Source organism: Siphateles boraxobius, unplaced genomic scaffold (assembly GCF_051911475.1).
Source record: "Siphateles boraxobius isolate OS27281-9 unplaced genomic scaffold, OSU_SipBor_1 61, whole genome shotgun sequence".
Lineage (NCBI taxonomy): Eukaryota > Metazoa > Chordata > Actinopteri > Cypriniformes > Leuciscidae > Siphateles > Siphateles boraxobius.
Window position 1 is genome coordinate 7,820,081 of NW_027509188.1, and position 72,089 is coordinate 7,892,169.

Genomic DNA, 72,089 nt, shown 5'->3' on the forward strand with positions numbered 1-72,089 from the left:
TTTCTCAAACGGAAGGACTATTCCAAAATATTTGTTGGGTAATTGTGCTTAAACAGTACCATTGAAGACATATCTTCCTGGTCCCACCAGGGATGTCTAAACCCCCAAAGGCTTACGTAGTCGCCTTCCTAATACAATCAATCCTGCCACCACAGGAAAACATTTAAGGGCCATACCATGAAAACCTGGCTTTTTCCATGTTTGAGTGCTATAATCGGGTCCCTGGTGAATCTACCAACAGAAAACGTGAGAAAGGACAACCCAGTAACTTTTTCTGGTAAGGCTTTCTTTTTATAATATTACATATAACATTTGAACTCTCTCTTGAGAAACTTGCATCCCCATCCAAGACGAAATCACACTGAATCACTGAAAACGCAGCCACTAGAGTACTTAGAGAGTACTAGAGTTCTTACCAGAACCAGGAAGTATGACCATATTAGCCCGGTTCTGTCAACACTGCATTGGCTCCCTATTAAACATCGTATACATTTTAAAATATTGCTGATTACTTACAAAGCACTAAATGGCTTAGCTCCGCAGTACTTGAGCGAGCTCCTAACCCATTATAGTCCTTCACGTCTATTGCGATCTCAAAATTCTGGCCAGTTGATAACACCTAGAATATCAAAATCAACTGCTGGCAGTAGATCCTTTTCCTACTTGGCACCAAAACTTTGGAACAATCTTCCTAACATTCTCCAGGAAGCAGACACAGTCTGTCAGTTCAAATCTAGACTAAAAACACATCTCTTTGGCTTAGCATACACATAACACATTATAGATTGCTATAATTCAATGTTAGGCTGCATAGTTTAGATCAGCCGGAACCGGGAACTCTTCCCATAAATCCTGATGTACTTTGTACATCATAAGAAGAATGGCGTCTACACTAATATTAGTCTCTCTGTTTATCCCGAGGTCTACCGCAAACCGCCGGATCCAGGCCATATCTAGATCTGAGGAAGGACCATCACATGGACACGACGACAACGCATCCCTGAAGTGCCAGCCTCCTCAACACTGTGAAGGCCTAATGGACACCTCAACAAACTCATCTCCATACCGGCGTGATGACTCCGATCCCTAACCAGATGAACTGGATAAATATTGTGAAAGTTCTGATCCAATCTGACTTCTGACCTATTATGCCGCCTAAATCATAATCATACACTGTTCGTTTTTTGGCCAAAGGAGGACTGGCCCCCCGACTGAGCCTGGGTTCTCCCAAGGTGTTTTTCTCCATTCTGTCACCTGATGGAGTTTTGGTTCCTTGCCACTGTCGCCTTTTTTTTCGCCTTCAATCGCCATTGGCTTTTGGCTGGCTTAGTTGGGGACATTTAACATTTAATTTTGAATTTAACAATACTATTACAACTTTACTTTCCTGTTATCTCTGTAAAGCTGCTTTGAAACTATTTGTATTGTAAAAGCGCTATATGAATAAAGGTGACTTGACTTGACTTGAATCAATCACCTGAGTACCTGAAATTCAATCAAAAATCTATATGGTTTAATGTGAACAATTATCATGCAACTATGCATGTTTGGTATCAGTTGAAATGTCTCAGTGCGACTGGTACAATGGTTTCATCCCCAAAATAGTAAACCAAAAGGTAATAAAGTTTTTAGAAGTTTAGAGATATCTTGCTTACAGAAGAGGGTGGGTCTTTCATGCGAATGCCATCCTGCCCTCAAAAGGTTTAAACTCTGGAGACCATGATTAATGCAGGTTTCTGTCGTGGTCTGAATATTCAAAGAAATGTCTCAAGAGGCTCAGGGCAATTTGTAATGAGATCAGCCCGTACTGCTGAATGTTTTTCAGACACTCAGCATTATGCGTCAGCATCCTATCTCCTGTTGTTTGTCTCCGGGCCTCTAGAGGTCACCTGTGTTCCCCTCTGCCTTAGTTCTTCCTCGTGTGTCCTTGTTAGCGTTATCCAGGTCACCTGTGCCTTGTTTCCCCTAGAGTATTTTAGCTGTGTTTTTTCCCCCTTGTTCCTCACTCGGTTTTTCAGTCTTGGCTATACGTCTCCTTCCAAGTCCTTCCAAGTCCTTCCAAGTCCTTCCAAGTCCTTCCAAGTCCTTCCAAGTCCTTCCAAGTCCTTCCAAGTCCTTCCAAGTCCTTCCAAGTCCTTCCAAGTCCTTCCAAGTCCGGTGTTCTTAATTATTTGATTTTGTTTTTCCTCCCCTCGTGGAGTTATTTTATTTCTCTCCTGTGATTGTTTGCATTATCACAACTTTTAGTAATTCCTCTTTCTGAGAACTTTTGTTGGAATTTTTTGACTTACAAAGTACCTTTTTTTTATAAATCTACTTTGCCTGGAGAATTGCCTTGAGTGTTTCGCTTGGGTCCAACTTTACCTCCTCCGTGGCTAAGTGATAGATCTCTCAACTCACCTCACCTGAGACCAGAGTTTGAGCCAGGATTGTGACAGTTATGTATACTATTTTCCTAAACAGGTAAGCATCTTTTACTCTTTACCTCAGAGCATTTGATGTTATGTACTGATCATCTTTGAATTCATTCTCTAATTGGCATGATGCTTTTACCTCACTAATAATAAATTGTTACATTTGATTTTATTCTGACTTACTCTGAAATTAATTACTTTAGTAATACTAAAATTACTATGGAAGAGCTAAAAGTAGCCGTGACTAGACTAAAGACAGGCAAATCCGCAGGGGCGGCTGGCTATACTGCTGAATGGTACAAAACCATGTTTGATCATCTGGCCCCGACTCTACTAAAGGCATTCATTTGGGTAGTACAAAAAAGGGAGAACTTACCCTCATGGAGAGAAGCAATCATTTCCGTAATTTCTAAAGAGGAAAAAGATACATCGGAATGTGGAAATTATCAGCCTATTAGTGTTCTGAATGTTGATTATAAAATATTTATCTCTATTTTAGCACGAAGACTAGAAAAGATTCTCCCGGATCTCATTAATCTGGATCAAACAGGCTTCATCTGTCAAAGGCAAGCATCTGATAATATTAGAAGGACCCTGTATGTTCTTAGCCATGTTTTCAAATCACAAAGTGGAAGCTGTTCTAGTGAATTTAGATGCGAAGAAAGCCTTGACTCCGTAAGAGGGAACTTTTTATATAAAGCATTGACAAAATTTAGATTTCACAAGAACTTTATTGAAATGATTAAGAAAATGTATGATAAACCTTGTGCAAGGATTAAAATTAATGGGGATTTATCAGATCCATTTCAATTAGAGCGAGGCAACAAGACAGGGATGCCCCATCTCTCCACTTCTATTTGCCCTATTTATTGAACCATTGAGCCAATGGATTAGGCAGAACCATTCAATTAAAGGGATAGAAATGGAGTCTGGAGAGCATAAATTAGCTTATGTATTGTTATATATAGCCAGATTCTAACATTAAATTATGATCCACCTAGACAAATTCAAGAGAATATAATTTAAAATAGGATACTAAAGCAATTAGTTACTTAGGAGTAAGCATATCGGGAGACTATTCAGATTTATTTGATTTAAATTATGACCCTTTGATTAAGAAAATAAAATCTGACCTAATTGGAACCCTATCCCCCTATTCAGCCTAAGTTCCAGAGTTGACTCTGTGCGACTGATTATTCTACAAAATTTCCCAGAATAATGCTGCTTTCACACCAAACACGAATGGAGCGTCAAATTCGTGTCCATCGCATCTAGTTGGACGCTTGAACATTTAGAATCCATTTGTGCGTCCAGAGCAAATAGGACTCGTGTAAAAGCAAAAGTTTGAAGCGAAATTGACGCGCGTCTGAGGCGAAATCCGCTTCTTGTGGGAGGGGCAAGTGCTAGACGGTTGTCTGTTGATGGCTGATGTTGATTGAGCATTCATCGAGAGTCACTGCTCTGTATTTGCTCTGGAGAGCAGAACAGCAGCGTGAGGGTCATTGTTCGGCGTACTTGGGTCCACCAGACCCTCCGGAGGCATTCCCACTATGGCGAGTTTCACCACCCACTCCAGGTCGCTACTTCCGCCTGTCACCCGCCCAGTTTGATGACCTGTTGTCCTGAATCGGAGTGAGGATCACCCTCGCCCTCACCCACCTAACCTGTTGTTTATTTTTTTAATGATAAATGGAGCCAGCCTCCAAAAATTATTAACCTGTCTTGTGAATTTATTTTCTCACACAACACTGTCCAGACACGAACTATGTTCTTATGCACTAAAGTATGTTGGTTGTCTTTACATTAGAATAATAATGTTTCATATAATCTAGATTAGATAAGGAATAAATAGCATTCAATACAAAATGAATATGTCTCTTATATTGAAATCAAGTTTTTATGTGATAAAATATTAGCTTTGTTGTGCATTAGAACCACACCAGGCATTTATTCATATTACAAAATAATTTATTGAGGCCAAACATATGAAATAATTCATTGACGCCAAACATATAAAATAATTATAAACTGAAAAGCCCCTGTCCCCGTTTATTACGTCACTTCACCGCGTGAGACGTCACCAAGCGGCGCAAACAGATGCCAAAGTTCAGACTTTTCAACTTGGGCATCAGACGCTAGTTTGCGTAAAATGCGTGAATGCCCCAAATAAAATCATTTGCGCGTTAGAGGCGAATTGGCGTCTACCGCGCCACGCTAAACGCGTCTTTACATTGACTTAACATTGAAATGACTCTCGTCAGACGCTCTATTCGCGTTTGGTGTGAACGCACCTTTAGATTTAAAATGCTAGAGTGAAAGAAAGAAAACAGTGGGTTATTTCTTCCATGCCTACAATACTATGACTAGTATGTGGCCAAATTAAGGCCATTAGGCTGTTGGAGTAGTCCAGTATATTTAGCAAAAGGGATTGAAATAGAGCGAGGGATGATGGATGAGTCCCCGTTATCTGCCCTCATTGCAGACAACAAGCTAAGAACTAGAATGAATAAGGGAAAAAAAACATGCATCAAGGTATCATTTAAAATTTGGCATCTGACAATAAAAATAGGGGGTTTGAATGACGCATCGAGAATATTAAGATGGTGTGTCTTCGATACTGATTTCATCCCAAACAGAATAGACAATCGATTTAGTATTTGGGCTCAATTAGGAATCTCAAGTTATCACACTCTTTTAGACAAGGGGGATCCCAAGCTCTGATTCACTAAAGGAGAAATTTGGGCTTAACCAAAGCGACTTTTATAGATATCTTCAAGTTTGGCATTATATCGAAAGTAAAATTAAATCCGGAGTACTGGCAAGAGCTGAGTCAGGAATAATAAAGGTGTTCCTAGCAGTATCCAAGGCTCAGCCATGTAAAAAGATCATTTCAAAGTTGTATAACGGTTTTTTCCTAAATCTACCCGAAAATACTTTATATGTAAGTGTGGTGAAATGCATTTTCATTGGGTTGCCGCTTTCTTTTCAACCACGCCCCTAGGGAACCAATTGTTAGGTTTTGGGTAGGTGAGAGGGGAGGGGAGGTGAGGGCGTGTAGGTATTGCCATTTGGCACTTGTAAAGGTATTGTATTTTAATTGTTTTGTGTTTTAGGTGTGTGAACCACTCTGTGAGCATGCTGGTCCTGTGGCTTGTGGCTTTGCATGGCTTGCAGCTCTAACACTGCTGTTTTGCTTTAACTTAGTTTTGCTTTAACTTAGTTTTGCTTTAATTTCGCTTTAACTTAGTTTTGCTTTAATTCTGTTTTGTTTTGATTTAGTTTGGCTTTAATTCTGCTTTGCTTTAATGTATGCGTTTTGTGTTGTTGCATTTATTATTTTTGTGTTGCATCCAACTTTGTGCCTTGTTTTTGTTTTACATTTATGGGTTTCGCATTCACTAGCTTTGTGGTGCATTCCGTAACTTTTGCATTCCATAAACTTTGCATTTCATAACTTGTACTACAATCAAATAGTTTGTTGCAAATGAATGTGTTGTATTTATTAGTAGTTTTGTCTCGACCCTGGGTTGTTGTGACCAGGCTGTTACTTGTAAGGAGAGTGTTTTTGTTTCCTAATCTTATTTTGTCTTTTCTTCTTTCTTTGCTGGAGCTGGGGGCCTGAAGGAGGCAGGCTAGCTGTTCCTGTGTGGCATTAGCTCCCTTTTCACCAAAGTGGTCTGGATTTGCAGTGAGTTTATGTGGTGTGGTACACGTGTGTGGATTTGCAGTGAGTTTATGTGGTGTGTGTGTGTGTGTTTCTTTTCTTGCAGGTATTATTGAACCCTGGCATCTGGCCTGCCTCCCAACTAGTTAGCCCCAGTTCCTGTTTATTATTTTTCTGTTTGATTAATTTAGTCCACAGTACTAGTGGCTTGTTGTAGGTGGTCCTTTATGATTGCTCAATGGAATGAGACATTTAAAAAAAAAAAAACATTTAATTGTTTAATAAAGATTTATATTTTTCTACCTAGTATCCACGTCTCTGGGTCATCTTGGGAAAACAATCGAAACTGTGGGCCTTAGGGTCTTTCCCGGGTAGTAGATCCCGGGTGGTGTAGTCGCTGCTTTTCAGTAGAATAATTGGGTATAACTTTTTAAGTCATGGTGCCCTTGGTCACCACATAAAGGACAAGAGGATAAAGAGAAGGAAACTAAATATTTCAAATGAAGACTGGGGGAAAATTTGTAAAGCACAGTGGCAATCCACAAGTTCAGCCACATGGAGGGAATTTTGTTGTAAAAACGTTATTAGGTTTTATACAACACCATCACAGAAATCAATGCAAGGTTACTAACTGCTGGAGATCATGTGGGGAAATGGAAGCGAACCATTATCATATTTTTTGGGAGTGCCAGAAATTGAATCAGTATTGGCAAGAGACTAAAAGAGCTCTGGAGGCTGTCTTTGGGGTAGAGATTGACTTTATCTGTGAATTGATATATCTCCTCATAGAGGTGGAACAGAAAGGATAAGAAGTTATTGTTAATTCTCCTAGCAGCTAGTAAAAAAGTAATTACCAGAAATTTAAAACCAGACTCACCCACAGTGAAGGAGTGGATTGATATAATACATAATTATATATGTATATACTGTATGTGATTGAAAAATTATCTTTCTCCTTAAGAGCACTAAGGGAAGACTTCCTCCAAATATGGAGTAAATGGATTGATTACATTAAACCAGTACGCCCAGATCTCTTTTGAAAGGTTATTTTTCTTTTACCTTTGGAATATGGCAACTTTTCGAATTTGCAAGTAATAGCAATTTGTTTCCATGCCTGAGAGAATATGTGACCCGTCACAGAAACCAGGGACACAAGTCGGCAGCACAACTTTCGAGCAAAATGAGAAAGAAGAGTTTTTTTTCAAAATTGGTGATTTTCAATTTTTTGGAGAATCTGTTAATTGAAATCACGAAGAAGCCTCTCCATGTTTGAGATAGCAGTATTGGTATATTTAAAAGCTTACATTTTGAGGTTGAAATCGGCTTGTTTTCGGAGATTCTATTGCATGCAGTAGGGGCGTGGCGTGTCATTGTCTGTGTGTATTTCCATACTGAATAACCCGGCGCTTTTGCCCCCGCCCTCCAAGTCAACCACATGGCTACTTATTATGCTGTGCTCTGGCCAGCTCTCTCTGATATCAAAATTCAATGAAGATGGATGCCGCAAAGATTGTCGCAGACGAGATGAACCGTCTGGCAGTTACACCGAAAATGTTTTCGCCGCACTTCGTGGGCTCGGGAAACTGAACCGGAGGTATGGGCGCAGCGCGCTCGCCCTCAGTGCTTCAATACGGCGGCTCGGCTCGCTGACAGCGGTGGCTGGCTGTTTCATATGTGACGGAGAATCGAAATAGAGGATGCAGTTAAGACCTTTGCTGCTGCGATGAAGGCCTGCCGTGCGTGTTTCTGAAATGTAAGTTAAGCTTCATTTGCTCTTTAGTCGTTATTTAAGATGCTGAACCTGCTGATGATATAATGTGCTTGCGGACATTTCATTTGTGTGTGTATACGCACATAAGAAAGTGGTGTAAAGAGATTTGCAACAGTAATTTGAGGAGGTGAAATGTGATTATTTGGAAAATTGCAGAAATGACTGCTTAAAGAAAAATGCCAGCAGGCATTTGCCTCCTACATAAACTTTAATATTGTTGACATTTTGGGCACACGAGCGTTGCGTACTATTTGCGCTATAGATATGTAGGCCTATGGCTTATTGGTCTTTGTTTGTTGTTGTTGGTTTTGCGTTATATGTATATGGCATATTGGTCTTTGTGTGTTGTTGCTGGTTTTGCGTTATACTGTATGTATATGGCATATTGGCCTTTGTGTGTTGTTGCTGGTTTTGCGTTATATGCAGGCTATATGGCATATTGGTCTTTGTGTGTTGTTGCTGGTTTTGCGTTATATGTATATGGCATATTGGTCTTTATGTGTTGTTGCTGGTTTCGCGTTATATGCAGGCTATATGGCATTATTGGTCTTTGTGTGTTGTTGCTGGTACGTTGCAAATAGAGGGGCAGCACAATTGTTTTTCGCCTAGTGCGGCAGAAGTGCACTCATTCGAAGTGTAAAAAAAGCTGTAAAGCACATGGAGGAGCTTTACAGGGGGTATGGCTTATCTAAATGAGATGTAAATGAGCCCTATTGTCACCCCCAGCAGCAGAGACAGGTGAGAACTGCACAATCTTTAGCTCGTTTTCTCCTCTTTGAGCTTTTTTAAGTGCCTACTTTAAAATAGCCACAACTTCTCCAAATATTATCAGATTTCCACATGTTACACATCGTTGGAAAGCTTGGATATTACACTCTCAGAATCTATGAATAACTCAAAATGCCCCAGAACCGACTTGTGTCCCTAGTTTCCGTGACTGGTCACATATACACTCTGTATTGACTTTTTTTATTTTATTTTTTTATTTTTTTAAATTACGATTATTAATAATACTGTTTGGGTATATATAGGGAATGCGCGTGACGTCACCGTCAGCTGGCGTGATTGAGGCCACGCCCACTAAGTGGCAAAAAGACTGAGCGGCAGCATTGGTTTTGAGCGTGAATGCCGTGAAAAACACATCTAAAACGGGAACGAGCTTAGCGATTGACTGTACAACTACATTTGACAAGAAATCTGAGGTATATTTTTACAGACTGACGAAAGCTACAGAACAGAGAAGCAAATAGATCGCTGCAATTCATAGAAACAACTGGACTCCAGGCAGCGAAAGGTGGATTTGCAGTTAGCATTTTTGTGTCAATATGCTGAATTTAGTGGTAAAACCATTCTCTATATATTGTATTGTTATATATTGCAGTGACAACTCATCAATCAAATATTTACCACTGTATATTCTGTATAATTTGACATTTTTAAATAAACACTGACAAAAAACTATACAAGTTTTAAGTCTAGACGATATGATGATATATATAACATTGATATAAGTGATCACCTGGATTTAGACCTGCCTATATTGTATTTATATAAAGCGTTCACAGGCAAATTTGCTGTATGTATTTCCCCGGTGTCAAAATCAGGCACATATAAATGTCAGGAAACACGATTTCTGGCTGCATGTCAATATCCATGGATCACTGGATCTTTAGTAAGTTGTAAGGAACACTATATTCAGTCCAATCTTTAGTTTAAACTGATAATCGTTTGTTTTACTTGCATTTTCGCAGTTTCCCCCTATTAAATCCAGTCACGCAGCTGCTCTTCTGCCACTCAGTCCAGCTGAGGGGGCGTGTTCTGGCGGGAAAGTGACGTTAATGCATTCCCTCTATATGTAATTGCGTGTACTTACAAGTGTCTTTGATTTACGAAATTATTGAAGGCCTGCTTTCTGTGTTTTTCCTCAAAACGGAAAATAAAAAATTACAAAAAATAAAAAGAGCTTTTAGTTTAACACTAGCAAACCTTACATTGCATATTGTGAAAATCACCTTTAATGTCATTATTTTTATTGTTTAGTGTAGCATGCAGAATTGGTAGAAGAGAAACTGACAAATCTAATCACGTAATTATCTCATTATGTGTCTCAGTAATTTGTCTGAATATTGACAGTTAGTTTGTTTGACAGTTGTTTGACACATAGGTGCAACGTTACTTACAGTTAACAGAATGTTTAAAAGGGACCATCAAAATAAAGTGTGACCGAATCACTAATTAACCTTATTTGTCACTGTTTAATTAATTTGCAATGTCAAATAAACATAACAACAATTATGAAATATCATATATCATTTTAACTGGACACACAAAACATGCTTGTGAATTTAAATTTCCTAATCCATCATATCAAATATCACTAAAGTTCATATGAAGATAATGAGATCGATTGTATTGTAAGATTGTACCTCTATATATCTATTCTGATTGCACTGTTCAATTACAATCCTTTGATGAGTTTGGTGATCACAGAATTAAAGCATTTTTACAAGATACAACATCCACTGGAAGAGTTTTCATTCATCTCCTGTATGGCCTCCATTTGTTCTTTATGTTGCTTCATCATCATAGCCATAGACTCCTCATGTCTCTTGTTGGAGTTTTCTAACATCTCTGCAAACTCTCTAGCTCTATTACTCTCAGCTTCAGCATTCTGTCTCTTGAACTCTTCCATCTCCTGGCTCATCCTGTCTGCCTTCTCCTTAAAGCCCTTCTCCAACAGATCAGCCTGCTCCCTCAGTTTGCTGTCCATAGCACGCTCAGCCTCCTCTCTCTGGAGCCTGATCTCCTCATCCATCTTCTCCTTCATCTGTCTCATCCTCTCTTCGTTACTTCGCCTCTCTGCTTCCATCTTCTCTACAAGTTGTCGCTGCTTCTCCTCTTTAGCTTTGATTTCCTGCTCCAGAAGGGCTGATTTCTCTGTTTCCTCTGGTCATTCATTGACAAAAAGAGAAAGGGGGAAACAGATGCTTTATAGATACTCCAACTATGAGACAAAGAGTCTTTTTTGGTGTAAGACTGATAAAATATTGATTTTAAATATGATTCACATACTAATACACCTTTTAAGAAGAACACTTCCTTCCATTGTCAACTTCTAATATTTTACAAAAAGTGTTTATTTTCATCTAAATTGCAAAATTGTAAATTTCAAAAACTTCATTAGCATACTGAATGTGACATTTGCTAATGTAGTTCTGGCCTTGTGAGTTAGAACTGAATTTGAACTCTTTGGCTTACTTATTTGATCATTAAAGGGATAGTTCACCCAAAAATGGAAATAAGGCCATGATTTAGTCACCCTGAAGTTATCCTATGTGTATATGACATTCTTATTTCAGACGAATGCAATCAGAGTTATAGTAAAAAATGTCCTGGCTCTTCCAATGGGAGTCAATGGGTATATTTTTTTGGAAGTCCAGCAAAGCTCATCCAACCATGATAAAAGTGCTCGACACTGCTCTAGGGGGTTAATAAAAGCCTTCTGAAGCAAAGTGTAAGTGTATGAAAAATATAAATTTTTAAAACTTTATCGACTAAAATAACTAGCTTCCGGCAGGTGGACGTACACATCGATTTAAGGCGAAAGACTAACCCTTGAACTTGATGCACAACGTAGTGATAAACACGGTTGCCCAGCCCTGTTTGTTTGAACCGCGAGAGGCTTCAAAGCTTACGCTACACCTATATCCTACGTCATACATCAAGTGTTACTCTTTTGGCGCAAGTCGACTTGCGTATGGTCGTCTGCCAGAAGCTATTTATTTTAGTCGATAAAGTTTTAAATATGGATATTTTTCTCCGAAATAAACTGGATGAGCTTCGGGCAAATGTAAAATTCCTGAAGGATTATAGAGGAGCATGTCTTCTCGCTTTCAAGGAAACATGGCTCAAGAAACAATACTCTTCTTCCGACTTGGAAATTGATGGATTTGGGGAACCCTATCGTTTGGACAGAGATCCAACTGTGACGGGTAAATCACTTGGTGAAGGATTATGTCTGTATGTTAACAAAAGTTGGTGTAATACAGTGGTCGTTAGGGAGACATGCACACCTGACATTGAACTCTTATCTGTTTCCCTACAACACTATTACTTACCAAGGGAGTTCCCGCAGATATTTGTTACGCTTGTGTATATTCACCCAAGAGCTAATGCTGACATGGCCGTATTTTGTTATGGGTAATTTTAACCATTGTAAAATGGGGAAGTTCCTGTCAGGTTTTTACCAGTATGTAACCTGTTTTACACGTTATATGAAATGTTTGGATCATTGTTATGGATCTATAAAGGGAGCATATAAATCATTTTGTAGAGCTCCCTTAGGAACATCTGATCATAATGTTGTGTATTTGGTTCCATTATACAAATCGGCAGTTCCCCTTCGAGGGAACTCGCACTGCGACGTCGTCGTGACGACACTATGGGGAACGTCCTTAGCGTAACGCATCTGAAGTATGAATGAAATCTGTCCAATCCTGATTGGTGCTGCGTCATGACGTAGTAGATGACGGCACAACCGGAAGATACAAAGGGACGCCGGCACACACACACATTAGCTTTTTTGCTCTTCAGCAAGCGCACTGTGTCAAACTGTCTGTCCTTTTTGGTGTTGTTTGTCCCATAAGAATTGTTCTAAATAAGCTGCATTGCAATATAGAATAGTGGCTCGGATCTCGCGTTTGCCGAGGCAACGCGTTGATTACGGGTCTACTCTGCAATAAAGATTCTGTGACTTGATCTCGCGTTGTCGAGGCAGCACATAGATTAAAAGTCGTACATTGCAATACAGAATCTAGTGGCTCGGATCTCGCGTTTGCCGAGGCAGCGCGTAGATTACGGGTCTACTTTGCAATAAAGATTCTGTGTGTGTGCGAGGCGTGAACAGTCAGCTCCTGAGGGTGCTGGCTGTGTTCATTGAGTAACATCTCGACGCGCACAACCGTGCGTTTTCGGGTGTTTCAGCCTCGCGCTCGTTGATTTTGTTCTCGAGAGATGAAAACCAAATATATTGTGAACGACTCGAATCTCGCGTTTGCCGAGGCAGCACGTAGAGTACGGGTCTGCAATGAAAGGGACACATGCGATCTGTGAAATAATACTGTTTGGGTGCAAGGCATTCACAGTCAGCTCCTGAGGGTGCTGGCAGCTGTTCATTGAGAAATATCTCGACGCGTATATCCGTGCGCTGTCGGATGTCAGACCAGTTGTTGGTGTGCTTTGGTTCACCCAAGAAAGGGCTGCCTGCATCTAAACAGACAATCAGCAATTGGATTGTCCAGGCTATAGCCGCGGCTTATCAGGTGTGCAATTTGCCTTCACCTATGGCCGTGAGGACTCATTCCACCAGGGGCATGGCCTCCTCGGTGGCCAGAAAGGAGGGCTTCATACGTTTCTACAGTCTGCAACTCCCCGTGATGCCTGGCGCCAGAGTGCTCGCGTCCTAAAGTGTGCCTGGTCTCCCAGCTTCACACTAGGGCGGGCGTGATTAAGGTGTGGCATAGTGGGCATTACGTTCCCCATAGTGTCGTCACGACGACGACGCAGTGCGAGTTCCCTCGAAGGGGAACGTCTCGGGTTACGACTGTAACCCTTGTTCCCTGACAAGGGAACGAGACACTGCGTCGTCGTCCCGAGACGTTTTTAATAATGCTGCTCTGGACCAGAATAGGATTAATGTTGATAAGGATATGGTTTTAAAACTTTTTCGAGGTGTAAGAGAGAAAAACTCCTGGACCGGATGGTATTGGAGGCCGTATTCTTAAAAATTATGCGGAACAACTGGCAGATATTTTTTGTTTCATTTTTAAAAAGTCATTGAGTCTTCATGAGGTTCCTCATCTTTAGAAGGAGTCTATTATTGTACCTGTGCCTAAGAATAATGTACCAAAATCTTTAAATGAGTTCAGGCCAGTAGCACTTTCGTCTCTGGTAATGAAAACTTTTGAGAGGATTGTGAAGGATGCGCTTCTGACCACGGTACAGGAAAATCTAGATCCGCTTCAGTTTGCCTAAAGGTTAAGGCAGGGTTGTTGATGATGCGATAAGTACCCTATTAAACATGATTTTGGAAACTTTTGTACATTTGGTTTTCATTGATTTTAAATCAGCCTTTAATTGTATCCAAACTCATATCCTAGCAGAAAGGTTAAAGAGTGTTCATAATATTGATTTTGGATTGATATGTTGGCTGATGAATTTTTTAACCAATAGGTCTCAACGTGTGAAGGTAAACGGTGTTTTATCTGATGTACCATAGGCTTCTAAGTGATTGACACTTGTTCCGAAAAGATATTAGTGGCTCAATCCTAAATTTATCAAACGACGAGAATACTTTTTGTTCACAAAAACAAACAAAAATAATGACTTTATTTCAACTTCATTTCCTTCTCTGTGGGCCTCGAGTCAGTTCACTAGTGTAATAGCGTAGCTGAATCATCTCGTTGCTTGATAAACTCAAGATTGAGCCACTGTAGTCACTTGGACTATTTTAACGATGTCTTTAATAACTCTTCGGGGAACAAGTTTCAATCCCTTAGAAGCCTATGGAGGAGTGATCCAGCTCTCAGATTTAATCAAAAATATCTTAATTCATGTTCTTACGGGGTTCAAACAACATGAGGCGAACAACGAGCACACTTAACAAAACAAAATGCTGACAAACAACGATGCCATTTTCATCTTGGCTTCAACAACAACTGTATAAGAAATGTGTCTCTTTTACAACAAGCACTCTTTACAATTTGTGAATAGATCACCTTGCAATTCTATTTTGATGTTGGATGTAGTTTTGTGGTTGTTTTTAAAAACATTTTCCTTGAGAAGTCCTCAATCCTTCGTGTCTGTGTCGCAAGTGTGGTTATGTGATGTCGTTATGAAATTGGGAAGGCAAATTAATTGTTGGCCAGCCCTAATAATAATTTAATAATAATAATAGCCTTTTAATAATAATAATAATTATTATTATTATTATTTAATGCATTATTGGGAAAACGAGTTAATTATCGTTTTCTTCCCTTGATAATATCGTCATAGGCAATATCTCTGGCTATCGTCGATACACAAAACTATTGTCTATTAGCACAACCCTAGACTTAAGATTCTTACCCTTAATCTTTTTTTCCTTCTCAGTCAGTTTTTTGTCAGCCTGCAGAATTGCTTTGGAATCCACAGACTTCTGCTTCAGGAACTCCTCCAGGACCCCTTCAGCCTATTACATACAGTCATATATAGATTTTTTTATCATTATGACAATGATCATATTTCTGTAATGTGTAGTATGTGTAATAATGAGGTGTAATACGTGTAATATGGGTAAGACCTTGACTTCTTTATTGGCCTGGTTGTTATAATTCTTCACAATGTCCTCCAGATCCTTGCAGAAGAGATCATAGCCACCAGGTTTGGCATAGAAACCCTGCTTGAGTTTTTCTGTCATTGGTTCCGAGAGCGATGACAAGAGATCCTCACATCGTCTCTTTGAAACTTGCTCGTTTTGGCACAGGTATCCATCAAAGAGTTTCTTAATGTTTTCCTAAAAACATGACATGTAGAATTTAAGTAGCAGTTCCCAGTTTTATACTGCATCAGAGTAGATTTCATCTATGTACACTCTGACTTCTCTTCATACCATTGAACCCCAGGAGAGGACAGTGAAATAATCACACTGATTATTGGGTTTGCAGTATGTATTCAGGACCAACAAAGGGCCAGAAGAGAGATTACATTTTTCAGTTGGTTGCCCAGTGTAACTGAGTCAACAGTTCACAGCATCACCCTAAATGAACTGAAACTGAAAATCTATGAAGAGATTCGGTCTACCTCTAGAGATTCCAGGTACTTCCCGTCAGTGTCCCTGAAGGAGCGCTTCATGAACGTTTGTGTCGCCATACTGCTGAGATGTTGGTGTTCTGAGGACACTTCCTTCAGTTCCACAGGGAAGGAGTCCTTCAGCTTCTCCATTCCACTCTGGTAAACCTGAAGCCCCTCCTTCACTGCAGACTCATTCTCAATCATTGCCATGGCGATCACAGCGTTCTCTAGACACGGCACAGCCCCACTGGAGATGGTGTCCACGTACATTTTCACCAAATGACTCAGAACTTCAGAGAAGGAAAGAAGTCAAACAACATACGGGAAAGTTATTGAACAATAAACAGTCATCTGTAAGTACACGCAAACTCTAAACAGATTTATTTTTGAGTCACCTCTTCCAGTCACTGTGATTCCATCCTTCAGCTTCTTCACATGGCTCTCATGAAAAACAAACTTGCAGAAACGATCTGTGATATCTAGGAACTCAGAGGAAAGATCAGCAGGATTCAAGCTTTCCAAACGAGACACATCCTCTGGGGCGGTTGGAAATGGGAAAGTGAAGCACGTCCTGGAAGGGAAGAATTTTTGGATGCACTCCCTGGGCAAGTTGAACTCCATCACTTTTTTTGATGTGCCTAAAAGAAATGAGCACATTCTGCAGATCCTCTCAATTAAAATATTATTAAACTATAAGTATTACCTTATAAAAACTATGAATTTTAAAAGAGTAATACAAAAGATCTGATGACAAACCTATTGACAAAAAACTAGTCACACATTGTGATAGTGATTGTGGGGGCTCTAATAATATTTTAAATTATTATTAAATTACCATGTTTGAGCTTCAGAGCAAACTCTAGGTACTCATTCTCTGTTGCGTCTTTGCCATCGATCTTTCGTTCAAGGGTGAAGTCCCTCACAGCCCAGATGAAACTAGGGAAGAACTTCACAAACTCGCTTGAATCGTCCTCATCCTCATCTGATGATTTGACCTTAATGCACTCTGTTAGTTCAGTAACAAATCTGACAGTTTGTTGAGGCATATCAAACATGTCAAGAATGTCAGGTGACTGTTAAACAACAACCAATGATTCATGGTCTAACAAAACAAATATGTCATTCCATGAAGTACTAAGCAAACTCTCAACACCATTGCTTATATACTTTTTAGTATCACAAAGCCTAGCTATGAAGGAAGCAGATAGATGTAGATAAGTAGGTGTAAATAAGTCCCCCCCCCCACCTTTTTTGTGCCTTTCTCAATAAATAAACAAAACCCAATGCAAAATAAACCCAATTCAATTCTAATAGACTGTACCTGCACGTTACGAAAAAAAACATATGTATAGCACCTTACAAAAAAGAGACATCTCCTTGTTTTGCCAACAACATCTTTCATTTGAAAGTCACGTTTCTAGTATCTGTAAATCGTCATTCTTCCATCGTAAAAATATATCGGAATTACGACATATGCTCTCAATGAGAAATCCGGAACAGTTAGTTAATGCGTTCATGACATCAAGGCTACATTATTGTAATGCTCTTATGGGTCATTATGGGCGTGAGCATTGCCCTTCATGCATAATTAAAAAAATACAGCTGGTCCAAAATGCAGCCGCTAGAGTTCTTACCAGAACCAGGAAGTATGACCATATTAGCCCGGTTCTGTCAACACTGCATTGGCTCCCTATTAAAAACATCGTATAAGTTTTAAAATATTGCTGAATACTTACAAAGCACTAAATGGTTTAGCTCCTCAGTACTTGAGTGAGCTCTTAACGCATTATAGTCCTTCACGTCTATTGCGATCTCAAAATTCTGTCCAGTTGATAATACCTATAATACCTTTCCCAGCGCCCAACCCACCCCCCCTCCCCCTCCCCCCAGTCGTGAAAGTCTAGTGGCTGAAAGCTTCTGGTAACATTAAATTCAGGAGAGAAGACCATTCTAGAGAAAGAGTAAGTAGAGAGTTTGAGTTTAAGCACGCACACGTTATATCTGAGTGAGAGCAGATAGCCATGAGACTGTATATTTGAAAACGCACGTCCAGTGTGCGTGAGTGAAGGAAATCGAGTTGAGAGATTTGTGCTTGCACATTACTTGGCATTAATGCTTGCGCATTAAATAAACAAAAAAAAAGGTTAAGATAATCGTGTCTGAAAGCTGCAATCGATTTTGTATAGGTTAAAATCAATGGAGAATATCTTGTATTTTTCCGTGGGTGCTCGGGGATGTACTCGTTACATCATAAGAAAAATGGAAGAATTAATCTCTGTTAATCCCGAGGTTTACCGCGGTCCGCCGGATCAAAGCATTATCCAGATCTGATGAAGGACCTGCCACTGGACACGACGGCAACGCAGTCCTGAAGTGTCAACTAGTCCCTCCCTTGTGAAGACCTCCTTCCCTTCCCTCTGTACAGATAAAATGTTATCAAAATGATTCCAATTTGCATGGATACGTGACAATAATTTCTGTATTATGCAGGCCAGACAAGTAATTTGGTAAGGTCAATTTGTAGGGAAAGACTAGGCACCTGCACACATATTTATTCAAACGTGCATACCTATAGACTGAACACATAATATGCATCTTTGCAATGAAAGTGAATCAATGAAAAACAAACTTTATTCTAGAGCTGCTGTAAAGCCAAAACAATCTGTTACTTCAATCTCCTATTATCACTGTAAAGCTGCTTTGAAACAATCTATATTGTTAAAAGCGTTATTTAAATGAAGGTGACTTGACTTGACGTATTTCTACTCATTTGCAAAACACTTTGGATAAAACTATCAGCTAAATGACTTGATAGTTATCAGGTTGTCAGAAGGACTGATGATTTGACCTTAATGCACTCTGTTAGTTCAGTAACAAATCTGACAGTTTGTTCAGGCATGTCAAACATGTCAAGAATGTCAAGTGACTGTCAAACAACAACAAATGATTCATAGTCTAAAAAAAAAAATGTCATTCCATGAAGTACTAAGCAAACTCTCAACATTTCTTAAATACTTTTTAGTATCACAAAGTCTAGCTATGATGGAAGCATATAGATGTGGATGTAGGTAAGTAGATGTAAATTAGTCCCCCAAGCTCTTTTCCCCCTTTGTGTGTCTTTCTCAATAAATATTTAATAAAACCAATGCAAAATAAACCCAATGCACTTACTCATAATAGACTGTAACTGTACATGGCAATGTGGAGCAAGAGACATCTCCTTGTTTTGACTACAATGTTGTGATGTATTTGTACTCATTTGTCTAGGTTGTCAGAAGGATACTGCAGCTCCTCTACAGCCCTGTTGTCAATCGTCCCTCGACTGTTGTAGACCAGAGTGCTGCTCAGTAACACACCCAGACAGAAGATGTTGGTGTCATGCTTTGAGTCTCCCTGAGAAAAGAGAAAGACAATCATGGATTTAGAAAAACTGGAGGTTAATCTCAAAGAAAGCTGCTCTATTTTAATAGTGTTAAATAAGTACAAATGTGTCTTTACGTAAATGTGTTGCATCAATCCATTTTTTTAAGAAAGTGCATTCACTGACTCCTATTAACAACAAACTAGAAAGCTATTAATTTAATACAACATGCTGAATGTGACATTCTCTCTGAATAAGGGTATCTCTGCTCTGAAAGTGAAAGTATTGTTTAAAGGGATAGTTCACCCAAAAATGAAAATTCTGTCAGTATTTACTCACCCTCATGTTGTTCCAACCCCGTAAGATTTATCAAGCGACGAGAATACTTTTTGTGCGCAAAAACAAACAAAAATAACGACTTTATTTCAACTATTCATTTCCTTCTCTGTTGGCTAGTCAGTTAACTTAGTGTATTCTCTTCGTTTGATAAACTTAAGATTGAGCCACTGTAGTCACTTGGACTATTTTAACGATGTCTGTAATAACTTTTCGGGGCCTGCAAGTTCAATCCCTCAAGAAGCCTATGGAGGAGTGATCCAGGTCTTAGATTTCATCAAAAATATCTTAATTCGTGTTTCGAAGATTAACGAAGGTCTTACGGGGTTGGAACAACATGAGGGTGAGTAAATACTGACAGAATTTTCATTTTTGGGTGAACTATCCCTTTAACCATTGAAACTACTTGTGACATTTGATGCTTTTAGTTGTTTCAGTACTTCGGTTTCAACGTCACCTTGTCCACGTCTCCGAGTCCCTCTGTGTCCAGCAGCACCAGAGTGGTTCCTGCTTTAGTGGGGTGAGACACACACCACATCCAGATGCCCTTCGTCTTGGACTCGATGGTGTTGCCCAACGCGAATCCTGCTAATGCCACACCAAGAAAACAAAGACTTGTATGCATGTAACTGCATGTTGTTTCTCTTAAGCTTTTGGATGGGCTCAGCACTGTTAGTTCTAACCTGTTTGTTTCCCTGCGAGGCGATTCATCAGGTAGGACTTCCCGGTGCGGTAGAGACCCACCACGGCCACCACCACCACTGGCTCCTGGATCTGCTGCAGGATCTGTAGTGCTGACTCCTGCACACACAGCTTCCCTTCTGACCCAGTGTCAATCAAGCAGACTGGTTTATCCATGATCACTGGAGAATACAGCTGTCCAACAGATACACACATTTCAAATTCTTCAAACTACTGCAGTGTATTAGAAGTACAAGTCTAAGATGGAGAAATATTCCAGTAATTCTACCAGATACCAGATGAGCAGCTTTTTCTTTTTCTGTTTCTGTAAAGTGCCTTGAAACATGAAGCATTATTCAGTGTGTTGACGTAATTTACAAATGAAACGGGACAGGGAGGGACATATCGAACAGCCTCTCTCCTTTTTTAAACGCCAATAGCGTTTTGTTTATATCACAGCTCGACCAGAGCTGTTAAGTTCAGTAAAGCCTCAGTTACCTCCTAATCTCTAACCTTTTCTCTTCCTAATCTCCTCAATATCGATTTAAAATATAGAATTCTGAATTCAAATGGGTCCGATACATTTTTATTAAAGATTTATATTTATTATAGATCATATATGATCTGCTCTGTGATGTTATGTCTCTGGACTTAAGTCATACCAGGTTTCATTCACTCCATTGGAAAGCATATTTACACAGAATCATCCCCTATATAGTGCATTATGTGCCATACACCATGTAGAAAATAGTAAATGTTTGATCAAGTGACCAATTTTAACCACAGCTTCAGGGTGGGGTGGGACGCTCCAGATTCTAGAAAGCATTTGATTGGACAGAAAATCTGATGTGAAGCTGAAGTGCAGAGTGATGTCTTCAAAATCATTTATTCATATTGGCGGAAGTGAGAGACTGTACGTTTTCAACGCTTATATCTTCAAAATGCAAATGTTGTCATTGTTTTGGAGCACACTTGCTTTTGGATAACAATAAGAGTTTCATATTCATACTAAAAGCCAAAAAACTTCCATTTTGATTCCATAGGGATTTTAACACTATAGAGAATAAAAATATGTAAAGAGAAACAGACAAAAGCCAAAGAATATACAGACTTGTACACAAACACAAACATTCCTATAAAACCCACACTCACATAATGCACACATTCACAACAAATCACAAACAAGCTGAATGAGGTGCATAAAAATGATGTAAGCTTTGTGTGCAGCTACCATTTCAGCCTTACTGGGTTGAGTTGATGATCAAGGTCAAGTGAAGCTGTAACAAGACATAGCCCTAAACTTTATCAAGACATGTCAAGGTGTATAGTTCACTCATACCTACTCTTACAGGCAAACAGGCAAACACACACACACACACACACACACACACACACACACACACACACACACACACACACACACACACACACACACATTTAAATATGACTTATGATGACTCTACATTTGTGTAATAGCTTTTATTTTCACAATATTTTCTATCCGCTGTAATACCAATTTAATCCATGGATGAAGGAATGTCACTTACCTTTTTGCTTTACTTAGGGTGAATTCAGGTTGATTGTGACACTTTTTTTCAGCAGCTCAATCTGAGTTGAATACATGTTGTAGCTTCCTGTCATTCTATCTGTATATCTTAGACACTCTTTCAGGAGCGGCTTAGCTCAGGTTAGGGGATGTTCCTTTTATTGACTGAGCAAACGGCAATGTGAAGTTCAACTCTTGGTTTCACTTTCAAAATCAGCCACTGCAGGTACAAGAAACTTTGAGTCTTCATAGAATGTGCAACCACAACAGGCATCCCAACCTGCAAGAAGTCATTGTGTTGTCAAGGTGTTGTTCGGTTTTGTTGTCAAGGGGGGGGGGGGGGTTTGGGTTCATGGCTTCATGAGGAGACACACACGCACATTTGCAAATAACATTACAACGCGCAGTACAAATAACAATCCTTGTGTCTTCAAAGTTCACATGGAAAGGGTTTAGATTCTAAAGTCTCTGAAATATCAAACTGCTCCCATGACCTGACATGCTGAGCTAAGAGGTTGTTAGAGCCATGATTATGTTTTTTATTTTACTATCAATAAATAATTCAGTTGATAACAGCCATGGCTCTTGGGATTCCATGCATAATGTTATTACAGTATTATACAGTATATACAGCATCATATGACTTTGTGACTTATGTGACTTGACTTCTTTCATATTTGCTAAACTTTTGCAACATTGACATTATTTTATTACTGTGAAGCTGCTTTGAAACAATCTCTATTGTATAAAGCACCATATAAATAAATGTAATTTGACAGTTATCACTTGCGGCAAAATCTCCCAATAGCATCTGGCTGCAGACTTGCACTCTCAGACACTTGCGCTTCCTCTGCAAGTGTCTGAGAGTGCAAGTCTGCAGCCAGATCGACACCTGGTTTCCGCTGCCTGCGACGCCTGAGAACAGCTCTCATTGTCGTTCAAGAATAATTGCCATAAGTATATATATATATATATATATATATATATATATATATATATATATATATATATATGTAATAAATATATACCGTCTATCTGTCAATATATGATAATGTTATACACTAATTTATACAAATTTTAATCTATTATAAACTAAATTATGTTTATCTAAGTTACTTGTGCACAGCTCACTCTAGGCTTCACATTAACAATACAGCCTAACTAGCCAACCATGAAACCACTCACTGTCTTGAATACATAAACTAAACTATTTGATAGAGTGGTATATAAGCTGTCTTATATAGGCCTATACTGTCTTACCATGGCTTACACGTTGAAACCACTGTATAGTTTACCGTACCCGTTTTATTTTTGGTGGTGAAAACATTGTTATTAGCAAAATACGTCTCATGAAGCGTATTGTAAAATACAACATGTAATTAATAAATAAAGCAACACTGGGAAGGTCATTTTAATAAAGCAGTCGTTTTCCAAGGTAGGTGCATTACACTATTTTACAGTAATTGTAGCTGACTAATAGGGGCGCAAACACATCCATACATATTTTTCCTTCAAATAAACATTACAAAGTACTGCTCTGAAACAATTTGTGCTGAGAAAACGAGTACGGAGAACGAGTACTGCGTAATATCTTACGCTATGGGGAAAATCTCTTTTCCACGAGATATTGAAGCCAAAAATTATCCTTAATTTTGAATTAATTTAAAACGCGTTGCAGCAGCATGCAGACATAGGCAAGACGGCTTGTGTGCCTATTGGCTGACCTGCGGCAACAGCAGCAGCCTATCGAGAGAGGCCCTGCATGACACATATCCAATGGGGGCGCTTCGCGCCCACTACGTCCATCCCGCCGAAATAGGCATGGCCTTGACCTATAAACAAAGCTCGACAGGCTGATACAAACTGTTTTTTCCATCGCCGAAGCGAACCAGAGCATGTTGTAAACACGGCAAGATACACAGTACTCGTTCCCTCTCTAGAGAGAACCGAGGTTACGTTAGTATCCGAGTACATTCTCTTACGAGAGGTTCTCTCGTACTGCGTAATATCTTACGCTATGGGGAACACAGTGTAAAACGCCATGCGTACTGCGATCCGACACCAAAGTCCCAAGGGCAGTAACCCGGGGCTCATATAGTGCATAATCACCATGGACTCACAGAGAGTCGGAGAAGAGAGGCTGTAAGCATCATTCTCCATAAATAGCATCCTACAGGAGCTAATCACGTTAACAGTGTACCACGCAGTCAGGGTGAACAACGTTCAGCCTGAACTGGGTAGCAGTACGGGTCTTTCAATACCCATGGAGCTGTTCTATGGACCAGCGAACGATGCACAAGCAAAATTCAGCATTCTGAGCCGGCGCAACGGGGCAGATAGTGCTGATTACTAGACCGACAGAAGCTTGGCCTGTAAGGCGGGAATCTCTAGGCAGGAGTGGAACAAAGTCCTTGTTATGCAAGTCACAAGTAGGTCTCAAGTCTTTGCCCTCGAGTCCCGAGTCAAGTCGAGTCAAAGATGAGGCAAGTCCCGAGTCGAGTCAAAAGTCAAAGCCAACAAGTCTCAAGTCAAGTCCAAAGTCCTACCATTTTAGTTTCGAGTCATTTCAAGTCCTCTTACCACAGAAATAAAATTTATACAAATCATGTACGTCTGTAAGATTTGTATTTATTTAAACCTCTTTTTATACAAAGACATTAATCAAATACAGTAAAAAACAGAAAATTTAATTTTCACAAAAAATTATTGTATTTCAACAGCATATTGCACTAGAACAATGCACATTTTCAAATCCCTATTTTTGTAAGCATTAACCAACAAGGGAGACGTGCGTTTACTGTCTCGTTGATACAGTAAATATGCAGCAGCTAGCTAGTAAGTTACGGTACATCCGATAAGGTGCTTAGCATTCGTTAAAAACTTACCTTTCTTTGTGCAACTTCAGGTGTCGAACAAAGTTGGACGTTGTGGCAGCTCCGTCTGTAATCTTCGACCTGCATATTTTGCAAATTGCAACTCTTTTTTTGTCGACTACCTCGTAATTTTTATAGCCAAACGAAACTATCTTCGTTATCATTTTGCCAACTGGCGCGTTGTTGCTTGTTGCGCTTCATTGGTTGTCTTGCAATGTGCCTGCTTAGATGCTGTCGAATCAAAACAACATGGGACTACAGTGATTGGATGTCGTGCATGCAGCGCGCGTGCTCTCTGCATGCATACAGGTGGTGCACATTTTTTTCACAGATGCAGATAAACTGAGAGCGGCGCGGCCGTGTGAACATTTTTTTCCCCAGTATTCATCAGAAGTAGCAGGTCTTCTCGAGTCAAAAGACGCAAGTCCAAGTGAAGTCACGAGTCATTGATGTTAAAGTCCAAGTCGAGTTGCAACTCTTTGTACATTTTGTCGAGTCGAGTATGAAGTCATCAAATTCATGACTCGAGTCTGACTCGAGTCCAAGTCAGATGACTCGAGTCCACACCTCTGCCTTTAGGTTATAAAACCTTATAAATGTAGACGGCGAGGCCCAGCCTGCCGCCGTACAGATATCCTGCAAGGTAATCCCGCTAGACCACGCCCACGACGAGGCTACGAAGTGTAAGTCAACGCTATGGCCTCGACTATCCACCTGGATAGGCTCTGTTTTGACAAGGCTAGTCCCTTAGAACACCCGCTAAACAAAACAAAGAGCAGCTCAGTCTGTCTGAAAGCAGACGAGCGGGACACATAAGTTCTCAGTGCCCTAACAGGGCAAAGGAGACTCGCGTCCTCCTCCTCATCGTGAACCGGAAGGGCGGACAGGGAAATCACCTGGGCCCTGAACGGTGTGTTGAGGGATTTAGGCACGTACCCGTACCTTGGTTTGAGTATGACCTTCGAGTCACTAGGCCCGAATTCCATACATGTCGCACTCACCGATAGCGCTTGTAAATCCCCAATGCGCTTCACTGAAGCGAGAGCCACAAGAAACACTGTTTTGAAAGACAAATGTTTCATGTCTGACAAATGGATTGGGTCGAATGGGGCACCTTCGAGCAGATCAAGAGGATCCACAAAGGAATTACATTTTCTAAAGGGTTGTTGTTAACATGATATTTTCGGGGGGAAATGAGCAGTAGTCACTAACAGTGCAGCACCCGTAGACTACAGTTTAGAGGAGTGCACGTTCGCAACGGGGAAAGCATGAAGCTTACTTGACAACATCAGTTCATATATCAATATCGTAAAGAATAAAAATAACCTTAAATAATGTATGGTTATCTGCATCTTTCCGTCTCTTATGTATAGTTACTTTTTAAACACGAAAATCGCATTCAGCATGACACGCAAGCGGTTGCCGTGGTAATGAACAACCTGCTTGTTAAAGCGAATATATAATCCTGTATCTGAGGCAAAATTACTAAATATGCAGCGCAAGTTATATATTTCTAACTCCAAAGAATTAGCCAATGAACCAGCTTATGAAATCTTCTTCAAGGCTTTGCTGGTTGCATTTGAGGTAACAGGTCATGGGGTTTCTCAGATTTTGCTTGAGACCGGTATAAGCATTAGCCTCGATAGTAGTCGTGTATCCTTCATTGCGTATTTTTATATTTTTAATATATCCCTCCACTGCATACTGTAACCCCTTTTGCCTCGATCTGGAGGATATCTCAGAGGTATTGCTCGAAAAAATGCCACTGACACGCACGGATATATCTCTTCCCGTCATGCAATCTGTGGCGCTGGTCGTGTTTGACCATTTGTTTGACGGGCGTAGTAACAATAACTAGGGGGCGTGGCTTTTGCGAACGGTCAATTACATCAAGCTCTGCGATCTTGAAATGCGGATATCGCGCGCGCCATATCACCGACAATAGAACGGTTATCCAAATTACAAAGTGAACAACACTCGCATTACAGTGTGTGCATTCACACAAATACTTGTTGGTATCTACCTTTACATTAGTGACAGTAACTCGGCTGTTAGCTGCATAGCTAATGTTACAGCCACATTCTACGTGTAACAAGCTAGGTAACCATAAACAGTAAAGCAAAACAATTATATATCATTAGTTGACTTGTCCGAGGTTTGTAGCTGAGTCAAAGACAGGTGGTACTGATCCAGACTTTATTTTCAGACGTTCAGAAAGCCCAGCTCTGTATTGACCCAAGTCGAGGAAACAGTCGTAGTTGAGATGTTTGGCGCAGACATACAAAACTTTGGGAAGTTGTGTCGGCGCATTTCCAGAGAAAATTAAATTATTCCACTGGTTCCTCTGGGGCTTGGATGAAGGAACTAAAAAAATACTCCTATGTTCATTTGTACATTCTGTTATTGAGCAACGGCCGTGCTTCGCTCGTTCACACGCCATGATGTCTCTCAAGGAAAAACTCAAATCGCGCTCGCGGGTTCGTACTTCCTAGCTAATTTTCTCATGTGCGGGTCAAATTCTCTGGGCGGGAAAAGCAGAGAAAAGGGAGGTAACCTTTCCCTGTATGACGTCATAAGGGGGAAGATTCAAGATCAGCCCGTCTGAGTTTTCATTTTCTCAAAGGCGGAGAAAGATAGTCAAAGCCCGGTTTACAACGATTGAAATTTCTAGACACTGGGGGACCATACACAGGCTAGGGGAACTCATATTAATGTTAAAAAACCTCAGAAAGTGAAAATTTCATGTCATGGGACCTTTAAAGTCAATAATTCGAATGAAATGCTGGAAACACATTTCCGGTTTATTTGTGTCGATTGCAAGTACAAGTCTGCCGCCGGACCCTTCTCAAATATCCACACGCAGAAACTCATAGAAATGTCCGCTCCTCCTACTTGTATTGTATTATTATACAACCTATTATAAACATCATGTTGCCATCCTTTGGTCAGTCTAATCCAATGTTTACAGAACATTGAAGATCTAGGCAACATTCAATTAAATAACAGCTGTGATTCACTGATCCAGGAAGAAGGTTGGCTGCAGCTGGCCAATGCTTCACATGCTCACTTCAGCGAGGATCTGAGATATTCACCCTATGAAGTTTTCACTGCTAAATCAAATCTGGCCTAAATCTAATATATCTGATATTTTAACAAAGCTTAAAAAAAGAATGTAATCATGGTTGCAATGCTATTGCTATCAGATATGTTTCTGTAAGATACTAAATTTCAAAATCAGCATATCAGCCTGTTATTTACATAAAAGGATGATCAGCTACCAAACATTACCGTATTGAATCGACAAAACGTAGAACTTGAAACGGCTGTGATATAACATAAAAATAATTTGTAGCTATGATTTCAAAACAACAAAAAGTCACATCAAATGCAGTGAGATTATAGTAATAACAAAATCAGAAATCTGTAAAAGCAGTGAACTCCATCTTTCAACACGTCACTGTATAGAACAGGAGGACGATCGAGATGCGGGTCTGGGTCTGCTATTAATTGCTTGCATCTGCTGTGTGTGCTGCTGCCTCCGTACTTCCATGTTCTGTTCATTTCTTCGCTGCTGATCTGATATCATCTGTGCATACTTTCTCTATGTACTCTCTTCTACCACTGCATTCTTTCTCGTCAGCTCCTTTATCTCCCAGGCCATCCTGTCAGCTTTCTCCTAAAAGCCCTTCTCCATCAGGGCAGACTGCTCTCTCAGCTTACTCTCCATTTTACGCTTTGTCTCCTGTTGTTGGCGGGACATCTCCTCTTCCATCCTTTCTATGACCTGTCTCACCCTCTCTTCATTATTCTGTTGTTCAGTCTCCCTCTTCTCCTCCAGTTGACGCTGCCTCTCTCCTCTGGGGAGCCAAAAAAGAAGGAAGGAGAAGTTTAAGGAAACAGGTGAATTAAAGATGGAGAAGAGACAAGAGTCCAATCATGGAGACAATCTTACTTAGATAAACTCTACAAATAAACTCTACAGTGTTATCCCACATGTTTACAATGAATACACTTAAAACTGCAGCTCTCAAAATGTTGTAGATATGGAACGAGACTGCCTCAGATTCTCTAGGCCATTGACTGGCATCATTCTCTTTCTACTAGATGCATGAATAGCTTATATAGCTTACTGTTTTTATTGAAAACAACAACTGTACAACTGGGATGGTGCTATCCATCGCATCATTTGTGTCTACTATGTTAAAAACACAAAGCTTTTACCACAAATCCTTCTTTCATTTTCAGTTAGTTTATCATCAGCTTGCAGAATGGCTGTAGTCACTGCAACCTTTTCCTGTAGAAACTTCTCCAACACCTCAGCAATCTATGAGGACACACAAGGGAAGAGTAAAAGTGCTGTTTAAAAAATATAATATCACTTACATTTAAAATATATGCCACCATATTGTTATTGAATAATTATGGCTTTTTACTAATATGAAATCATATTGAAAATACGATTGTCATAATTTGTATAATTTAACATTGATGACCTTGACTTCTTTGCAGGCCAGTGTATTGTACTGATTCACAATGTCCTCCAGGTCCTGGCAGAAGAGATCGTAACCACCAGCTTTAGCATAAAATCCTTGATTGATTCTTTCTGTCATTGGATCAGAGAGAACTGACATAAGACTTACACATTTTGCCTCGGAACCCTTCTCATTGTCCCAGAGATACGCATCAAACTGACGATTGATGGCTTCCTAAAACACCATACAGGAAAACAGGAAGGATACTTAATGCTCATTATTTGGGTTATTTTGCATATTATCCATAGAATCATTTAGCAGTGCTTTTATCCAAAGCCACTTACAAGTCCCATATCTACCTACCAGTGGTGGAGCCTACCATGCCAGATGTCCTATCCTAACCACTGGGAACAAGTAGTGGTTCAGTGTCTTGCCCAAGGACACTATATATATATATATATATATATATATATATATATATATATATATATATATAGCCAGGATGCACCAGGTTTTGAAACAGGAACCTTTTGATTATCAGTGAATTTCTCTACCCCTGAGCCACTGTTTTCAGGGTAAAATAAAGATGTTTATAAATGAAAAAATAAAACATAATAAAATTCTATTAAGCCTGTGATAGACTGGCCACCCATCCAGGGTGTTTGATGCCTATAGCACAAGATGCTGGGATAGACTCATAGGTCAAGCGGTTTGGAAAATGGATGGATGGATGGATGAAAATGTATATTTTTCCTTTCTTGGATTTGGTTAAAAAAAACTTGAGTTACACTTTATTTCGAATTTTCACTTTATTTCTGTAGTAAACTGTCAGTAGACTGTTAGGTTAGGGTTAGGGTTCGGGTTAGGAGAACAAGTTGACTTGTAGTTGCTAAGTTACTTATAGTCAGTAGAATATCTGTTGGGGGACCAACAAAATAAAGTGTTAGCAGATATTAAGCAGACAGCCTACTAATCCTCTAATGACAGTTAGTTGACATGTAGCTGCAAAGTTACTTATAGTTAGTTGAATGTCTAAAGTGGACTATCAAAATAAAGTGTTACCAAAACTTGGAATGGATTAATATGAAGAACTGGACACTGCTTGGAACAACTTTGCCCAGATAAAGGTATCTACCTGTCCTACAAAACTGCAAGCACATAACAGATAGATAACAAGGACAAACAAGTCCAACACATTGTTTGTGACTTTACTTTATAATGGACACATCAGAATTGGAAACATGTCACAACATTTTTAATTTATCTTATTGAGATTTCAAAGCATCTCTGTTTGGTGCCTTCAGTTTTTTGATATTAGGCATTTGTATTTTTCCTGTCACGGACACGTTCAGGAAAAAGGACCCAAATGCAATCTGCGAGACAACAGTTCCTTTAATGAAAATAATGCAAGCTACGTAGAGTAGCAAAAACAGAAAGTCTCTCGTAGCAGATAATCAGAAGAACAGAAAGTCTCTTGTAGTCGAATCAAACAGAGGAGTGATCCCACAATAATACTCAGCGTCCCGCAGCAGAAACACAAATCAGGGCTCGTGGTCCGTCTGTCGCCCTCAGATACAGAGAAGCTGGGTAGAGAAAGACTTCAGTAATTTCCAGCACTGGCAGGGCACAGGTTGCAAACATACGTCACCAGGACAGGACAAGACAAGACAAGATGCGGACAGGTAAGCTCTGAAACGCGCGTTAACATCGTCAATAATCTGGCAGAGAGAAGGGGGAAAAGAGAACTAGAAGTAGGAAAGCTAATTAGGAAGAAAGTGATAACAGGTGGAAATGGAGAAAGAGTAATGGAAAGGCTGATGGCAATCAGCTGGTGGAGAATGAATGAGCGTGATAGTAAGTGGGTGTGTCTAAGCGAGGTGTGTGTGTATGAAGGGAGCGCGGGTGAGAATGGATACAGAAAACAAAAGAACACAAGAGGGAGACAGAGACAGAAGAGAACACCGGGATCGTGACAGTACCCCCTCCTCAACGAGCGCCCCCTGGCGCTCCCGAGGGTAGAGGCTGGCGAGTGCGGTAGAAGTCCTCGATAAGCGAGCGGTCCAAGACGTTCCGTGAAGGAATCCAGCTTCTCTCCTCCGGCCCGTATCCCTCCCAGTCGACAAGGTACTGGTGACCACGACCTCGCGGACGGACATCAAGTAACTTACGTACGCGATATACAGGACCTTCCTCCACCTGAGCAGGAGGGGGAGCCTGGCGAGGTGGGGGGCGGACGACGGGCTTGACGCACGAAACATGAAACACTGGATGGACGCGCCGGAGGTTAGGAGGCAATCTAAGTCTAACCGCGACAGGACTGATTATCTTAGAGATAGAATATGGCCCAATAAATTTAGGGGCCAACTTGCGGGACGCGAATCGTAAAGGAAGATTGCAAGAGGAAAGCCAAACCCTTTGACCGCAGATGTATCTCGGACTCTTAATACGATGACGATTAGCGGCACGGCGAGTGAGAGAACGAGTATGGCATAGAGCAGACCTCACCCCTCTCCAGGTTCTTTTACAACGGCGAATAAACGCCGCGACAGACGGAACATTAGTCTCCGCCTCCTGAGAAGGAAACAGAGGTGGCTGGTACCCAAGACAACCGTGAAACGGAGATAAGCCGGTGGCGGAGGACGGAGAAGAATTATAGGCATATTCGGCCCACGGAAGTTGATCAGCCCACGAGGAAGGATTACGAAATGCGAGACTGCGGAGAATACGACCAACAATCTGATTAGTTCGTTCGGCCTGACCGTTGGTCTGTGGGTGAAAACCAGAAGATAGACTGGGTGACGCACCGATCTGACGGCAAAACTCCTTCCAAAATAACGACGCAAACTGAGGTCCGCGATCAGACACGACATCCGAGGGAAGTCCGTGAAGCTTGAAAACATGACTAACGACGGCTTGAGCGGTCTCCTTAGCGGATGGGAGTTTGGGAAGAGGAATGAAGTGAGCGGCTTTAGAAAAGCGATCAACTACAGTGAGGATTACAGTGTTGCCTTTGGACTCCGGTAGTCCGGTAATGAAGTCGAGCGCGATATGTGACCACGGGCGAGATGGAATAGACAGGGGTCTAAGCAGACCAGCCGGTGGCAAATTACTAGACTTAGTCTGGGCACAGATAGAACAGGCGGCCACAAATCGACGGATATCGCGCTCGCGGGTAGGCCACCAGAATCTCTGACGGATGACAGCAATGGTTCCCCTAACTCCAGGATGGGCGAACAACTTGGAGGAGTGACCCCATTGCATGACAGCCAAGCGAGTGGGGACAGGAACAAAGAGTAGGTCTCGCGGACATTGGCGAGGAGTGACGACCCGAGATAAAGCCCGTTTAACCAAGCGTTCGATTCCCCAGATGGAAGAACCAACGATGCAGCCTTGAGGAAGAATCTCCTTTCTCACAGGAGTTCCCACGGGGGAATCGAACTGACGCGAGAGAGCGTCGGGCTTAAGGTTCTTGGAACCAGGGCGATACGAAATAGAAAAATCAAAGCGATCAAAAAACAGGGACCAACGAGCTTGGCGAGCGTTAAGTCGTTTAGCAGACCGTATGTACTCGAGGTTTTTATGATCGGTCCAGACCACGAATGGAACAGGAGAGCCCTCGAGCCAATGACGCCACTCCCCCAAGGCTAAACGAATGGCCAGAAGTTCTCGATTACCGACGTCATAATTTCGCTCGGGAGGAGAAAGACGGTGAGAGTAGAAAGCGCACGGGTGAACCTTATCATCAGAAGATGACCGTTGCGACAGAATGGCCCCAACGCCCACCTCTGACGCGTCGACCTCCACGATGAATTGTCTGGAGGGATCGGGAGTAACTAGAATAGGAGCAGACGTAAACAAGGTCTTTAAACAATCGAAAGCGGACTGGGCTGAGTGCGACCATTCAAAACGGGACTTGACAGACGTGAGAGCGGTGAGAGGAGCGGCGACTTGACTAAAGTTGCGGATAAACCTCCGATAAAAATTCGCAAAACCCAAAAAGCGCTGTAAAGCGACTCGTGAGTCGGGAACCGGCCAATCGGTGACAGCCTGAACCTTAGCGAGGTCCATGCTGACTCCGTCAGCAGAAATTACGGACCCTAAAAAAGTGACCGACTTGGCATGAAAGGTACATTTCTCGGCCTTAACGAAAAGGCGATTCTCCAACAAACGTTGGAGTACACGACGTACGTGTTGAACGTGAACCTGGAGAGATGGGGAGAAAATTAATATGTCATCTAGATATACAAAAACAAAGACATTCAACATGTCTCTCAAAACATCATTTACTAGGGCTTGAAAGACTGAAGGGGCATTGACGAGGCCGAACGGTAAAACCTTATATTCAAAATGCCCGAGGGGGGTGTTAAACACGGTTTTCCATTCATCTCCCTCTCGTATACGCACCAAATGATACGCGTTCCGCAGATCCAGTTTAGTGAAAATCTTTGCCCCCTGAAGGATCTCGAAAGCTGATGACATAAGGGGAAGAGGGTAGCGGTTCTTGACCGTTATGTCATTTAGCCCACGATAATCTATACAAGGGCGCAAAGAGCCGTCTTTCTTCTTTACAAAAAAGAAACCTGCGCCCGCGGGAGAGGACGACGAAACAATTGTACCTGCAGCGAGGGACTCTGAGAGATATTTCTCCATGGCTTCGCGCTCGGGCGCGGACAATGAATACAGCCTGCCCCGCGGCGGAGTCGTGCCAGGTTGGAGGTCGATACAACAGTCGTACGGGCGATGGGGAGGAAGAGAAGCGGCACGTGATCGACTAAAAACCGCCCTCCAATCGAGATACTCCTCCGGAACCCCCGACAGATCACCAGGGTCCTCCTGAAACACAGAAACAGAAGAGACAGGGGGAACAGCAGACACTAAACACTTAACATGACAAGACAATCTCCACGAGAGAATGGACCCCTTGCCCCAATCAATATGTGGACTGTGTTCAACGAGCCAGGGATGGCCCAAAACAATGGGAGTGTAGGGCGAATGAAAAATAAAAAAGGTAATAGTCTCCCTGTGATTGCCAGAAAGCGTGAGACTCACCGGAATGGTAGTACGGCTGACTCTTTCAAGCTCGCTACCATCAAGGGCAAAAACAGGAGTACTGTCATTCAAATCAACTAAAGGAATGCCCTGTTCAAGAGCCCAAGTCTCGTCTAAAAAACTGGCCTCCGCTCCCGAGTCGATAAGGGCCTGACAGGTTACAGAAGAGCCGGACCATTGGAGAGTGGCAGGGAAAGAAGTGCGTGAACTTGGCGGAGGGACACAAACAGTAGCGCTCGCCAGAAGCCCTCTCCTTACTGACGAGCGTTGGCTTTTACTTTGCATGTGGTAGCGAAGTGACCGGCAGATCCACAGTAAAGGCAAAGTCGGTTTAAGATGCGTCGCTCACGTTCAGCAGCAGTGATCCGAATTCCCCCCAACTGCATTGGCTCAGGAACCGGATTAATAGGAGGGGTATAAGAAACGGGAGGTGAGGAGAGCAGAGCCCTCTCCATGCCGCGTGCTCGGCGCCGAAGCTCGAAACGTCTGTCTATGCGGATAGCTTGGTCAATAAGAGAGTCAAGATGGGTCGGCACCTCCCGGGACAGAATCTCGTCCTTAATGTCTGCGTTGAGACTCTCAATAAATCGAGCAACAAGCGCTGGCTCATTCCATCCACATGTTGTAGCGAACGTGCGGAATTCAATTGAAAAGTCCGGGACTGACCGTTTACCCTGACGGAGAGATGAGAGCAAACGAGAAGCCTCGACACCATGTGAAGACCGGTCAAACACTCGAGTCATCTCCTCCTTAAATGTAGAGTAACAGCTGGTGCAATCAGAGTCGGCATTCCAGACCGCCGTTCCCCACTCTCGCGCCCTCCCGGTGAGAAGAGAAACAACGTAGGCGATACGAGTGCGGTCCAGCGAGTAGGTGAGTGGCTGTAAAGTGAAAACCACCTCGCATTGAGTAAGGAACGAGCGGCACTCTGAAGGGTCGCCAGAGTAGCAGGGTGGATTATTTATTCTGGGTTCTTGGGTACCAGAGAGGCGCGGAGGAGGTTCCGAGCGTAGATGGTGCATCTGCTCTGAGAGATCCGACAGTTGACTCGCCAAGGATTCGACTGCTCGACGGGTAGTGGTCAGCTCGTTCTGTTGGCGGCCCAGCATGGCTCCCTGAAATTCCACCGCAGACTGAACGGAATGGTCAGTTGCTGGGTCCATCCTTTGGCCAGATTATTCTGTCACGGACACGTTCAGGAAAAAGGACCCAAATGCAATCTGCGAGACAACAGTTGAAAATGAAAATAATGCAAGCTACGTAGAGTAGCAAAAACAGAAAGTCTCTCGTAGCAGATAATCAGAAGAACAGAAAGTCTCTTGTAGTCGAATCAAACAGAGGAGTGATCCCACAATAATACTCAGCGTCCCGCAGCAGAAACACAAATCAGGGCTCGTGGTCCGTCTGTCGCCCTCAGATACAGAGAAGCTGGGTAGAGAAAGACTTCAGTAATTTCCAGCACTGGCAGGGCACAGGTTGCAAACATACGTCACCAGGACAGGACAAGACAAGACAAGATGCGGACAGGTAAGCTCTGAAACGCGCGTTAACATCGTCAATAATCTGGCAGAGAGAAGGGGGAAAAGAGAACTAGAAGTAGGAAAGCTAATTAGGAAGAAAGTGATAACAGGTGGAAATGGAGAAAGAGTAATGGAAAGGCTGATGGCAATCAGCTGGTGGAGAATGAATGAGCGTGATAGTAAGTGGGTGTGTCTAAGCGAGGTGTGTGTGTATGAAGGGAGCGCGGGTGAGAATGGATACAGAAAACAAAAGAACACAAGAGGGAGACAGAGACAGAAGAGAACACCGGGATCGTGACAGTTCCGCCCTTCGGAGTTTAAAGTCCCTGTAAAGTCACTGAGTTTGTCACACCACAGAAAAACATGTTATTAGCCACCCAGCCAAATTTGAATAATAAAAAAAGCGGCAAGTACATAAAATAAGCTATCAAAATCTTGAAAAAATGAGCAGTAGTAGACTACTGCTCTCAAACGCTGTGTCTGCTGGCTGCGCTGAAACTGTCACCGCTACAGCCGGAATGGATGCTCGCACGTAGGGCACGCACTACCGATGATGGCACCAGTTGTCGGCGCGACGGGAGGATGAAGGCCGAGGCGGGAGATAGTCGGTTCGGCCTCATTCACCAGTAACAGCGGATTATCAGTGAATCCCAGTTGTCTCCGACGAAAGTTTATAAAAGTATCCAGTGTAAAATGATCACTACAGAGGCGGGGTTTGGCGGTGATCCTCAGCTCTCCATCAAGGTGGCTCTTCACAAAATTAATCCACCTCTTCTTGATGTGATCGTTTTTAGGAAGTTTAAATAAGGACACCGATCTGTTTTGTACGTGATCGCATCCAGGTAGTACGCATTTCCGTGACAAACGCATAGCTAGCTAGCAAACTGTAGGCTGTAGTAACTAATAGTACTGACAGTAACTAGCGATTAGGGGAGGGCCAGCCTCAGGGGCTCCAGTGCGTCATCAAGTAGGGGCGTGTCCAGGAGCTCAGGGGATCCAGTGCGTCTTCAAGTAGGGGCGTGTCCAGGAGCTCAGGGGATCCAGTGCGTCATCAAGTAGGGGCGTGTCCAGGAGCTCATGGGATCCAGTGCATCATCGAGCCCCGTTTTAACCCCGCCCAAAAAATCCGGAACACAGCAATGGTGAAAAAGCTGTTTAATGGTCTAACTCCACAATTCAGTACTTCACAGTTCACAGTCTTTGTAATATGTTTTAGCAATACATTTCTAACATTTCTAATGTGTTTAGATTTTTTTTTTAATTGCCTTTACAGGGACTTTAAGGGAAAGCCATAGGGTCATGTGTGCACGGCCCATTTATGACGGCGTTTAAAGCCCCTACTGTCGATGTGATGGGCCTGCCTGATTGTGCGATAGGATCCCTTCGTGTTTTAGAGGTTTCCCTTTCCACTCATGTGTTTCAGGGTCCCATGCAGGAAGGTCATGCAATGAATTATAGCATTTATTTAAATTCATTAAAGGGAGAGAGAGAGAGGGCGGAGTGAGAGATGCATACCTGTTTAATTACTTCAATAAAAACAGTATATTAATATAGAACGGTGATTCAAATGACTTGGAACTACCTGTGCAATAAACGATTTTATGACACACCTTGCAGATAATCAGACTCAAGTATTCAGACAGACCATGGTATAATTTGGTATGGCAACTCCCACCTACCTCTAAAGATGTCAAGTACTTCCCATCATGGTCCCTGAAGGAGCGTTTCATGAAGGTTTGTTTTGCCATGAGGTTGAAACACTGGTGTTCCAAAGTGATTTCATTCAGTTCCACAGGGAAGGAGTCATTCAGCTTCTCCATTCCACTCTGGTAAACCTGAAGCCCCTCCTTCACTGCAGACTCATTCTCAATCATTGCCATGGCGATCACAGCGTTCTCCAGAAATGGAACTTCACCACTGGAGATGGTGTCCACGTACGTTTTTACAAGATGACCCAAAACTTTAGGGAGGCAGAGGGGTCAAACACAAAGAATTAAAAAAGGTCCAAATAAATGGACGTTGGCTACTTAGAATAGCAAATGGCAGTAATCAGGTATCAGAGATATTTTCTAAAGCGGTTTTTGATTTTTCAAGCATCATGTCACGAAGATGTTGGTCAGGTGGAAAATAGGTTATTTTATTTACTGTTAGTTTGGATTTTGGCCTACTTGTTAATGTACTGTGAGATTGGGAAAGGGTCAACCTGTTTTTTGAGTACAACTAATTCTCTGTCCTTTTTTTGTTGCATATTATAGGACAACGTGTACAGGAATCCATGCGGCGTGTGGATTCTCAGGGGGTTTTGATGCGCACCCTTCAGCTAAACCCACGAAGGCGCAGGAGGTACTCTGTACCAGCACCAAACAGTTTGTGGCACATCGACGGAAATCACAAGTTAATAAGGTATCAGAAAAACATTATTAATATCAACTACTTTTACAAAATTTCATAGCAACCTCCATACAGTGAATTATCCTAGTCTTGAAAACTCGATAGGCCTACTTTTAATGTATACCGAGATTTAGATTTTTCCATGGTGGATGGATTAAAGGACTACTTTAAAATCAAAATACTCCACAGAACCATACATTAAATAAATCCACTTGTTTAGTTGTGACTGTATATTACAACACAAATTATGAACTAGATGTTGTGACCTGGAATTAAAGAGCAGAAGTTGGGACCCAGAACATTATTCATCATTCAGGAACCATTTTTTTGTGTCTATTAAATATAGGCTATTATAAATACAATATTAAAAGTTTGATTAAGTTAGACTTCTGTGTAACACTTGCCTTACCTTGCACACAGAGGTGCATGATACAGGTGGTGTAATTGCTCTTAATATGTCCATATATGTTTCAGATGGCGAATTGTTGTGCATGGTGGTATTGATGGCTTTAGTCGTCTCATTGTGTACCTGAGTGCTGCCACCAACAATCGTGCAGCAACAGTCCTGAGAAGCTTTCTGGAAGCCGTTTATGTCTATGGTGTGCCATCTCGTGTGAGGTCGGATAAAGGAGGGGAAAATATTGAAGTTGCATGCTACATGGTGGCAAACAGAGGACTTGACAGGAATTCAAACATTGCTGGCAGGAGTGTCCATAATCAAAGGTAACATTGTACTTTTAATAAAAGATGGCAACACAAACTGCTTCACTTTTAAGGCTGAAGTTTTAACCTGCAAATTACTGTTATTTGCCCTAACATTACATGAAGTAATTGATCACTTTAAAAGTGATAGTAAAGTGGGGTTGTATCAGCTAGGCATACCAGATACCACATTTTATATGGATAGGCTTGTGTTCTGAGCTCAAACTTCCTCCAGCTTGCAACAGATCACTTACCTACAAATACATAAATTGGAATCACTTTTAATTACTTTGGATGTCTAAACAGCTAGTATGTAAAGGAGAAACAATTGGTGACTAATTATTATGATTTACCCAATAAAGTGCACATTGAAGGAGTTAACAGTGATACAGAACACACAATAAACACTTCAATTCCTAAATTTCTGGGCTTCGTTTCCCAAAAGTATCTTAAAGGCATAGCCTACTATGCAAGCATTAAAAAAACAAAGACAATGTATAGACTCACACAAACACAGTGGCCCTCATTTATCAAAAGTGCGTACACCAAATTTCCAGCGTACACCCAAAACCACGGTGACTTTGATATTTATCAATATGGACGTTGGCGTACGGCACGCTCAAATCCTACGCCAGGTCAGGAGGTGGTGTACATGTACGCACGTTTTGAGTTAGTGCGGAAATGCGCAGAAAAACAATTCCTAAAACCACAAAACGCACTGACAAACTAAAAGATATGAGGAGCTCTTTTCCAAAACGCGATAAAAGCCATTTTAAAAATAAATTTGTATTTTATTTCTATTAATAAACTAGTGTTGTGTCTGCAAAGATGAAATTGATGATCACCATCTCCGTAGTGAACGCGCCTATAGAGAGAGTAGCCTATTTCTTTTCGTTTATAATTGTTTCGTTTAAAGACATTTCAAGCTTTCTTTATAGATATATTTCTCATGTCTGTGAGGCATATACTGAGTTTCGGTTGATTTGTGATGAGATGCGCTCCAGTTCACGTGCAATGCAAGGGACCGCGCTCGCGCCTCCATGTCATAACTCATGATTATATTGTCTGCTATTTGCTTATTACTTATTATTTTATTGGTTGATGAAAAAAATATTAAAATTAAGATACAATTTATACAAAACGAAATTCACTTTAAAGAAAGCCTTTCTACAAAACAAAACTTAATTAAGTGGCCAAAATCATGTCTGAGCATGTCTCCCGATATATTGCGCATCCTATCTTAGCCTATGTTCACTTTTCATAATCAACATAGATGGGGAAAAATAACATTATTATTTTTTTAACAAATATGAAACTAAATGCACTTAGTTAATGGCTACAACACGTAGCCTAATAGTAGGCCTGAATATTGTTATTACTTTACTATTAGCCTAAATGTGTTACTAAATGATTTGAATGTATTTTTAACATTGTTGTATTTAAGGAATGTATTTGTGTGTTATTTTTAAATTATTTGTTTTATGTGGTGGACAATATTGGAACGTGACATTGGAAATATTTATTTTATTTTTACTATTTAATTTATTTTACTATTTATTTTGTTTGGCTTTTATTTATTTCATGCAGTTGCACTTATTTAATTTATATTAATTTATAGTATGAGTCCCTGATTATATGTTGCATGTTCTCTTGTTGTTTTTGTTGTTGTTTTTTTAGACAAAAATGGATGGATTTATAGCGTTTTGAAAAAAAAAATACAATTAACTTTGAATTTATCATCAACAATATTGTTGTTTGATTTAATAATAATTTTTCATGATGGTGATGGTCTCGATCTCCAGAGAAGTGTCTCCTCTTTGCCGTCTTCCGTGTGGCCATGGCGTAAAATGAGGGTGTGGGGGAAGCGGATACTTGAATATATAGGGGCGTGTTATTCTAATGACGATCGTTTTCAGCCGCGGCATTTATCAAAGGCAGGTATTGCGTACACCTGGATTTCAAAGGTACGCACAGCTTCATAAATCAGGCGGTGAGAGGAGTGTAAGCATGATCTTACGCCAACATATACGCCCGTTTCTACGCAAGAATGATAAATGAGGGCCAATGCCTCTCAATCATCACTTGTATCATCAATCATCAAATGTAGGACGAACCAAAAAACAAAATCCTCTTTTTGCATAACAGCCTATATCTCTTCTGGTGGTACATTTTCAAGAGGCTCTGGAGAGATGTTTACACCGGAGTGCTTGATCTCTTCTACAGCATCTTTAACAACCTTGAGAGAGAAGGGCTTCTAAATCCTGACAGCGAAGTTGATGTGTTTGCTCTACATTGGTGCTTTCTGCCTCACGTTCAGAAGCACCTTGAGGTTTTCCAGCGTGGCTGGAACTGCCACCGACTCAGCACTGAGGGAAATCAGTCCCCTCTTCAGCTATGGTCTCGCCATGAACATGAGGCACAGCAGGACCCCATGCAGGTCTGAATTTATTATTTTTCTATGTCCTATATAGTATGTCTACCTTCTAACCACCTCATCTGATATTGTACAACTAGTGTTTCAATTGTTAATCCAGCTACAGACCATTCAAAAGTTCAGTACTGCACACCTCCATCAGTAGAATATTGTAAGTTAGATTGATATCCAGGAACTAAATGGAGATTTTTTTTTTTTTGCTATAATGTTGGGTTTAAACAAGGAGCAGTGATTTGTGGTAAATAAACATTATAGCTCTCTCATCCACAAACTAATTTGATAATTACCACAATGACTTAATCACTGTTTCTGCATTAAAAGGTTGACATGGAGTATGGAGTGGACTGGACTGGACCAAATGGTTATCGTCAGCCTGATGTTGTGGTCCCTGAAGTTCAGCTACACCGCTCCATGACAGAGCAGGAAATACAAAGACTACCAAAACCTGATGGCCCTCTGTCCAATGTGTTGGATGTCTACGTACAAACTGTGAGCCAGTTATCAGAAATACTCCTGTAAATTCCGGATTCAAAAGCTGTAAGATGCAGAAGGTTTAACCTAAATAAGAAGCGAGTAGTTAATGCTAGTAGTAGTTAATGCTGTACTTTATACCAGCCGTGATACTAATTGTGATTTCCTGTAAGATTCCAATTTTCTTGTTAAAATCACAATGAAAGACAATTCTGAGAGAAATCATTGTCTTTATTTGACAGCAGTCTTCATATAAAATACTTACTGCATTGTACAACATACTCATGAACAAATTCGTTCTGTACACAATTCAAGCCTGATGGACATCCTTGGACAATTGTGGTTAATATTTGTTGTTTTGAAGCATTTAGTTTAATTGAAAAGAAAAGAAATACAGACATTATGTAAATCACAATGATAAAGTACTGGTTGTTTCAGAAAAACATATGGAGAAAAGAGAACTCCAATTTGTCTCCTTTTTAACAATGTACGCAGATCTTTTGACTAAACACCTTGAAGCAGGAAAAGCACAGCTCTAAATAATAATGCTTAGAATAGCTGCATTTAAGTGTCCCAACATGCAATGTCATTGAGACAGCATTAACATTACCAGAATGCTGGGACACTCTTTAATAAACTTAATGCAGCATTCTTTAATGTATTAAATTAATTATACCAATTGACTAGTGTTATTGAACCAAACACTGAAATGCTTTACATAAAGTACGTATTATGCGTCAACACGTGACAAGCTTGCAGCCTTTGCCTGCACAGTTCTACACACAGAACTAGGTGCTACATATATGCTTTTTATTCTTTAACTCTCATTTTTTCAAAAATGAGTACAGTAAAACTGTACTGAACAGTGAATGAGTTCAAAGGCAACAATATAACAAAGTGATGTTATGGTGCACACATTATATATGATGAATTTCCTTAGACTATTCCCAAAACCAGTATCAACACTCAAAATAGCAGCATGGACTTCTTCTCTCCAAAAACACTATATTCTTTGTAATGTCCTGGGAGTTTAAGCAGGTGGAAGACTTTGGGAAGCTGCTGTCCACCACTTCAACATCCAACTGTTTGGGAAGCACATTCCAGCCCACCCAGAACTGCACAGGTTTTCCAATTATGTTTGGAGAGGCTACCACAGGAGAGAAGAAAGGGCATGTTTCTGTTATTGTTGATAATGGCTGTCTATCTAATGCAAAAACCAAAAGGTTCACTATTATCATTTTATTATCAAATATGTGCTTTGGTTTGTTACTGAATGATTCAAATGGAGGAAGCACATTCTTGTCCACTTCAGTTATTTCTCTGTCCCATTACAGAGCTCCAGTTAAATAACCTCTGAGGGACTATTACATTAAGTACACTTTAACTTACCGTTCTGAAGAAATGTGCGAAGGAATCCTGTGATTCTACATGCATCTTCCAAAGAGACATCACTGTCTTCCTCTTCGTCCAGTGTGGTCCAGTTGATCTTGTCCAAGACCATCTGCCAAAATATTTTTTAGTAATCAGTTAACGGCTGCTTTTCCTAAACAGCCAAGACAAAATTACTTCAATAAACTGCCATATAGATATAGTCTATATAAGATGTGTGATTACAGTATGTTTAGGATGTAGTGAGTTTGCAATCCAATGATAAGTGTAGCTGAAGGGAAAAGTAATGGCTTTTTACAGTTTCGACAACAGGTTTCAATACAGTTACACTTTGATTAACAAAATAGTTAAAGAATTGTTTCAGCCAAGAAACTAATTATTGGAGCTCTTCTCTCAAGTTAATTGTGGTTATGTACAGAAACGACCATGGGTTAAGAGTGTTTTTGACTTGACATTTATCTGTGGTGTGCACTGTGCATCAGACATTCTTGGAAAGAGAATTGGAATTGTGTCTTTCCTCTCTGTTACCAAAGGCCAGATCAGTGTCTCTTTTAAACCACGTCGTAACTGTTTTACTTGTCTGGAGGTTCTTCCAAGGACCTGCAAAATATTTGTTAAAAAGCCAGCAGCCTTCTTCAACTCATAGCTCTTGTAACATTATCTAATATATAATGTATCTCAAAGGAACAAAAGCCAAGATACAGTCCATCAAAACACCATTTCTGATCAGTCAGTGGGATGTATACAGGGTTTGCACTCTAAACCAAATGTCCAATTCCCTGACTTTTCCCTGACTTTCACTGACTAAAAAGATGAATTTCCATGACCTATAATATGGAAGTAAAATAATGCCAAATGTTTTTGAAACAAAAAGCCTGTTGAATTGCAGATGGAAATTAGCCTAAGGTTATAATCTGACATATTTACATTTGTGAAAATGTTCATTAATATGTATTGTCCCTTTTGTTTTTTCAAAAAAAAAAAAAAAAATGGTACTACTTAAAAAATATGCATTGCTAACCGTGGATTGGATTGAAATTTAGCATGGTTGAATATTTAAGCTGTTAATATTTAAATTCCACACATTTTAAACACATTTTCATTAGTAAAATTTCTATAATCCATATTCACCTTTCATATTTCACTTCCAAAATATTCAAACTGATTAAAAATACAACCTATAATATTCAACAAGCGGTTTTCGGTCCATTTTATTTTGCTTTGCAAATTCGCTTCCACAAATTCAGTGGTTCAAATTCGACAGTAAATTCAACGTTGACGTCCAGTATTAAGTCTACAAAAGCAATCTTCGTTCCGTTGGCAACGGGACTCTAAAAAGGTGAGTGTAAGGAGGCCTCTTCTTCGCAGGACTCAATTAGAGCCGGACGGGGGTCAGAGTTTTATCAACGTAGTTGGATACTTGCAAAGTTCAGGCGTTAAAGAAGGTGAGTATGGACTCTCATTGCGAGGAAGGTAGGTACTTCGACCGCGTGGCTGTACACTCACAAGGCTCTGACAAAGAAGAAGGTAAGTACTGCACCAGCATAACAGTCCACTCCCAGACTCGGACGGCGGAGATGACAGTATTTCTTCAGCATAGCTGTTCACTCACAGGACCCAGACAGAAAGGATGATAAGTATTCCTCCAACGTAGCTGTATACTCACAGAACTCAGGCAGATAGGATGATAAGTATTTCACTAATGCAACTGTATACTCACAGGACTCAGGCAGAGAGGATGATAGTATTTCACCAGCGTAGCTGTACACTCACAGGGCCCAGGCAGATAGGATGATAAGTATTTCACCAATGCAGCTGTATACTCACAGGACTCAGGCAGAGAGGATGATAGTATTTCACCAGCGTAGCTGTACACTCACAGGGCTCAGGCAGATAAGATGATAAGTATTTCACCAATGCAACTGTATACTCATAGGACTCAGGCAGAGAGGATGATAGTATTTCACCAGCGTAGCTGTACACTCACAGGGCTCAGGCAGAAAGGATGATAAGAATTTCACCAATGCAGCTGTACACTCACAGGGCTCAGGCAGAGAGGATGATAGTGTTTCACCAGCGTAGCTGTTCCCTCACAGGACTCAGACAGAAAGGTGGATAAGTATTTCACCAATATAGCTGTACACCCACAAGAAGGATAAGTACTCGATGCTTCACCACGAGGGATTCCTCTTCAATAAGACTATGAGAGGAGATCGACATGTTGATGATCCAGGCCCACTACTACCTCAGCAAACACCCCCGAACTCGTGTTCTTTTACAATCTTCACAATCAATCACACGTGAAAAGGAACACAGCAAGCACTGCAAATCCCTGCACTCAGGGAATTAAGGCTCTGGCGTGGGGCTCTGTCCACCACTCGTGCTGGAAACTCGATGGAGATCAGTGGTAAAGCATTAAACACATCCTAAAATAGCAAGTTCATCCGAGACATCCGTTTCGATGTTGTTCTCTCACAGACATTCACTGCACACATCAATTGTGCTACAATCCAGTTCCCAGTATCACTTATCTGTCTCGGCCGCCGACTTTCTCTCCATTCTCCAATCAAAATCCAGCCTGCTAGTGTCCCTTCTTAGCCGGCTTCAGGTCACGCGTCACATCTGCTTCGTGAATCCCTTTTTGCCCCAACACAACACAACCGGACCCACTCCGTCCACAAGACTCGACTTCCGTTAACTTCTCTCTCCGTTACAACACCAACTCTGGGGCGATGTATTGCCTTTTATCCTCCCTTCCATCGACGTGGGTTCCAATCACAGCACCCCGCGTTCCTCTCCCGCACCGGTTTCCAATATCTGTTGATGAACTTCGTCATTGGCCGCTATCACCGAAACTGGAAACTCCCTGGGTCCCTCACCGGAAGCTTCTCCTCCCGGAAACTCTAGCTCACATCAATGGTTCCGCTTCCAGTAATCTGTCACCCGTGACACATGCCCCCCTCCAGCCATTAGTGACATAGAAGTTGAGTGGCCATATTTATTCACTAAAAGAGGCCTATGCAATAATTTTGAAACCCTTACAGGGATTGACATAAGCAGTCGCCTCAGTGAATCCTGATTGGCAAAAGCAATAGGATTGTGAACTACTTTCAAAAACAGACATTAAAATTTAATGCAGAGGTCCAGGCTCTCCTAAAAGAAATTGAAGCCACACCAGCAACTAATAACAAGACTGCCATATCAGCCATCCTACTGACAATGAAATACTTCAAAGAAAAATAAAACTCTCTCTTCATTTTAGTAGATGTAAGTAATTATGACATTACATCACTAATAAGGTAATCCATTAAAATAATAAATGGAGTCCTGGTTTCACAAATATGGCTTAAAATGTATACTAGGACATTTAAGAATATTTGATAAACATGCCTTAGAAAACACCATTACTGGTGTGTATCTTGAGACAAAACAATTGCACCGACATATCTTAAAATATGTCAGTGCAAGTTGCTTTTAGTTAAGACATGTAGTCTTGTATATAAAATGGGACATTAAATTAGTTCCCCTTCGAGGGAAGTCGCACTGCGTCGTTGTCGTGACGACACTATGGGGAATGCCCCAGCGTAGCGTATCTGAAGCATGAATGAAATCTGTCCAATCCTGATTGGTGCTGCGTCATGACGTAGTAGATGACGGCATACCCGGAAGATACAAAGGGACGCCGGCACACACACACATTAGCTTTTTTGCTCTTCAGCTAAAGAGCTCTGTGTGAATTGTCTGTCTATTTATTGTTGTCTGTCCTAAGTTACACAAGCAATATGGCAAGGGAGCAGTTTAGAGCGTGTGTGCATCCGTGTCCACGTTATCTATCGGGCACGGACACACACCAGCTCTGTGTATATTGCCATGGTGCGCAGCACGCTAGGGCGGCTCTCGAGGGAGCCGCCTGCCGCGAATGTGATAAGCTGCCGCTCAGGGTGTTGCGCTCACGGCTGGTCGTGTTTGATGAGCACGGCCAGGCTCGCGAGCCCCGTGGTTCTGGGCCCGCTGTTGCTGAGGCATCGCGCCGCCGCAGATCGTGGGGCTCGCAGATGGATCTCTCAGAGGGACACGGTACTGCTACGGCATCTTCCCGGTCCTAGTCTGAGGATTCAGAGGTTCTCCCTCCCCGTGCGGAAGCCGGCGAGGCGGAGGACCCGATGTTTCAGTTATCTGGCTCTGAGTCAGATAATTTAAACATCCAGGCGGGTGATGTGGACATTGATCAGCCACTTCACGCGCCTGCTCAAGAGGAGCTAGTGGAGGTTTTGACCCGCGCTGTGGCCAAACTAAGAATTGATTGGCCACAAGAAGAATTGCAGATCCAGCCACCAAGCAAACTGGATGAGAGATTTTTTAAGCGCAGGCGGCGCTCAAACACAAAACGTTCTTGCCGAGCACACATACGTAACGGCGAAGAAGATATACGCCAAGTAGCGTCTACACACTGCCGGGAAAAAGACAAGAAAGATGCAAGCCAAGATAAATGTAGAGCTGCTGGTCTCGTTGGTGTCGGAACATAAGGAACTGTATGACAAACGCGACTGTGACTACAAAAATATTGATAAAAGAGAACTGTTATGGAGTGGTATTGCAGAGCAAATGGGCCTTGATGGTGAGTTTCATTTCACTTAATTGTCTTTCATGCACATATGCTTTCATGTCTTTCATGTACATAAGCGCCATCTAATGTCAGGGAATGAATTTGCATGTCCACTCGGCTCATCGTGAGCGAAAATCGCTTGGGTGTGAACACAAAAAACGCGTTGGAAAACGCTGGCGAATAACGCACGCCGATATTCGTCCCGGTGTGTACGACCCTTTAGGCTTACGTTTTTAAATTACAAACGGCCTACAGATGTTTTTGTTATAGTATTTTCAATATTATATGCTATTATTTGTGCATAAACATATTTGGTTATAGTTATAAACATACAGTTTGTTTAAAAACAAAACATTTTGTCATCCTTGCTGCAAGCTTACAAGAGCGACAATATCATTAAATGTGAAGGGGGCCCTAAAATATTTTCTTGGGAAAAAGGAGGTCTCAGACAAAAAAAGGTTGGGAACCACTCTGCCCTACAAAGGCAAAAGACCTTAACTCACCAGAGTGTGAAACTGAGAAAAATGACTTTAAAGTTTTTTTGTTGTCCAGCCAATTGTATGATAGGTAGGACACTGAAAAATTGCCAAGTAGTTGTCATAATGAATATATTTATCTACATTAAAAAAAAATTAGCTCAAACTTGGCCTTTGACCTTTATTTGGAAGTTACTGTATTCTGCCTTTGCATTATCTGCTAAACAATAATGGGTCATACAAAGGCAAAAAACCTTAACTTCTAATTTATTGACCACTTTGACTTTTATCACTCTATACAAACATTTCTATGATAACAATGATAGCCTTAAAATAACATTTAGTGAGTTCTGTCTAGTAAGTCTTCATATTACATCAATAGAATATAAAAAAAATATAAAAAATGAGAAGGCTATATTATCTGGATCATTTTAAAACTTTATTGTTGTACTTAATTTAAGTAAAATAACACTTTAAAGAGGTACCGTTAAAGTAACCTTCCACAAATGTTACTTACATTTGAAAGGTTTGATTTGGCTATGCCAGTAATATGTAGATGCCCTTTCTCAAATACCATTCACCCTTTTCTGACAAAACGTATAGGAATAGGCTATGCTTATATCTGATGACATTGTGTGTATGTTTTCCAGAATTAATGAAAAAACTCTGTATTAATACATTTTTCTGGACAGAATCGAAAATGTATTTAGTACCACATGTACAGACTACAGTTCTTGCTCACAAATTTTATGTGATTAGGATTGATTGTCTTGATATAGTCAGTTTATGACAGTTTACAAAGAAGGGAGTCTAACAACAAACTGATTTTAAGAAATGTATTAAATTAACAAGAAAATGAAACGAAAGAATGTTAAGAGGTGAATAAAATAATTAATGTTGTAACATTTAATACTGGTGCAATTTGTACATTTAATGTTAGTTTAACTTATAAAACATTAATTATTCAAAATAATTTATATTGAATAATTCTTACTATTTTTTGAAAATATATGTTAAACGACAAAAACAGATGAGATAGGGGTATTTTACAACAACTATGAATGCACCACGAGTTTTACCAGTTTTAAGTAAACGCAACCTTTATTCGCGTCTGTGTTGTTTTTCCGACAACAGCAGTGAGTGACCAAGTGCTAGCTACAATACAGTCACACTTTTACACCGTTTTGTCCTCTCAGTGGATGTTGCTTTCCATGGATTTTGACCATGTTTTTTTTTTTTTTTAAAAGGTAAGCTGAGATCTAAGTTATATTTGCTAGGTTGGTTTGTGTGCGTGGTAATGTTTTCTCCTCGCCAGGGGAGGTGTGTCGTGAGGCGTATCGTGAGGCGTCCCCAACCGACTCGCGTTGTTTTCTGTCAGTGAGTGGACTGTCAGATTGGCAGGCAGCTATAGCCACCCTGTATGGCACGAGGAAACTTGTAGGCCTACTACTAGTACCCAATTTTATTTTCACTTTATTTAATGCGTGTGGCAAAAGTGCTTCAATTACATATAGGCATAACACCGTAACTTCAGCGCGGCAAACGCGTTGCTGGTGGGTAAAACAAAGGCAGAGTGCCTTAACTCCACTGTATCTTAATAACAGCGTTCTAAAGTGCAGCGGTACAACGCTAAAAGACTGTAACTGATGTTAAGGGCCTCTGCCTTTGCTTTCCCTCTGCTTTTGGAAGTTATGGCAAAAACAACATCTTATTTTTAGCAGAAAAGAACAAAATTGACACAAGATATTTGTCCACGTGATACAAATGATGTCCATTGTTCCAAATATGGCAAAAAATCATTTTGACCAAAATTGAAGTTAAGGTCTTTTGCCTTTGCACGGCAGCACTGGATTCAAGGATTTCTGAATACTAAAAGAAATATAGCTAACGTAAGCATACACTGGTACTGTAATTTACACAAGATCGCAAACTCCATGAATTATCAGCTAACGTTATTCTGTCCCTTCAGTTAGACAGAACAAATAAACGTCACATATTAGACAAGGAAGTTGTAGGTTGTGTTTGAATAAGTACGTATCTTATTTATCTGAGGTAAATTAAACACAATACTCAAGTATCCTTGCTCGACGAAGAATGACTGAGACGCCCCAACGGGCGGTTGAAATTTAAAAAGCAGATTTTCGCGATTCAGGGCAGTGACAAGTACATATGTCGTCCAATGGTTGTCCAGACACCCTTGGCACAACCTTGTGTAATGGCCCTGAACGGGGGTTCAATATCAACATTGTGACAATGTTGTGTCAACGTTCTGTGTTTGCTGGGTATTGGTCTTTTGCAGTCAGATGTTCCATTTAAACTAAGTAAACCAGGATTTAGATACCTTAATATTGCCATTAATATCACTCATTCTCTGTCTTCTCTTGTATCTGTTAATTTCACCCCTTTGGAACATAGTAAGTCTGATTTTCAGCAGTGGAGCAATCTGCCTCTATCATTGACAGGTCAGATTAATGCAGTGAAAATTAATGTTTTGCCCAAGATTCTTTTTGCTTTTCAGTGCATTCCTTTGTTTCTCCCTAAACAGTTTTTTTTAAATCTATCGACCAGATTGTGACTGACTTTTCGTGGGGTGGTCAGTAAACATTCATAAGAGAACATTTTGGCTTAGTTCATCCACTGTGACATGGTGCAGATTGGAAGCAAATTCATGTATATCTACCTCTCCATTGGCACTTCGGATATGGTACCAGTTTAGGCGACACTTTAAATTTACTTCTGGCTCAACATTGATGCTACTATTGTAAAATCATGTTTCCCCCATCTCTTTCTGGACCTGTATTTAAGCAGTGGAATGCAAAAGGCTTGAGATGTTTTCAAGACCTGTACCAGTGCTGTAAATTAACTTTTTTTGCACATAGCACTGGTGCTACAGAGGTTGAATGTTTTGTAGCACAGGCCAAACAGTTGTAGCACAAGTATAAAAGTTCATCACTTAAAAAGCCATGGATGTTCCATAAAGTGCACAAAAAATACAAACCATCACAAAATTTGTTTTTAGACAAACCTTTTATTTACTTGCTAAAAATGGAATAGTGCCGAAACATAACACCTCTTACATCTCAACATTCCACATCAAAGTAGAACAGATCTGTGGCCAGACATCACTAAATAAAAACTCTTGTTTGCAAATTAGCACTAACCTATCCCATGACACTCCTCTATGAGACTAAAGAAAAGATGCAACTGTTGACAGTATTAGTTTAGAAATGCATCTCTTGCAAGCAGATGACGCAGGGAAATGTGTTTTTTTATGTTATCCTTTTTAAAAATGCTGTTACCCATCACAAAAGGGTTGTCTATTTTAATCTTTTCTGGAGCCTCCTTTGTGGCTTTTGTGCTCCTTCTAGGATGCCCTGCCAAATCTCTGCATCTGACATTTATCTGAACTGTTCCCTGCTGGTGTAATCACCTGCCTAACTCAACCCAAGCAGCTGGGTCTTTAGTCATTTTCAAGAACCTGCTGAAGACGCATCTTTTTCAGCAACACTTGACCCATTAATACTAACACTTACTATTCTTTATCTATTCTTTTTTTTAAACTTTGCTACCTGTACTGTGCAAGTCTAACTGGTACTGGTCACAGAACTTGCATATTGTTGCCCTATAGTGAGTTTGATTGCTCCTATTGCTCTTTTCATTTGTAAGTCGCTTTGGATAAAAGCGTCTGCTTAATGATTACATGTAAATGTAAACACAATCTCAACTTTTGTATTCTGTAAATTTAAATTATCACTAATTTCAAATAATAAACATGTTTTTGTGTCTCTTTAATGTGGGGTGACAGATCTCTGTAGCACCACACTTCCATCAGCATGTGAACCAATCATATCTTTCTCTCTACTACTGGTTAAAAGTAGTACCTAATGCAAAAATCCACATTGCTAGGATCAGATGCTTCCACAAATGTGGTTTTCTCATCGGTTTCATTTTGTCATTGAAAGGAAAATGTGCAGCACATATTCATCTAAATGACACTTTGGATGTTTGCCAAGTCCGCTGCTCAGGTATCTTAAACTTCTTTTAACCCCTAAGAAAAAAACAAAAAAACAACTTGATCTATATCAGGGTATATCGTTTTATGTATTATATCGTATCATGTTTTTGAGTATGTCAGGGATGCTTATGTAAACCTCAGAGTTTGCGTTATTTCAGCAAGTCTTTCTACAGTGATGAGACATGAAAGGATTATCTCTGGCGTGAGTTATTACATGATTCCTAAGGTGATTCATGTCTGTAAAACAGTAAAAATGTTCTCTTTTACATGAATCCTCATGTGGTACTAAAGGGTTTCTTTATATCTGAAACTCTTCTCTCCAGTGCGAATGTTCATGTGCCTGTTAAGGCTTACTTTTAGAGTGAAAATTATTCCACACTGTTGGCAATGTGAATTTTCATGTGGAAATTAAGGTTTCTTTTTCGGGTGAAACTTTTTCCACAGTGCTGGCAGGTGTAAGGCGTGAAGTCTCATGTGGACTTTAAGGTGTACATGTTGATCAAAACTCTTTCCACACTGATGGCATCTGTAAGGCTTCTCTCCAGTGTGAATTCTCATGTGCCTATGAAGGTTTCCTTTTTGATTGAAACTTTTTCCACATTGTTTGCAGGTGAAAGGCTTTTTCTCCAGTGTGAATTTTCATGTGGTAAATAAGGTTTCCTTTTTGGTTGAAACTTTTCCCGCACTGTTGACAGGTGAAAGGGGTCTCTCCGGTGTATACTATCTTGTGGACTTTAAGGTTACAGTCTTGAACAATAGTCTTTCCACACTGAAAGTATGTATAAGGCTTCTCTCCAGTGTGAGTTCTCATGTGCTTGTTAAGGATTCCTTTTTGGGTGAAACTTTTTCCACATTGTTTGCAGGTGAAAGGTTTCTCTCCAGTGTGAATTCTTATGTGGTCTTCAAGGTGTCCTCTCTGTTTGAAACTATTTCCACACTGAGGGCACATGTAAGGCTTATCAGTGTGAATTTCCATGTTCCTGTTAAAGCTTCCTGTTTGATTGTAGCTGAAATTAGTTCTAGCCATGTTTTTTTTTAGCCATTTCTCGTAAGGACTTTTCAGTCTGTGACCAAGTACAAGATTTTTCTCCAGTAATGAAAACATGCTGATTGTTATATTGATCTTTCTCTTCCATTTCATTCAGTACTTCAGTCTCCTCTTTCAGTGCCATCAGATCTAAGGACAAAAAAGAGAAACAAACTGTTAACCCCAGTTTAATGGCACAAAGCAACAGACATCAAAACATTTATACATGAATAGCATGTAAACCAATTTAACCATCTTGTAGCTAGTTGGCAGTTAAACCCTTAATAAAGATGAAAAAAAAACTGTTTGACCCAGAAGATCTGGCTAATTATAGCCTGATCTAGGGCTGGGCCATGAAACGAAAATGATATGTATCGCAATAGACACGTAATCAATATCAATAAAAAATGCGTTCGATAAAACGTTCGATAATTTTTATTTATTTTTTCGTCGGAAGAAAGTTTTGTTGCAAGTTTGGTTGCATGAACAAATGTACTCACTCTTTGGTAACCTAGCAACGTACTGGGTGACACGCTAACAGCCGGTCATGTAAAGGGGGTTGAACTCGCACACGTTATACACCGGACAAGAAGCGCAGCACCGCGCCGCATCACGTCTAGGACAGGTATCGCACACCGGACGCGCACCCATTTTCTCAGTTTATAGCGCCATGTCTTTAAAATTCGAACACATCATTCTCTATGAGTGTACACGCACTCAATCACAAAAATGAGCTGACTGAAAATTGCTGATGTTATCAGATTTATAGGTGAGATTCTCAATTCATGCAGTTAACGGACGCTCAGAGGTAAAGTGTAGCAACGATTGTATTTAATTGTACAGTACAAACATAACATAGTACAGACCTTATCTTAATTTCATAATGTCCTTAAACATAGCCTAACAATATTGCTGGCCATAAACTGAGAAAGTGCGCGTCCGGTGTGCGATACCTCTAGCTTGACGCGACGTGGCGCTTCTCGTCCGGTGTGCGACCCCCTTAACAGTATGGTTGCGCCATATCGTTGTCTCGTGTTGGATTCTTCAGTAACAGAGCCGGCGTGGAGTGATAAGTGGAAAATGAGTGCCGCAGCGATTGTTGATAAAACAGGAAAAGTCAGCTCGCCAGTATGGCAGTGTTTTGGATTAGGGTTGGGCGATGTCTACCAATTTGGTATCAGACGATGTCTACAGGTTAACATCGCGATGGACGATGATATCGGGAGGGGGGAGGGGGGTAACATTCTCATTTTCCACTAGATATTTTCCTCTATATCTCATCAGCAATTTCGATTTAAGCAAAATCTGCAGCAGCTAAACACTAAGGAGCGAATGTACAGTGACATGACATCACTGCCAGATTCAAACTGTGCTGGCGCTCAGTGCTTGTCATAGGCTATATCACAACTTTTCAGTGTTTTTAACCACATAATGTTTATTTTAGCTTTCAGACATTTAAATAGCCTACATATAATTTATTGCAAAACAATACATTTATAGTTTGTAAAATACACAATCGTGTCTATGGAAGCAGCAATAACAAACCACTCAAATATATTTGCCGACGGTTTTTATTCATATCAGACACACAGTGTAAATAACTATAAAGTCAACTCTATTTTTCTCCCAGTTCACCGGCCACTTTCATGTATTTCGGGAGAAACTGATTAATTCACGCGCTGTAATAAATCCAACAGACAGGAATCTCTGAACTGCGGCACAAACAAACATGACGGCGCCCATCTCACGTTCCAGATCAAGATAATTTATAAAAGGTTTTTTCAACAACAAAACAAACTCACTTACACATATTTGAGAATCGGAATAGAAGATAGTTGATGACATGGTAAGCAAATTTGTTAATATTTATAAATAAAAGCACTTCATCTTTCATACAGCGCTATTTTGGCTGTGGTGAATCACGTACCAAGCATGAAGCGTCACCATGGTACCGGGGGGCCGGGGGATCGCGATGCCGGCTAAACATCGTGATGTCTGTCAGCCATCACGATCACGATATCGTCCATCGGCCCAACCCTATTTTGGATTTTATAAGTCTGACCGTAATCAGACCAATGTCGTCTGCAAATAATGCAAGACCGCCGTCGGTTTCTCTATGTTTATGTAACACTTTGCACTATTTTATTACTCTTTTTTTTAAGCATTTCTTATGTATTCTTTAATTTTGCACCTTAATTTTAAGAGATAATTAAGTGTTCATTGTGATTTTAGACTTATGTTTACATTTTAATTATTTTATGTTTTCCATGGTTGTGTTGACATTTTTGCTACTATATTATAATCAGAGGAAGGTTAAATTTAAAATAAAAAATGTTTAAATGTAGTCTAATATATTTGTCTCCTGGTCCTTTAAATAGGTCATAAAAAATATCAATAATTATCGATATCGCCCGATATGAAACACTTATATCGTGATACAGTTTTCAGCCATATCGCCCAGCCCTAGACTGATCTCAATCTCATACTTTACTTTTGTCAGGAAGCAAGCAGAATGTGTTTCTTATAACTTTGGAATAACCTTTAAAACTCCCCAATCGACCAATCCTAAAACCAAAACACTCACAGATGCAAGCGAGAGAGCACAGCAGATCAAAACGAGAAAAACAAAACAATGATAACAAAATAACCAACATATGAAACTGAATATAATGTTTAAAAATAAGAACAATTGTCTCTTCTATACCAGAGAAACAGTACTTGTGAAGAAATTCAATCGGGATTTAAGCCCCATCATTGCATAGAAACTGCTTAATGAAGTTACAAATTACCTGCTTTTACCATCTGATTTTGTATCAAAGTAAAATAATGACAAATCTTTTTTCTTTTCTAGACCTGTTTCTATTGGTCGCTCTCCCTTGGCGCAATAATTAGCTGCAGCTTGTACACATGCTGCATGTCATCCGTTTACAGGCGTTTATACGTTAACCTCAACGCAACATTCCAACCTCAACCTCTTTCTCTTACGCCGGCCGCACAGCTTCCACGTGAAACAGACCTAAACCATTCCAGCAGTGAATTTCGATGAAGCCCCTCCTTCCGAAATACAAAATGTGCTGTGATTGGCACACTGGCCCAGTGTGTTGTGATTGGCACCATGTAGCATGTGTTCAGGAAATGTCCCGCCCCTCCATAGCGGCAAGTTCTTCTCTAGTGTAAATATTATTGATAGCATAAATTTCAAGCCTGATTCAGACCCTGACAACGTTAACGAACAAGAGGATCATGCACAGACTTTGCAAGCACGGATTTCACAGGACGTTTCAGAGTGGTGTTTTTTTTGTTGTCATTTTCTTATACATTATAAATATGTTATCCACCATTTAATTGTGATATTTGTCGGAAAACTAAGGTAATACAAACCGAATCGATCACAAAACCATGGTTAATTTTCCTAAGGAGCAGTGAACCATCTAACAGAAGCGAGAGCTTACAAAAGCAACAAAAAAAAGCTGTTCACCATAAAATGTGCAGCAGACAGATAATCGTTTGGGGTTTAATGTTCAGGGACAGTGTTTAAAATAAATTAACCGCTCTAAGTTTGGCAGCCTTAGGAAGGTCAAACAAATATGGTTTGGAAATGGGGTGGAAAAAAACAGCATCTCTTTGACAGCAAGAACACTCTTCTCTTAAGGCCAGGGACACACTGGCTGAGTGACATGAGCGTGGCGTTTTTGTTGCGTGTCAGCTGCATGGCGTTTTCTGTGTCTTTGCACACCAGAAACGTGTCTGACGCGGCACTGCTGCTTAGTAGTGGGAAATTCGGATCATTTTACTGACTCGGATCTTTGAGTCTCGTTCAGCAAAATGAACGAATCTTTTTTCGAGTCATTTCGTTCATTTCAGCATAATATAACTAAAAGGGCATAAATATCCCAACACATCTAGTACTCACGAAAATGTTGATTACATTTGTAAAAAGAATACAAATAAACTATAGGGTAATGCAGCCAAAGCCAAATTATAAGAAACCTAAATGTTTTATTAATTGATTAGTTATTGGGTCTTAAGTTCAGGCTATTGCAGTCTGATTCTGTTGGTTCACCTCACCTCCTGATCCGAGACGTTTTTTCCTTTGCAACTTCATATTTATCAAGTTAGTTCTCCTCTCGTGTCTCGAGACGTTAGTTGTCGACTCGTCAGTGTCTGACTCTGATCTGTCTGCTAGGCCGACCGTGCCATGTGTGATTCAGCAGGGCCGGAAAGAGAAATGATTATGATCTTTCGAGTCTCGAGTTCGGGTTCAGACGGGTCCGAGTCTTTCGTTCTTCCTGTCAGCCCCATATAGGCTATGCTGTCAGTACCGGAAAGAGAAATGATTAGTTTGTCTGGTTCGGGTTCGGCTGGGTCCGAGTCTTTCGTTCTTCCTGTCAGTCCCATATAGGCTATGCTGACAGACCATTTCCAATCTCCCCTTTCTGTCAAAGATACTGGAACGGACTGTCACCAAACAACTCATAACCCACCTCTGCTCAAATGATCAGTTCGAACCATTTCAATCTGCCTTCCGTTCGAAACACAGCACTGAAACAGCCCTCCTTAAAGTCACCAACGACATCCTTCTCTCCGCTGACTCTGGTCATCTCACCATTCTCATCCTCCTGGATCTCACTGCAGCTTTCGACACTATCAAACACTCCATTCTTCTCTCCCGCCTCGAATCTTCCCTCAAAATTACCGGCACCGGCCTCTCCTGGCTTCAATCGTATCTCACCGACAGAAAACAGTTCATCCACATTAACAATTTGCACTTCCTCCACTGCCCCATGGTGTCCCCCAGGGTTCGGTGCTTGGTCCTCTCCTCTTCATAATATACCTGCTCCCCCTTGGCAACGTCATTCGCCGCCATGGTCTCAACTTTCACTGTTATGCCGATGATGTTCAGCTTTACATCTCCACCAAATCCATCACCTCCGTCACCCACTCTACTATCTCCAACTGCCTCACTGATATTAAATCCTGGATGCACACCAATTACCTTCAATTTAACTGTGAAAAAACAGATAAGATCATGATCGGTCCCAAATCCGTCAAATCACACGGAGACGCGTTTAGCTGTATACGTACACATTTTTTATCGGATCGCCGTTTCGTCCAGACGGATCCAGCGTTTTGGGAGACTGAAACCGCTATTTTTCGAAACCGGGTCCCAGGGTGGATAAATCTGAAAACGACACCCTTGCGTCTTTGTGTGTACGGCCAATCCGTATATTTTGTGAAACGATGATGTCATCACCCCACATGTCGACAAGTCAGACACGCTAAATCAGTAGGCTAACAGCAACAACAACTGCGACTACATGCTTGAGTTCATGCTTCAGAAGCTACTGAGCCTCTTTTATTTCTTTATTTATTATTTAGGCCTACTTTAATGTATTTTTATTTTATTTCTTTATTTTACTTCTTTATTTATTTATATTTCTTTCTTATGCTATGATGCTTGTATTTTGTCTGATTAAGACATTTCGTATTTTGTAGGGATGGGCATTTCAAGCAAAAATAATATTCTACGATCGCTGGGAATTATTTGATTATTATTCAAAAAAACGCACCTCTGCCCCTCATGCTCAACGGTAACACAGCGTTCGCTCCGACATAAAATTTCTCTGTACTGTAGGCCTACATGTTGTAGCCATTAAAGAAAAGTTAGTTTCATATTTATGTTTAAATAATGTTATTTTTTCCATTTCATATATGTTGATTATATGAAAAGTGAACAGCGTGAGTAGCCTAATCATAAGATGTGCAATATCGAGACATAATTTTGACCACTTCATTAAGTTTTGTTTTATATAAAGCCTTTCTTTAAAGTGAGTTTAGTTTTGTATAAATTGTATCTTAATTTTAATCAATGTTTCATCAACCAATTGCCTGGATTTAATAAATAAGAAGCAAATATAGCAGACAATAGCCATCAGGGAGGCATTCACGGAGGTGCCGACGCGATATAACTTGCATCGCACGTGAACTGGAGCTTGTCTCATAAATGAACAGAAACTCAGAAATATATCTAAGCTTGAAATGTCTACTTTTAAACAAAACAATTCAAAACGAAAAGAAACAGACCACTCTCTTATAATCCGTATGAAGTGTGCATTTATCTCTATAAGCACCTTCACCTACTGCGAAGGTGGCGAGTCAGCATCGTCACAGTTTATTAATAAACAATTAAAATGTCTCCTTGCTATATTTGACACATTCATAATGATTAGGCTATTTGCCGGTTCTTTGTGGCAAGCTTTATGCGTCTGCTAACTAATCGAATATCGTGACTCATTCCTATTTTGTAACAGGCCATTTATGGTTTTTCATATTGTTCAATAAAGTTCTTGGTTAAAAAGAAAGAAAAAAAAGAAGCTACTGTTCCTAATATTATTGTATACAGTGCGCAAGGTTTATGTGCAAGTCTTCTCTGTTTTTAGTGTATCTGTGTCAGAATTACACAGCCTCATACTGGTCTGGCATGTATTCTACATCGGTTTGAGTCGGTTTCAGTGGTTTCGTGTGTACGCAGATATTTCTTGAGACGCCGCCGTGTTTACGGATTTTTCTTTTTAGAACGAGGGGAAAAAAAACATTGGACAGGGAAAGCTCTGGCTTCGTGTGGATGTGGCCTAAAACCACTCACAGTTTCTCCCTCACTGTTGATAACTCCACCCTATCTCCTTCCCTTCTCAGTCGCAACCTCAGAGTCATCTTTGACAATAATTTCTCCTTTGAACCGCATATAAAACAAATCACCAGAACTGCCTTTTTTCACTTAAAAAACATTGCCCGTCTCCGTCCTTCGCTCTCTTTCTCCGCTGCTGAAACCCTCATCCACGCCTTCATCACTTCCAGAATCGACTACTGTAATAGCATCTTGTACGGCACAACACTGAAAAGCTTAAACAAACTCCAATACATTCAGAACTCTGCTGCTCGTCTACTCACCCACACCTGCACCCGTGATCAAATCACTCCAGTCCTTAAGAACCTCCATTGGCTCCCGGTCCCACATCGAATTCAATTCAAAATCCTTCTCATTACACATAAAGCCCTTTATAACCAGGCCCCTTCCTACCTCACTGACCTGCTCCACCGTCACAACCCATCTCGTTGCCTCCTCTCTTCTGACGCAAACCTCTTGACTTTGCCTCCCAGGACCAAACACCGAACCTGGGGTGATAGAGCCTTCTCTGTCGCTGCCCCCTCCCTCTGGAACTCTTTACCCTAAAAAATCCATGATTGCACTGACCTTCCGAAATTCAAACCTTGACAAAACCACATATTTTTAAATTTGCTTTTAATGTTTAAATTAATTCTGTCTGTTTTTAATGTTTCTTACTTTCTATGGTGTTTCTTCTGTCTTACGATTTTCTGTAAAGTGTCTTTGAGTACTTAGAAAAGCGCTTACAAAAATTAAAAAAATGTATCTAATGCTCTTTATTGTGTTTTGTTGCTAGTAGTGTATTCTTGAATATTTAATCAATGTTTATGATCAGGTATGTTAATGTGTTATGATAATATTTTGTTTTTTAAGTGAAGTCTTTTTTTGACAATCTGAACTGTAGTTACTGTAGCCTCCAAGTTTTTGTTAAATACTGTTGTAAATTTAAGTAATAAAAATTATTTACATTGGAAGAAGATTTTGGTTTTAATGTTACACAAAATAATTTAGTTTAGGCTATTTCTGTATTGCTTTTCCTAGATTAATGCTTAACATTATAACGAATGGAAGCAGCATCTTCTCAGGTTGAAGGCATCGCTAGTATTTGTCTGGTATTTGCTTGCACCTGGAACCTATTTCAAGGTTTATGTTCTCGAGCCTCCAGGCACTGTTGTGAACGGAAGTGATTTAATCAAAACTAACTTTAGCTGGACATTACCTTTATTCTAGAGCTACTGTAAAGCCAAAACAATCTCTGTTACTGTAATTCCCTATTATAACTGTAAAGCTGCTTTGAAACAATCTATAGGCCTATCGTTGAAAGCATTATATGAAGGTGACTTGACCTGATTGAAGGACACTGATACCTTCGTCCACCGGCGTGTGCTTTCTAGTCCTGTTTTGCTGGTTGGTGAGGAGAACTGCATGGTGGGTGTAGGTACAACTCCAGTTGTAACCTTTGAGAAAGATTTGCTCCACGAGGGGCTTCTCTACCTCCTGGCATATTACTATGCATTCCACCTGACCTATCCCAAGTGTATTGCCAGACTCTTGTCTGTGTTGCAAACACAAGTTCTGCTTGATGTGCTCCATGAGCAGGATGCTACCCCGACTTATAAAAAGTCCATTCATGAATGGAAAATGTTTGTTGAATAAATACTTCTAAAAACCTGTATGGCTGAGGCAGTGATGGAGTATTTTTTATTTTTTTTATTTTTTGGTTTGTTCCCCATTATATTTGCACTTGATTTGTGCTACTATGAGATTTCCCTGCTTTTTAAGTAGTGTTTCTTGAATCAATTGTATTAATGCAATACATCAATTGAGTAATTGCTGTTTAAAGCTGTTTGAGGTTATACAATGTATGCAGCTTACAGACTGAGGCATAGCTTTTTTATGCAGAACATTTGTTGTTGATGTGCCATGTTATGACACTGACACTTCCTAGGAATCAGTTCATCCTGATTTATATGCTCCATTTGTTAAAGAGGATGTTCTTTAATAAATGTTCAGCAAAACTGAATATGTTGTTTGATTATTTATTTAAATGTATGTTTGTACTATATTTCTTTATTGGGTTGTTTCAAGAATTTTCAAATATTTTCAGGTCACGTGTTTTAAAGAAAATCTAAATAGCTGAATTTAAGGTTACATTTTCTAGTTTTAATGAAATCTTCTCGAAAAATGACTTAATATTCAGTGCTTAAAAAAGTGAAAACTGCATAGTTTTAAGCATGTCTGTCTAGTTTTAAGACCAACAGTATATTAGTTATAATATTCTAGTTTTAATGCAATTTTCACTAAATTTGTTTATTATTTAATTCTTATAATAAGTATAAACTGCATAGTTTTAAGCATTTGTCTAGTTTTAAGATCAACAGGTCTTTTTTAGTGACTAGATTTAAGATTAAATATTCTAGTTTTAATGCAATTTTTGCAAAATTTATTTATTATTCAATTTTTATAATAAAAACTGCATAGTTTTAAGCATTTTTGTCTAGTTTTACCATTCAACTGCATTTATCAGTGATTAGATATTTATGCTATTTTCAAGAATTCTTATCAAGTCAGTTTTGCTTACCCCATTGGCAGATTTTTTTGCTTGATTGTAGTTCACTTTAACTAGATTCAAGTGAATCTTGATTGTTTCAAGAAAGGCTTTTTTTGCAGTGTAGACCGTATCATAGTACTGAGACAGACCTCATTAGAGTCATAAATGATTTACTGTCATCATCCGATCGTGGTTGTATTTCTCAATTAGTATAAGTAGCTCCGGCTACAGTGTTCTTCCGCAAGATACATGTCGTTCTGTTTATTTAACTGCTAGAGAGCAAACGCACATGCACATTGCACACTGATGATGAAACGCGCCAATGGACTATATGCACAGAACGTTCTTTAAAACTTCTGCAACAGTATAAGCCAGCTGGAAAACCGCTGGTGAAATGTCACTTGCTGGTGTGTCGTTATCTCCAATGTCCTGAGGTAGCTTTAACAGCAGAAATATTGTAATACTTAGTTTATTATCAGAATATAGTCACTTAAATTGTCAGACCTAGCATTCATTAGTTATTAAAATGCAAGATGACATAAAAAAGACATGTTCCTCAGCTAAATTCGACCATCATTCACTGTTACATTTGAAAACAAAGCATCAACACACAAAAGTACGTATACACTAACTGTATAAATTACTAAATATTTATTGAACAAAACGGGAGTTTTCACAAGTGTGCCGAAATCAGTGAGCTTTCGCTGCACTGACTGACAGTTAATGTTTTTCATGAGACTTTTGTGAATACTTGATACTTCACCTTGACTAAGTTTATTTTTTAAATCTAGTGATTTTATAATATATTTATTCAAAAGCGAAAAATACTACAGGAAATGGCTAATATGAGCTAATAAATGCTCATCTGCCGCCATCTTCTGGATATAGTGGTAATTCATTATTATTGTTTTTTTTAAATAAAAGTGTTTTCTAAAAAAAATTGGATTTCTTACACCTTGAGACGTTCAGTTTTACAAATGGGAACAATCTCAGAAGGATGAACAAATAATTATTTTGATCATCACATTAAAAATAACATTTGAAGTGCTGGAAAAATGTGTGCGTGTCCAATTACAGACATTGCGTTCTTATTCCAACGTTTACATTAGCTTCAAGTATTTATTGCAATCAATAAAACTGCTTTTTTGGCAAATTAGGTAAATGTGATAACAACATTATTAAAATATAAAAACAACATTAAAAAGTCAACCATTGATCGTTGTGTGTGGATGTACAGGGAGTACAGAATGTTCACCGGAAATGCCCGAGATGGCTTATCGAAAACCAGGAAGTAACCGTCCATATAGTCCATTAGGAATTCAGGAAACTTAGGAATTAAGTCATATAAAAATGAAAAGATTGAGACAACTATTCATCAGCATGCAGCCAAAACAATCTCTGTTACTGTAATTCCCTATTATAACTGTAAAGCTGCTTTGAAACAATCTATAGGCCTATCGTTGAAAGCATTATATGAAGGTGACTTGACCTGATTAGCCTAAAAACTAGCCTAAATCTCCATGCGTCTCAATCAGCTCTAGTTCAGTGAACTGGTAACAGAGTCAGTCCGAGAGAGACTTAATGGACTTAAATCACCTGATTAAACTAAAAACACTCAAAACTAGCACTGCAAATTAATAAAAGAACACAAACTATACAGACACTTGACTTAATATTTAGACAATTATGTTTTACATTTTCACGAAAACAATTGCTATTACTTTGTAAATTCTGCAATTTATACGTTTGTGTTTGTTGCATTGGCGCTTTGATTTACTGAATTATTATTATTATTATTTATTTTTTAGAGTTTATTTATTTTTTTATTTATTTTTTAGAGTTTATTTTATGGCGCTTTGTTGACAATAAATTGATACAATTGACTTGGAGTTACCGAAAGCTCCTTTTCTTCATCACTACTTGCCAGTGACTGAATTCGTGTTTATGATGAACTGATTCACAATACAGAGGGCGGAATGAGACGCAACTTTAATATTACTCATGTTTTCATTATGTTACTTTGCTCACACGACGTTAATAAATGTTAGATAAAGCAATGTAATGTTACATTAAAAAGCACATAATTCGTTTTGCGTCGGTTGTAAAAGTTTAAAGTCGATTAAATGGTTTCTATAGGTTTAAATAAACACCGTAAACACTTAAAACACAAACCTTTTTTTAGGGAAACACAACAGATGCCAAAGCGCGGCGCCGCCTTATGACGTCACTGAACCAGACCAAAATAAAAGTCCTGATACAATAAATATCAGCTGTATGCAGTCACTCACATTTGTTTTTTGACCACTGAAAATGGGTTATGTTCAACAATTTGCAAATGGAGCAACATTGAGATATCCATATCTCTGGGAATTAACTTTATAAGGCCCTAACAATTTAGATACACCAAGAATAGTTTGCTAATAACCATAATTTAAAATCATATTGGAATATCTTTAATACTTATTGAGTTACAGGCACGCAAACATAGGATAATAATATTTATGGCTCTCAGACAGGTATGTTCTAAGCAATTATTTTAATAAAAAAAACAAGATACACTTCTAGTTTCAACATTATTTGTTATTCAGACATTCCTCTTAAAAAAATGTATCAGCTGTTGTAAACTTCTTCCTTCTTCAGTGTAGAAAAACTCAGAAGCGAAAACCAGGAGACTTATTTAAGCAGGATTCTTTATTTGCTGTAGTCTGCTTAGTACCCAAGTCAAGTAAAGTCTAGTCTAGTCTAACTAAGGCAGTATACATTGAGTTCATATATACATTTCAAAGGGGGAGGGATTACATTGTGATGAACAAAGCATGTTAATGAGCTGAGACATGAGAACAGGAAAGGCAGAGACTTCTCGTACTGAGATGAGACAAATGGTCTCAGTAATAAAATAACAGGTGTTCAAACTTGCTCAGCATGACTCTTCACCCGGTAAACAACGAGAACAGGAAAAGCCTAGCCTTCTCGTACTGAGATTGGACAGTCAGGAATATCCCGCTGGGAACCCCTACCGTTTGCAGAGTTCTAAATAACTTTCACAAAATACAAATTTAGACACTTAAAAGTTAAATTCTTGTAACTTGTGATCATTACAGGCTCATGCTTCTGTGTTGCTGTTTCTGCAATTGCATGCTGACACAGAAACAAACATGCAAATTTAGGGTCCGTGAAGTTCTTAAGGGTAATAGTCTTTTCTGTTTGGAACTGTCATTTCTTTGTGAGGGGCGTGAGTCATTTGTTGAATGAAACACTTGATACTGTGGACGCATAGATAGTACGCTATTAGAAGAAATAACAGCAGAATTGCTATTTCCTTTATCCACAGTTTACCTAACAATTTTCCGAACCATGAAGAATTATCTTCAGTCATCTGGTGTAATTTTGCAGAAAGATCAAGAATGTCTTGTTGGATTTTGTTCAAGTTCTCTGTTGGATCCATTAAAACCCGGTGCAGCACTCAGGTCCGATGATGGTGCAGGCTCCTTGCGTTGCTAGAATGTAATCTAAGGCCACTCTGTTCTGTAAGATCATTATCTTGTGCGAAGCGAGAGTGTCTGTGATGTTACTGGTACGACAATCTTGATCATGTTGATGGATGACTGAAGGTTTCGTATGTGAGTCTCTGCGTTGTGTATTTTTTTTTTTCTTTTCTTTATCCTTTTGTGATAGTTGGCTCGGAAGAGGGTCAAGTTGTTTCTTGAGGTTTTCTTGTGGCTTCATACGCAGATGACGAGGTCAGTGCGTATGGGTCTCGGGAAGTCATCAGTGGTATCTGCACAGAGTAAGAAAGAAAACAAAAGACAGGAGAGCAGTATTTGTTCAAACACTAGGGTTGTAAACTTTTCCGAGTCTGCTAAGCAGTAGAGCAGTATTTGTTCAAACACTAGGGTTGTAAACTTTTTCTGGGTCTGCTATTGTCGTTCCATCTTTCCCTATTTCTTAATTCCTTTGACACCTAAAGAACGCAGAGAGGTGAGGTTGGATTAATGGATGGGAAGGCCTATGAGGGATTCTTCACCGAAGGGTTGGCCACCGACGCCTGTTGCAATCGGTTCTTCCCTCGGCTCCTCACTGGTTCGTGTCCTATCCTATCCCTGTAGGTGGGGGAACACTTTACAGTGTGTACAATTAGTCCAGGTTTTCCTTCCCTGACACAATACTGCAGCTGCTGTAATCAACATCACTTGATGTGGCCCATGCCACTTTGGTTCTAATGGAGGAAACGTCTTTGTACAGATCAATTATTGATTCAGGAGGCATCATTTTCTTCTGTGCTGCACTACCTGAACACACTTGTACAGTTGCATAGAAACAAGCCTGTTTAGCTGCCATATCAGCAAGAGCATTACCTTTAGCTTCCGTAGTATTAGTTGTGAGATGTGCTTTCACTTTGATCACTGCTAATTTCTTTGGAAGTTTCATGGAAAACATTAGATCTTTCACTAATTCAGCATGCTTAATGGGGGATCCAAAAACTAGTCAACGAAATGTTGTCTTTCATATTTCGTCTGTAACATATCGTTTGTAACTTACTTATCAGATGGATCCGTTGCTCCTCGAAATGAAAAAAAAACAGCACATGTTCTGAGGTAAATGTCCCAGGATTATTCCTCACACAGCCTTGCAAGAAGAAATAGTAGGCTACATTAATCTGATGATTACATTTGTTGTGTTATCGCGTTTATGAGGGGCGTTGACACTTTGCATGTGTTGCTTCAGATCATTTGCGTTTTGAATACCGCGCGCTCTCCGTGGGCGTGTCAGATTAGCAGAATAATGAGGTGAGAGAACGATAATGAGATCGGCTGACACCTCTCTCTTTTTTAATAGATTACATAAACAGAGAATATTTATTTTAGATTTGAATTAGATATTTTAAAAGTACAAACTTGAATGATTATAAAGATATATTGCTCGTGCTTGTGTGAATAGTATTCGCTGAGCTTTGTTTAAGTTTAGAGACGTGCACCAGAATTTTTTTTTACGGAGACAGAGAGGCAGAAAGCACACCCTGTTTATTTTCTTAATTTTACAAAAGCACACGGTTTTGATGTTAATGTGAGTGTACACAAAAAAAAAGAAAACCCCCTGTAGTTTATAATCATGTATTGATTTTATTTATATGACCAAAAATGACGGAGTATTTTAAGTCTATGTTGCTGCTAAGTGGAAAAAAAACAGCAAAACGCGCCGGCGCGTTTCTCGACCCCAGAGAGTTAACTGTTTACTGTAGCCTAAACTATAGACTACTTCCACATTGAATAAGCTTTTGTTCACCAATTTCTGCTCAAATGTTAAATATATTAGGCTATGTTTGTTTTGTCAAAAAATAAAGTCATCAACTAGGATGCTATTATAGTGTTTGTTCCAATTAGGCTTTATTCAAACTAATGAATCCTTAAATTTGAAATATGTATGATAAAATGTATACTTTAGTTTTTACAAAGAAATATTACACTTGAAATATTGTTATTTTAATTGTTGCTGTAATTGTAACCTTTTTAATAAAATAGCAAATAATATATTTACAAGGTAGATGTAAACAAAATCTTAAAAGGTCAATATAAGCCTTCTCTTCAAATTATTTGTATTGTGTTTTATTAGTGACAAATTTGGGGAGAGGATACATATCCAAAACTTTCTGGAAATACAGTATGAGAATTAACTACACAATTACTAGAAATTTTCACCTTGGATATTATACAATTTGCAAGCAAAAATACAAGTGGAAAAATACTATTTTTTTATAGATGTTTCCAACTGTGAACCAATTTTGTAGTATATATATATTTCTTTTCCTGTGTCCTTGTATTCTTTCTTGTGGCTCAGTGACACACCTGTGAAAAGCTCATTATGCAGGCTCATTAAGCAGGTATTTTGTCTTCACAGGTGTGAATCAGACCATTATACATGAGTCACGCCCATTTCGCATATTGCCTTTCCAAACAAAAAGTGTTTTACTAAATTTAAATCAATGTATTGTTTTATGTGAATGATTAGGCAGGATGATTTTCAGATCATTTTGAAGCAAAAATCCTAGGCGAGAACATCCATTAGTCAAAAGTCTTGTGGAGACATATTTAGTATGTGTTTTGTGGCCTTATTTCAGAGACTTTAAGTTTTTTCAATAACCATGCATAAACAATATTCTCTCAAAAATACAAACATGTACATACATCTTGCTAACATATTATGGTAGCCCTGTTTGTGCTATATAGAGTGAATTTACACCTTTGCCATTAACATGTTTATAAATAACTGAAAAAAGCACAAATGTTAGAGCATGTCAGAACACCTCCAGGACCCCAAAAACACATAGGACCCCAGAGGGTTAATGGGGGACCCCGCAGAAGTTAGAAACTGCCTGGTTTGCCAAATGAAACCAAAATCATGAATTACCCCAAAAGCATATCTGGAATCTATGTAGATATTAGCAACTGATCCTGAAGCTAGCGTGTATGCTCTTGTTAGGGCTACTAGTTCTGCAGCTTGAGCTGAAAAATGATCTGGAAGACGTCCTGAAGCTAACACTTCCGTGGTGGACGTTACTGCATAACCTGCTCGTCTGTTACCTTTTTATTTTACTTCACTCATAGGTGTATATGTAAGCGTAACACAATCGTGAGTAATTTCTCCTTCATCCTCTAACAAAACTTCAGTCATAGCAGACATCATACATGAGGATGGGTTCTTGACTGGTGTACGCTGTAAAACAATGTTCGGGGCTGTGGGGGTAGTTAACCAATTTCCCCTATGGGAGGAGGTGACAGAAGTTTCTGTTGTTTCATTCATCAGGTGTGGACACCGCATGAAGGCATTTTACATTTACAGTCTGACCTAACACCATTACTGATAAAGGGCCTATGCTGTAGCATAACATTTAAGGCAGTGAGTTTACTTAACCAGTGTTCCCCAAAGGAAGGGTGAGATAGTCACTTTCCTTTTCTTCTATTAAACAAAAACAGAAGTCTTTTAATCTCTGTTGCAAGTTACTGTGGAAATTAAGCACTCACAGCCCAAATGGTTAACACATCAACCAGCTGCCCCAGTTTAATGACGAGGGGACGGGCTGCTTCAGAGTAGCAAGCAGACTGAGTAGGAGCTGAGTAACATTGTTAACTTGTTTAAAGTTCTTTTTGTTTTTCCTACACTCTTTTCCCCAATGTCCATGTTTACCACAATAATAACAACTACTGCCCTCTCTCTTAGGACATTTGCGTTTCTGTTGATTCTCTGTGTTGACCTTAAAGGATGCTGTTGCAATTTTTACTCTTTCCTTGACATCAGAGTCTCTTTCCCATGCAGCCAAACTGTCTAAGTTGTTTTGTATGGTTCTAGTGGACCATGTTAAGTCTAAGAAAGGCAATGCTTTTCTATGTTCTGACAACAGACCATCAAACCATGTGCGAACTAGGGGACCATTATCTTCTAGCACCTTCTCTGAAGTGTCAGCTATACAACTGTATGCTGCTGCTGACTGGCAAAATCTTTGAGTGTACTCACTAACATTCTCATGTTTATTCTGTACACAACTAGTGATCTTTGACCAGTCAATTTTAGGTCCAACAATGTTCTTCAACGCATTCAGAACTCCCTCTCTCAATTCATCTTTTCTGGCATGTTGTAGTTCAGAAGTAACAGCAGACTCAAAACTGTTGAATTCAGATTCAGTTAGAATTTGTGACATCAGCTGTGTGACTTCTGCCAACGACATGTCGTAAAGATGCATTTTACTGATCAATGCCCTTCTAAATTCAGAAACATCAGTGCGTACTGAAGGTAAGCTTTGGGATAGTCTTTCTATGTCTCTAGGTCCGAGTGCTTTGGCAACAGTTTGGTTTTGGACAACAGAAGAGTTGGGAGGAACACTTTCAGTTCTCTCAATTCCCTGAGATCTTCTTGCGACACATACCTTTACTGAATCTACAGGCTTATCAGTTACTTATGGGATGTCTACATCTGTTTCAAAGAATGCTTGTAAGTCAGGATAAGTTTCATCTGACTGTTGGTCTTCTGAGTCACATTTGGTTGAGGCCTTGTTATGGCTCACCTTTGTCTTGAAACAGGACACTTGAGTCTGCAATTGTTTGTTTTGTTCATTTAACTTATCAATACACCTAGTTTGTTCTTGTGCAATGGATAAGCTATATTCTCTATGGCAACAGATTATGCCTTTCATGTTTTTCTTTCTGGTACATGCACCTAACACCTTCTTGCATTCTTCAATAGACCAAATCTTATCTGGATGAATCTCATATTTCTGTTTTAGTTCTTGTCTAACTTTTTCAGTGACTATTAATTCCATCTCTCCTAACAGTGTTTTAAATTCGCTATCTGACCACAAAGGATTAGCAAGACCACCTATTTTAGTTGTGGAGATTAGTCTAGCACTTGTCTTAATCATTTTGTGGATTTCTTTGTTACCACACAAACAAACACTAAAAGTTCTCTGATCCACAGAAGGGTACACTCGTTAACACAGATTACTGTTGTTAATGCTAACCTTCTCTGCCTAAAGCAAATGATACACAAATTACTAGCAATTTATGCTAAAATCTTCCCTGCCTGAAAAAAACATTTGCCACTTCCCTGGCAAAGCAGAGGATAAAACAATATTAACATGTACGTTAATCTTCCCTGCCTGAAAACAGAGGGTACAATATATTAGCACTTGATGCTAATCTTCCCTAATTTTATAGAGGATAAAACAAACAAAAACACTAAATCTTCTCTGATCAAAAGAGGCTACACTCGATAACACAGTTAACCTTCCTTGCCCAGAGCAAAGGGTAACACACAAAATATTAGCACGTTACACTAATCTTCTCTAAAAGGAAATGCAAAGGATCTTTCACCTTCCTAACTTTTAGAGGATAAACACATCCCTGTTTGAACAGAGGTTCACCAATATTAACACGTAATGTTAACCTTCCCTGCCTGAAAACAGAGGGTACAATATATTAGCACTTGATGCTAATCTTCCCTAATTTTATAGAGGATAAAACACTTCCCTGGCAAAGCAGAGGGTAAACAGTATTAACATTACGTTACGTACGTTAATCTTCCCTGCCTGAAAAACAGAGGATACATTTCATCTCTAAAGCAACTTTAGAGGATAACTTTAGTTAACAAACCCTACAGCTGTCTGTTAACTTCTTCTCTGATGGCACAGAGGATAATTTTTACTGGTTTTTCAACGGTTCTTTGAATGGAGTGAAACTCACCAAATTTTTGTTGTATGGAAAAATTCCGTCTGGAAACTCAGAGATCTTTGTTGAGCTTGGTTCTGGAACTCAGTTAGCTTTGTTGAGATCTTTGTTGAGATTCAGTTCTGGAACACAGTCAGCTTTGTTGAGATCTTAGCTGAGCTTTGTTGAGATCTTTCTGGATTCAAAAGATTCAGTCTGGAACTGGAAAGTCAGATCTTTGTTGAGATCTTTGAGCTTTGAAGTTTCAAAAGTTCATTCTTTGTTGAGTTTCAGTTTCTCCATCCGGGTCACAGGCACCATCTGTTGTAAACTTCTTCCTTCTTCAGTGTAGAAAAACTCAGAAGCGAAAACCAGGAGACTTATTTAAGCAGGATTCTTTATTTGCTGTAGTCTGCTTAGTACCCAAGTCAAGTAAAGTCTAGTCTAGTCTAACTAAGGCAGTATACATTGAGTTCATATATACATTTCAAAGGGGGAGGGATTACATTGTGATGAACAAAGCATGTAAATGAGCTGAGACATGAGAACAGGAAAGGCAGAGACTTCTCGTACTGAGATGAGACAAATGGTCTCAGTAATAAAATAACAGGTGTTCAAACTTGCTCAGCATGACTCTTCACCCGGTAAA

The 72,089-nt window shown here is 39.9% G+C and overlaps 1 protein-coding gene and 1 pseudogene across 3 annotated transcripts; both read right to left on the minus strand.

Annotated features, from left to right (window-relative positions):
• Positions 1 to 10,084: 10,084 nt before the first annotated feature.
• LOC143718297 (guanylate-binding protein 4-like) lies at positions 10,085 to 21,722 on the minus strand. Of its 2 annotated transcripts, none has more exons than XM_077209353.1 (10): positions 21,605 to 21,722; positions 20,060 to 20,252; positions 19,834 to 19,964; positions 18,963 to 19,072; positions 16,515 to 16,705; positions 16,075 to 16,317; positions 15,689 to 15,969; positions 15,189 to 15,401; positions 14,975 to 15,077; positions 10,085 to 10,795 (listed from the first exon to the last, which is right to left on the minus strand). In XM_077209353.1, the coding sequence occupies exons 2-10, from the start codon at positions 20,232 to 20,234 to the stop codon at positions 10,353 to 10,355; spliced, it is 1,890 nt and encodes a 629-aa protein (XP_077065468.1). In that variant the 5' UTR covers positions 20,235 to 20,252; positions 21,605 to 21,722; the 3' UTR covers positions 10,085 to 10,352. The 2 variants fall into 2 exon arrangements, with proteins under 2 accessions (XP_077065468.1, XP_077065469.1); XM_077209354.1 differs by having other exon boundaries at positions 19,834 to 19,961; positions 21,605 to 21,720.
• Positions 21,723 to 28,077: 6,355 nt separating this feature from the next.
• LOC143718543 (guanylate-binding protein 7-like) lies at positions 28,078 to 37,765 on the minus strand (annotated as a pseudogene). Its single transcript, XR_013196439.1, has 6 exons — positions 37,698 to 37,765; positions 37,536 to 37,543; positions 37,197 to 37,477; positions 28,970 to 29,182; positions 28,698 to 28,800; positions 28,078 to 28,331 (listed from the first exon to the last, which is right to left on the minus strand). The product of XR_013196439.1 is annotated as a guanylate-binding protein 7-like (transcript).
• Positions 37,766 to 72,089: the final 34,324 nt, after the last annotated feature.

Excerpts from the sequence above, each read along its gene's own strand:
- LOC143718297 (XM_077209353.1), bottom strand. The coding sequence starts at position 20,234 with ATGGATAAACCAGTCTGCTTGATTGACACTGGGTCAGAAGGGAAGCTG. Across the intron at positions 16,318-16,514 it reads TGCTCTGAAGCTCAAACATG|GCACATCAAAAAAAGTGATG; the intron begins GTAATTTAATAA and ends CATTTCTTTTAG. Across the intron at positions 10,796-14,974 it reads GAAGGAAAAAAAGATTAAGG|AGGAAACAGAGAAATCAGCC; the intron begins GTAAGAATCTTA and ends ATGAATGACCAG.